The sequence below is a fragment of the Mirounga leonina genome, unplaced genomic scaffold (genome assembly GCF_011800145.1).
Source record: "Mirounga leonina isolate KUSES-001 unplaced genomic scaffold, KU_Mleo_1.0 Mir_128, whole genome shotgun sequence".
Classification (NCBI taxonomy): domain Eukaryota; kingdom Metazoa; phylum Chordata; class Mammalia; order Carnivora; family Phocidae; genus Mirounga; species Mirounga leonina.
The window spans coordinates 24,517,362-24,589,450 of NW_023270320.1; the positions used below are offsets into that span (position 1 = coordinate 24,517,362).

The 72,089-nt window shown below is 40.4% G+C and overlaps 2 protein-coding genes across 9 annotated transcripts in view; both read right to left on the minus strand.

Annotated features, from left to right (window-relative positions):
• Positions 1 to 3,937: 3,937 nt before the first annotated feature.
• On the minus strand, positions 3,938 to 57,596 carry FAM149A (family with sequence similarity 149 member A). Of its 5 annotated transcripts, none has more exons than XM_035004210.1 (14): positions 56,954 to 57,596; positions 25,617 to 25,727; positions 25,036 to 25,174; positions 22,963 to 23,105; positions 21,060 to 21,185; positions 20,243 to 20,413; positions 19,459 to 19,649; positions 18,304 to 18,458; positions 11,830 to 11,933; positions 11,118 to 11,330; positions 7,940 to 8,060; positions 6,652 to 6,780; positions 6,487 to 6,565; positions 3,938 to 4,043 (listed from the first exon to the last, which is right to left on the minus strand). In XM_035004210.1, exons 1-14 carry the CDS (start codon positions 57,589 to 57,591, stop codon positions 3,970 to 3,972), a joined length of 2,394 nt encoding a protein of 797 aa, XP_034860101.1. In that variant the 5' UTR covers positions 57,592 to 57,596; the 3' UTR covers positions 3,938 to 3,969. The 5 variants fall into 5 exon arrangements, with proteins under 5 accessions (XP_034860101.1, XP_034860103.1, XP_034860102.1 ...); XM_035004212.1 differs by lacking the exon at positions 56,954 to 57,596 and adding an exon at positions 29,889 to 30,011; XM_035004211.1 differs by lacking the exon at positions 56,954 to 57,596 and adding an exon at positions 29,889 to 30,011 and having other exon boundaries at positions 22,963 to 23,560.
• Positions 57,597 to 67,749: 10,153 nt separating this feature from the next.
• The window catches only part of TLR3 (toll like receptor 3), an 18,669-nt gene continuing 14,329 nt past the window's right edge, over positions 67,750 to 72,089 (minus strand). For 2 of the 4 annotated variants that reach the window (XM_035004207.1, XM_035004209.1), the window contains 2 exons: positions 71,880 to 72,089; positions 69,880 to 71,651 (listed from right to left, as the gene is read on the minus strand). The exon at positions 71,880 to 72,089 is cut by the window's right edge and continues 1,643 nt beyond it. In XM_035004207.1, the coding sequence (XP_034860098.1) occupies positions 71,423 to 71,651; positions 71,880 to 72,089 (439 nt within the window). In that variant the 3' untranslated portion in view covers positions 69,880 to 71,422. Of the gene's footprint in view, positions 69,654 to 69,686; positions 69,755 to 69,879; positions 71,652 to 71,879 lie in introns of those variants that run through there. The other 2 variants (XR_004679099.1, XM_035004208.1) reach the window with 2 other exon arrangements.

Genomic DNA, 72,089 nt, shown 5'->3' on the forward strand with positions numbered 1-72,089 from the left:
ATAATTTACCATTTCCAAGGTCAAAAAGGATTTTAACCCACTTGCTAATTCCATGCCACGTCCCACTGGCCTCTTTTCTGTTCCTCAAACCTCCAGGTACGCTCCTGTTTTAGGGCTGTGTGTTTTTTCCTGTCTAGAATGCTTTTTCATATATACATGTTTCTTTTCCTATCTTCAAGTCTTTGCTCAAATATTACCTCTGCAATAAAGCCTTTCCTGACTATTTTATCTAAAGTTGCAGCTTTTTCCACTGTTACCTCACCCCTTTGTACGTTTCTTCACAGCACTATTGCTACATGACCTTGCATCATGTTGGTATCGATTTATTTTATTTATTTATTTTTTAAAGATTTTATTTATTTATTTGACAGAGAGAGACACAGTGAGAGAGGAGCACAGGCAGGGGGAGTGGAGGGGGGAGAGGCAGGCTTCCCACCGAGCAGGGAGCCCGATGCGGGGCTCGATCCCAGGACCCTGGGATCATGACCTGAGCCGAAGGCAGAGGCTTAACCAACTGAGCCACCCAGGCGCCCCTCGATTTGTTTATAATCGTCCTCCTCTGCTAGAATCTAAGTTCTATTAGGGCAAAGACTTTGGACTTTGTCTTGTTCAGTCCAATGTTTAGAACAGAATCTGACACAAAGAAGGTGCTTGATGAATATTTGATGAAATAATAAATCCATGATTATCACACAGGAATGTCATTGCCTGGGGGGAAAAAAGCTTATATTGGGGTATTCATAAATGAGATAAACCCTTCCAAACATGTATGGTTATGTATTTTTAATTTACTGGGAAAAGTATGCTATGCAGTTAGAAATAAACGAGTGAATAACCCGTGTATTAGAAACTGGAGAGGTACACAAATAATATAAAAATTGGGAACGGAAAGAAGTTTTATGAGTGTAATGAAGTCTTGAAAATTCTTTCAATACTTTTATTAAAAATTAAAGAGCTAAAATTCCTGAATAAGATCTGTGGTCATAATGAAGCAAGGACAATAAAAATATAATACCCACATGTTTTATGACATTTTATAAAAATGTACCTCATAATTGGCATGGAAATCCCGTTCTAGTTCAGAATAACATCAGTATGGATACTTCCGTTGATATTAAATTTATAAAATTTAGCAGTTTTCTATGGTATTTTACATGTTTTTATATTTTTATTTTTTTCTTAAGATTTTATTTATTTGTCAGAGAGAGAGAGAGCACAAGCAGGGGGAAGCTGCAGGCAGAGGGAGAAGCAGACTCCCCGCCAAGCAGGGAGCCCGATTTGGGACTCAATCCCAGAACCCTGGGATCATGACCTGAGCTGAAGGCAGACATTTAACTGACCGAGCCACCCAGGTGTCCCTGTTTTTATATTATTTTAAAATTTCTTCATTTCTTCCTTGGTTTTGGATGAATTAACAGACATTTCAGTAAATGTAGTTATTAACCTTCATTTAAAAACTTATCTCAGGAGTTATTCGACTTTTTCAATTTTTAACGGAGAAATTCTAAGACTCATTTATCAAGGTAGATTATTATGAAAACACTGCCCCAGTTTTTCCCTAATCAGTTCAAAAAGCACCATCCTTGACATAAGCATTATTTACTAACCTCTAAATGTCACTTAACCTATAAATAAAATATTATCTTTAATACAAGTGTAAAAATATATGCTATAAACAAGTGTTTTTAAAGTCAGTGGCAGAACCAAATCTCTATTATCTCTAAAATCATACTTTATCCTCCTCTTGAAAAGATTTAGAAGATGCAAATCAGGATTGCTGCACCGGGTTCTATCTTTGAAAGCATTTTTATCAATACATATATAAATAATAGATTATCATTTACAAAACTCAGAAGCCACATAAAGTAAAGCTACCATAAAACATATTCAGTGGTTCTGCATGAGAAAATAATTTATCTTGGATACTCTACCTTAATGTTAGTTTAGAATGAATACCATTTTCCTTCTAAGAAGTCTGCGCTGATTAGTGAAGGAGTTGCATGATTCCTGGAAACGGGCAGAAATTAGCCTGAGCAGTTCTGTTAAGAGCAGGGTGGATAGAAAGGGTACAGATAGGTATAATTAGGGACCAGAGAAACCAAACTAGAGGCCCACAGGAACCGGGACTCCAGACTGCTCCCATGTCGAGTAATTCCTCATATTTGGGGGCTGCTAAGTTAAGACCAATATTTTCGGGGCACCTGGGTGGATCAGTCATTAAGCGTCTGCCTTCGGCTCAGGTCATGATCCCAGGGTCCTGGGATCGAGCCTCGCATCGGGCTCCCTGCTCGGCAGGAAGCCTGCTTCTCCCTCTCCCACTCCCCCTGCTTGTGTTCCCTCTCTCGTTGTGTCTCTCTCTGTCAAATGAATAAATAAAATCTTTAAAAAAAAAAACAAACCGATATTTTCTCTTGAAAGTTTCTATAAGCTGATGTTGAGGGAGAATTTAGAAAATTCTCAAAATGCTCCAGTCTGCTTTGTATGGGTAACTGAGCATCAAAAATATTACCTAGAGTTACAGAGCTTTGGCCATCCATCTATTCCCGAGCATGCTCCGTTACTGTAAGAAATGAGTCAGGAATGTAAGGGAGAAATGATCAGTCAGAGGCATGACGACTCTAGCTAGCGTCATGTTTGTTCTGTCACTCCGTGGTAAAGGACAACGCTAATTCCAGTCCCAACACACTTTTCAACTGCAGACATCTATAAATAGGCCAAGATCCTCTTTTCTTACAACCAGAAATATGTCTGAAAATAATTTATCATACATTTATATGATGATAGATAGATAGATAGATAGATAGATAGATAGATAGATAGATAAAGTTTTATTTTGGATTAATAAAAAATAGACTGATAAACTATAAGTATCTGATAGAAAAAAGGAAATAATGGTGATTTGAGATCTGAGAATCTAAAAGTGAGCCTAAGAATACAAGTCTCTATAGAGGAAAAACATGGGGTGGGGGAGCAAAGAAAATGGCCCTAGAGCCTGGCCTCCAGTCAATCACTTCTCCTTGGCATTCCCTATTCCATTTTCTATATGACTAGCAGATAGGGACACATGCTCTGAAGGAAAATAAAGCAGGGCAAGGGGACAGAGAGGAGAGAACTGCTACTTTAGGCAGAGGGATCGGGAAGGCTTTATGGCAGAGTTGACATCTGAGCAAAGGTCACACTGTGATCAAATAAGGATGAGGTCTGCTGAAACCTTCCCTCCAGTGGATGAACACCTTCGCCTGCAAACAACGAAGAGGAAACCATACATAATATATTTTAATTATGTTGATATTCAGCTTTAAAAATCAATAAGTTTGGGCTACTTTTGAATAAACTGAGTTTGAGCAAGAAAACCAGTAAAACCTAATTGGCTCAGGAGACAGCCACTGACATTCCTCAAAGAGGCTTGTGACTAAAGTACTTTTTTAAAAAAGGTGTAAGAAAGTCAGAGCAATGATTAGGATCATCTGAACCTTAGTTAAACTGACATATTGTACCAAAGATGGCTTTGCTATTTTCTCGAGAAGGGAGTGATATTTATTAGTGACCAGGATTTTGATGGATCAAAAACAGAATGAGACAAAAAACACATTTCAAAACACAACGTTACAAAATGGCATATTCCTAGATAATATCCTCTCACACTGTTAAGTAGTATGTGTAAACATACACTAATTACGTGTGTGTCTGTGTATAATTGATAAAATGATGGATGATAAACACAGATCAGATTCTTCTGAGCAAAGCCTAAAGAACTTTTATTGTAATGCTTCCAGGAAAGCAGGTTGGTGAATTTGACTTGTATTCTCTTTGCAATGCAAGTGTTCAAAAGTAAGTTGTTTATTTGTTTGCATTTCTCTCAGACAGGCTCACATCTCACTGTCAGACAAACAGATACATAGTATAATACTTGTTCTTCCATTTTTCAAGCGACAAATGGTGGGCTGAGGCTTTGAAGTCCAAGTTCCATCAAGATGCCACTTGGAATCTCTTTCTTGTAGTCAGAGTCGTCCTCTGAAAAGATTTAGGTGGATATTGTGAACCTGAAACACCAACCAAAAAGTAACTCTCATTAAAATGTTAATAATTCCAGCTCTCAAAAGGATTCCATGCAGATGATATTTTTAAAAAAGAAAAAAACTATTTTCATGTCACTTTTACATAAACCAGGAAATAGACAAAAACTGTCGTTTTGGGTCCTGAGAAGAAAGAAGGGGGCTCCCCTCCACTAAAGCCTGGGTGCTGGCCCTGTGTCCTCCCAGAGCAGGTGGATTTGCTAGAACCTTCTACACAGAGGTGGATCCCTGAGACCCAGATGGTCTGGCGGCCCTACTACTTCATGGGGACAGAAGCAATGTCAGCTGCCTGAAGAGATCCTTCCAATCCCCAGTGGGGATACCCCACAGCTTCTCCTTTTCTCTTTTTTTTTCTGCCACAGAACAAATGTTGATAAGTTAATAGCTCCTTTTGTTTCTGACCCAGAAGCAAAGGTTAAGAAAGAGATTACACACCTGCTTGTCAGAGGAAAAGAAAATGAATGCTTAGAAATACAAGAATATCTCTCTCATGCACCCTCAGTTACTCTTATAGAAATGAAAAAGGCTTCTGATCATCAGTAACAATAGTCACAAAATTATCGATAAGAGAATATACTGACTTAGTATTGGGGGAAAATTAAGTGTGCAGATTTAAAACAAATTCAGAGCCCAGTTCTCTCTCCGAACCTCTAACCCTGTGTGCCTTAACAAACTATTAGATAGCTCCGGTCAACATGCTACAGGCAACATCTCCAAAAATGAATTCATCAAAATTCCATGAGCTCTCTCCTTCAGCACCACGGTCTCCTGGCCACCCATGGAATCTTTCTCTCTCTCTCTCTCTCTCTCTCTCTCTCTCGTACCACGTGATGCCCATCCTGCATGGCATGGCTCTTGGCTCCTCTGGGAAGCTTCTCTGTCTGTTTACCCATCTGCATATCCAGCTGGCGGTCCTGCTCACCTCCCTCGTGGTCCTTTCCATCTTCCCTACTACACTGAGTGTTCCTTGAGGCACAGACCAAAATGTCTTCAGTGTTTGAATGCCGGCCCTCAGCACAGAACTTGGCACAGAGTGAGCACTTGGCACGTTGTTATTTATTAATAAACACGCTTTGATGCCTACTTTCCTCTGACCATCTACAAGTCAGACTGATACTTATAATAGGGCATGGCTGCCTTTTAGAGAACAAATTACCATCACTGACAGTGAGAGTGAGTGCTGCTAGGGAATATACAAAGAAAAGCGACAGAAAGCCACAGTAGCTTAGGACTATTCACATAGCAGAAAAATTGTAAAGGGCTTAAGAATCTTGGACACCACTACGCTACAGAACTATAGAAGGGCTGGTGTAAACAGCGATAAAATTGCTGTGTTGTCCCAGTGCTTCCCTTTTACCAGATTTATTTTTATTTATTTATTTTTTAAAGATTTCATTTATTTATTTGAGAGAGAGAATGAGAGAGAGAGAGAGAGCACATGAGAGGGGGGAGGGTCAGAGGGAGAAGCAGACTCCCCGCCGAGCAGGGAGCCCGATGCGGGACTCGATCCCGGGACTCCAGGATCATGACCTGAGCGGAAGGCAGTTGCTTAACCAACTGAGCCACCCAGGCGCCCCCCAGATTTATTTTTAAACTATAGCATTTGCCTTAAAACAGCAGTCCTTTACATTTCAGATTATCTAGAATACAAATTATTCATAATTTTTAAACAAAGAATAGATGCCTGGAATCTAGCTAAGTACTTTGCATATGTTTTTCCAACAACGGTTTTATCCACCCAGACTATTATAAAAGAGGAACTTGAGGCCCAGAGAGGTTGAGGTTCTCCTAAGACAGCTCAGCAAGTAGGATGGAAAACAGGCATTTGATTCCAGAATATCACAACTCATGACGACCCTATGTTGCCTCCTTAAACAAAATGCTGGCAACAGTTTTGAAAACTGAAACATCAATGGCCTGAATTCAGACTAGAAACTTGACTCTAAAAATAGCTACTAGGCTGAAAATAAGTATTTATCTGTACAACTCTCCATTATAAAATAGTTAGAATATTTGTATTAATTTTATGAAGCATTTTTATAATTAGGTCTTCAAAGAGAACTAAGATTAGGGTTTCATGGAAAACATGAAAACTCTATTGCAGAGAGAGACACTGATTTCTCGTAAGACTCATGAGACAGAATTGTCCTTTTGCTGAGAGTGAGGCCTCTGATTTAATGAAGAGCGTTTGGGCACATTTTCCCCATTATGCCAAACAGTGGATAGGTGCTTCTCTCTGAGGTTTTGCTCTTTCTAGAGACTTCTGTGTCTGGACATAGTGGAGAAACACTTGGTATTTTCTCCTACAAGGTCAAAATAGTCCTGTTAAGGTAGATAATTCTCAATTTCTCTTTCCAAAACTTGAACCTCACCTATTATATCATTTTATTTATATGTGGAGAAAACTGACCTGTGAAGAAACTCTGACTTGTCCATGTGTGGCTGGCAAATTCCATCAGGGTCAACGAACCTTTCCGGGGAGTATCTAACTATTGGAAGAAAAATAAAATGAGGGATGAGTTTTATTGTTTCAGACATTTTAAAAAATCATATTTAGGGTTAACAGGCAACCCACCCGAAACGCATGGGTCGTGCTGGGTCTTGAAAAGTGTTCTATGGTCAGAGATCTTTCTCGAAGAGGTGATCGCTCTGAACTGTCAGGAATCGCACTTAGCACACGGTTTTGTGGGTGCCTCCCTCTGTACTGAATAAAGGATAATATGTTCTGGTTTAAGGCAAATGCAATCCTTAAAAAAGGCAAAAGAAGATCTCTATGTGCTCATTCACTTGTTAATTCAAAACTTTTATTTATATACTGTGAAGTATAAGGTCCATCATGCATGAATATCAATATACATTTCAATTATGTAATTTTATTATGTAACCTGATTAAATGGTAGTGACCTCAGAAATAAACATGGATTCAAAAACTTAACCACCTAAAATTCTTACTGTTAAATTATAATAGCCATGTAATTTTGCATTTGTGAAGCATCAGACTTTTTTTTTTTTTATGTGATGTTTGCCTTCTTTTATGACTTTAAGCCACATGCTAAGGTTACACATCAACCCTTTGCAACTCCTGCCTCTCTAGGAATGGGTTCTATTGCAGTACTCGAGGAGGCAAAGGAATGCAAGAGAAAACGTTTCTGTTGGGTTTTCTCTTTAGTCCTTTATACTCCCACAACTGGGGTCCTTCTATGTTTTGCGAAACAGAGACAAGTTACTTGTATGGGAGTGAAGTGAGGAGTCATCGTACATCTGGGGGGAAATGTGCTTATGCAGACTAGAGACCCCAGACCTGCCCAGACCATTTGCCATCGTGTGGCCGCGTTGAGCATGGGTGCAGGTGTGAGAATGAGGGCTGATAAAAATGTCACAGGTGTTTTCCTGAGGTCTTACTTTACGGAGGCATAATCTACCATCTATAAATTCATTTCACCCTTATAACAATTCTTTGAGGAAGGAATCACTTTGACCCTTTTATGGGTGAGAAAATTAAGGTGCAGGGAGAATATGTCTACAAGTCATACAGAGTTTACCTGGCAGGGTTCAAACACAGATCTCCCTGTCTCCTGACCTGACCTTCATGCTCTTTAGTTCCCTCTACCATCCTATCAGATGTTCCTTGACACCTGAACTTTCTGACTTAGTTCAAATCATGTTTGTATTTCACAAAACAGTGAATTAACCCTCCCACCTCCTGTCCCTTGTTGCAAGCCAGTTACTTTCAGGAAGCAGATTATGAGACATTTGATGGCACTGAGTTCATTGGGAAGGGCCAACATTATATTCTGCTTGTTTGTCTGTTTCCCAAGAGACAATCTAAATGGTGCACTTAAACAGAATGAAATCTGTCTTACAGAAACAGGTCGAGATCCAGGAACTGCCATATTCTGCTCACCGGTCTCTGAGCCTATTGGGGGTAACCTGTGCCGGGAGGCTTGAACCGGTGGGGAGGACACACACTCCATGCCAGTTTGCCTGTAAACAAAACAACATTTGGCTGAGCAGCTAGCTGCAGAGAGAGGGGGCCAGACCCCACCTGAAGCTCCCCATCTGAACTACTAATCACAACTGCCTTCCAAAAAGAAATGCTCATGTAGAATGAGAAGTGTCAGCAAGACCAATGTGGAGAGGGACAGACCACGAGCTCCAGTCACCTCCTCCTCGGTCAGCAGTGATGTCAACCTGTATTTACTGAGTGCTCAGCTGCCAGGCCCTTGCAGGTTCCTGAAAACATGATCATCCAGATGGAAATCAATAAGGAATCCAAGGTTTTGAATGATACACAAGAATAGAGATGGATTGTCTCGGATAAATTCTAATTCATTTATTCACTAATAATAAAGTTATGAAAGCTAAAATATGACCCTTTTGACCTGTGATGTTTTAAAATACATATACTACCCATAGTTTAGAGGCTGCAAGGAAAGATCCTTTTGTCCTGCCAGTGGGATTATAAACTGTGAGAACCATTCTGGGAAGAGCTTTGGAAAAATATTTCAAGAGTCTTAAAAATATCCATAACCTTTGACCTGGTAGCTTTACTTCTAGGACTATACCACCAGGACACAATTTGAAGTCTTCCTTATCAAGATTTATATAAAATGATATTGTACACCTGAAAGTAATACTACACTGTATGTTAACTAACTGGAATTTAATAAAAAGTTAAAAAAATGATTTATATAAAAATGATGTTCAGGGACTCCTGGGTGGTTCATCAGTCAGTTAAGCGTCTGCCTTTGGCACAGGTCATTTTCCCGGGTTCCTGGGATCGAGTCCCTCATCGGGCTCCTTACTCAGTGGGGAGTGTGCTTCTTCCTCTGCCACCCCCTCCCCTGGCTCATGGTCTCTCTCTCTGACAAATAAATAAATAAAATCTTTTAAAAAATGATGCTCACTATACATCATAATAGTGAAAATATAGAAGGAATGAAAAGTTTCCATAATGGAAATACTTAATAGATTATCACATACCCACATGTTATTTTCTAGTCATTAAAATCATGCTTTCAGAAATATTTAACAACATGGAAAATATGAATTAAGTGAAAAAATCATACGAAAAAGTGCTACAATAGTAGGATAATGTAGTCTTAGAAAAAAGATAAGGGAAAGAAGAGAAAAGAAGAAACATAACCACAGACAAAATTGGTAGTCATCTTACCAAGTTATCATTTTTCTATTTCTATGTGTTGGACATACAGGGGATCTTTGATACCTACTTATATTTTTGGTATTGTTCTAATGTTCCACAGAGAACTTGTTGTACTTTGATAGTTTAAAAAAAAAAAGTTTATTTTAATAAAAGTGAAAGAGCACGAACAAAATCACGGAAGTCAGAACACACATAGCTGGTCTGTTTGTGGGTCAGAGAGATGATAAGGCTGCCCCCAGTCAAGATGGGTGAGGAGAAGTAATGGGAAGATATAGGAATGCAGAGTCAAAGATGGTGACATTGCCCCCAACGGGCAAACATGAATTGTTGGTGGGACCAAAAAAAAAACAAACCTTGTTCTTTTTATGCATAAAACACAGATATAAAGAACAGTACATAGACTGTACAGTATATTTGTGGCATTAAAATTCCACGGGTGGGGGAGGAATTAGGAAAAAGAGTCTAAAAGGGCTCCTTAGTATGGCAGTAATAACAAAAAAGTTGAAAAACACGGGTCTACAGATAAGAAGGGGCCAGAGCATGAAGGGAATGGACAGCTGGAGGCATCTGACTTACTTCAATAGAAAACAGAAAAGGTTTGGGATGAAAGCCTGACGGTGGAGCCCAGGTGGGCTGGGAGGAGGAAGAGAGGGCCAGTGAGGGGCTTGTGACACTGGCAGGGGGGAGGTGTCCCTGGTGGTCCCCAGTGAGAACGGAGGAGGGGGAGAGCTCCTGGAAGAACTGCCAGAGCAAATAGCCCCGGATAACTGGAATACCCCAAATAACGCTGGAAATACCGGTTCCAGATTATGAAAGAAACAGTGACCCATCAAAAAACCAATTGTGGCTTGGCACTGTGGAATGCATCCTGAAAAACCCAGGGGCTGGTTAAGCCCTGGCAGCTGCTTTGCCTCCACCCCTGCAGGTGGGGGGGAGCCTAAGGCAACCCCTTAAACACTGGCTCCCTTGAGGCAAGAGGCGGGTGGCCCCAAGAGCCCCGGGGCCGTGGTCTCCAAAGCTCCACAGCACTGTGCAGAGTCCCAGCTCTGCCTCTCTCTCCCTTGTGGGATCATCTCGGGCAAGTTATGCAACTTCTCTCAGCCTCTGTCTCTTCACCTTGGATCTGGGATACTACGAAGACCAACTCAAAAGATTTGTGGCAGGGAATAAATAATAAATGTGACTCTTTTAGCTGGTGCTGGTGACAGGATGCACCCAATAAACACTGGCCCTTATGAGTGAGAAAGTTGGATTGCTCCTTCGTAATTCTGCAGTGAAGGAGGGGACAGATTCCTTTCTAACAAGGCAATGATTTGAAGTTGATCCCTAAGGTCAAAACTTTTCTGAAACTCCTCACGTGCAGCGAAACATAGCCTTAGAGATAAATAAAAACTAATAGTTATGCTACTTCTGAAACCAATATCACACTGTGTTAACTAACTAGAATTTAAATAAAAATTTGAAACAAACAAAAAGCTAATAGTTATATATGTCCCTTTTATTTGTGTATCATTTTATGCACATTAATTTTTTTCAACCTCATAATGAGAAAGAATTAATTATGTAATTTGAAAGCATTAGCTAACTGTTAGTTTTACAGATGAGGCCACTGATTTCCCATCCAAGATCACCTCACCATTACAGGCGCATTTTATTGTATGGCTCTGGGTACATTACCTGACATTATATTCTAGTATACAGCGAACTTGACTACGCAACACAACTCATGTGAAATACTCAAATTCATGAACTACTTGGAAAGTAGCCACATAAAATTTGATAGAGGATGCTTCGTGCATACGAATCCATAAGCCCTAACTGGCAAGCGTCTCCGTCCTCTGTGACATCTGGTCTACCAGGAGAGAGACAGGACTTACAGTTTTGTTCCCCTAAGAACTTCATCATTGTACACATTGGGGGTTTTCATCCTCTGTGAGTCTGAAGTAAGAGAAGGCAGCCTCGTGTACGCAGGTGTTTTCCTTTCAGAAGTGTGGAGTATGCGAGCATCGGAGGAGGTTCGTCCCAGGCGGTGCCGTGACAAAGAAAGGGCACTTGGCCCTGCACCCAATGATCTGTCCTCTTGCTCATTCCTGGGGGATGGATGGAAGTCAAGCTGATGACTCAGATGTCAGCCTCAGGACAACAGGGCACATATACATGTGTCCATTACTAGGTATTGTCTAGAACAGTGCCTGGCTCAAGAAGATACTCCTAAATATTGGTTGAGTGAATGGACAGGCTATCATTTCCAATTCAATTTCTATTTCAATGAAGCATCTTCCACAGGGGGGAAAAAATCTAAGGTTCTCACTGATTGTAATCCTACAGTATAGCCCACAAGATTAAGAATTCACAGCTCTCTTCCCCTTATCTATCTGCCCTAACCTAACGGTGATCATTTTGTGGTTGATGTTAGAATAGTGTGTCTTCATTCTCATGCGTGGCTGTCTCCTTCCCCGAATGGGCTCAGGCACACCTAGCGCATATGGGGTTAAACAGGATGCTCCTTATCCCACATCCTCTGCAGTCTTCAGTGCTCAAGGGTATCCAGCATACAGAAGAGGCAGGGTAATTATTTCTTATACGTACTGTATTCTATCTGAGAAATAGGTAGGTCTCTGCTGCAGTGGCTTTGCTTGAATTGTCATCACACCACTCAAATCACTATAAAAATTGTTGGAGAAGCGATGAATCTGAGAAAAGTAAAAACAATACAAATTAAAAAGCACCCAGTGCTATTGTGATCACCGGTGTCTCTCAGGAATCAGCGGGAAAAAAAATGGCACACTCCAACCAGCTAATTTGAGGAAAAAATGTAACACGGATGATATGTTACAAAGATGTGGGAAGAGAAATTAACAAGGACTGGCTTAATTCCCCCAGGCAATATAACAACGTAACAGCAGGGACGCATTACCATATGCAGGCTCGGAGTGGCAAATAATGAGGGAGAGATTTCTGGAATCTGGACAGGGTAGCTGCTTGGTGGAAATGCCACCAATGCCACAGTTATTGGTGGAATGTGGAATGTGGCAGAGAGGCCAGAAGTAAACAACGTCCTGCCATTCTCCCCGCCTTGCTCTGAGCTCCTAGAGCTGCAGGACAAGGGAGCCCTCCATACTGCTAGCGTGTGCCAGCCTCCAGAGCACAGCAGGGGGAGGACGGTTGAGAGAGAATCTGGAGAAGCAAAGAAAGAGTACCCCAGCTCCTAACTGAGCTGTTCCTCAGACCTCTTCTCCTACCCTATCCTTCACAGCTGGCCCCAGCTAGCTGCCCTGAGAGTGGCACAACAGCCTGGGAAAAAACTCAAACACCAGATCTCGAAGGCTTACATTTGAATCCCAGTTCCCACAGCTCCCTGGTAGGTGGTCCTGGAAAGACTACTTTGTTCTTGGAGTCTTAATTCCCTAATCTTTAAGTTGAGGATAATGACACTTCATATGAGAAATAAATTAGATAACAGTGGTGGAAGCATGAAGTGAGGGTAAATAATCATGAATTCCCTATCTGGTCCCATGATATGGCCAACTGGGATGGAAAACAACATTTAGATTCAGGGAAACAGGATTTCTGGAACTAGAACCATATTCTAGTTGGAGAATAGATGTAGAAGCCACAGCCACATTTTCCCCATGTTGAACATTAAAAAGAAATGTTAGAGGAATAAATTAAGACCTGTTGTAATTACCAGTAGGACGCTTTATTTCAAAATAAGCTCTAATAATACTTCATTTTTACTTTCAACTTTGTTGTCCATTCATTTTCCTTTAACACTGATCCAAATGAAAACAACAAATTAGCTGTAAAAAACATTTTCAAAACCCATTAGAAGCTATAAAAAGAAAATACTTGTAAAAAACCCTTTAGACTTAAAAATTTCCATATTTCTCAAGTTTACTTATATTGTCTAATACTTAAGGATTCTTTTCCATGTTATCATCAGCTGCCCATTTTTATGGGATTCGTACTGCATATTTGAAAATGCAAAGTGGTGAACACTGTTGAACCTGCCTGAGCAGTTTAAAAAGATCAAAAAATACAATAAACGGTAGCAGTTCTGAAAGTTTATTTTGAACAGCAAAAGCAAAGAAGGCTTACTGTAAAGCCCTTACACTACAGAGTAAAACAATCCTATTAGACATTTCTATTTTCAACTTCTGCCCCCAGGACCATACACACTATTCTGTGTCCTTGCAACCTTGTGAAGATTGTCCGTTCACTTGCTCCTTTGCGGGGAGCAGATTTCCACCTCTGCCTCGAGGCAGCCTTACTGAATGTTACCTACCATTTAGGATTTGGTTCACGTATCACTCTACTTTATGGAAGTATGCCACTTTCCCCCTGAACTCTGTGGCATTTATGAGCTAAAGGACATCAAATTACAATATAGGATAGGATAGGATAGCATACGGTGGGATAGAGCATACGATTCATGTCTGGTTATAACGAAAACTAATGCTTATTGAGTGCCTTCTCTACACTACGCATTGCACTATGTGTCTTATTTCGTTTACCTCTCACAGCGCCCTGATTCACAGATCCCACAGATAACGAGACGAAGGCTTTGAGGGACCAATTCAGGATCACAGAGCTAATAAACTGTGACGTCGGACCCTGTACTTGGAGTCCTACAGCGCAAGCTCTCACCCGCTCGACCATCTCCCCGCTGCCTCATGTTGCGTGCATGCACCTGCATGCATGTGTGTAGTGGTGCTTGGCAGGGCTTGACTCCCTCTGGCTAAACTGCACGGACCTCAAGACCAGGAATCCTGGCTTTTCCTTTTTCTCTGCTCCCCCACACAAGACGAGCTGTGAGGGACATAGTCTAAGCTCCTTAGCACTACTGAAGGTCTCCCATGAAGAAGCTCAGCCCTGGAGATGGAAAAGATGGTGGAGGAGTAGGGGACCCTATTTCAACCGGTCCCCTGAATTGAGCTGGATATCTACCAGACCATTCTGAACACCCACGAAATCAGCCTGAGATGTAAGAAGATATATTTGGATCTCTACAAACAGAATATATCCCACGATCTCAAGGTATAAAGCGGCGAGCTGTGATTCTGCACGCAGATTATCAGAAGATAAACAGAAGGGGAGGGAGCTGCCATAAGCTGGTGCCCGGAAGGTGATACAACACTGGAGCTCATAAGCCTCCCACGCTGGGGACAGGGCACAGACTTGAGACAGGTAGTGGCCGGGAAAGGACTTTAGTGCAGCCCCCAGACAGGATCCAGGAGCTGCAGGTGCATGGGCCCACACGAACCAGGGGTGGCTCATGGTTTTAGAAGCACGAAGGGCAGAGATGGCCTGGGTTCCAGCGCTGGGAGAGTTGCTGAGGGGTGCACAACCAGAGAGGCTGTGGGTCTTAGCAGCGCAGACAGAAACGGAGACAGTGTGGCCTGGAGAGCTCAGTGAAGAGCAGACTGCGATCTCTCTGTTCTGAGACAGAGGTTTGGATGTATCACTTCTGCTCTGACTCTTGGAAGAGACGTGAAAAGCCGCCAGAGAACAAAAGCCCGAAAAAAATGGTTTTCACTGAGCCCATACCCCGTCCTCTTCCACCCCTCCCCCCACAGGGGGCAGGGCAACTCTGCCCAAGCCTGGGGGCCTGAGTCACAGCGCAGCAGGCCCCTCCCCCGGAAGACAGGCTGGAAGAACAAGAGGATGACAACCCTAAGGTCCCTATAAAACAGGTGCATCTTGCTTGGGTCATGGTTAATACTTTGGATTCTGTACATTCCCACAACCACCCCTCAACAGAATGACTAAGGGGAGGAACCCCCAACAAAGAAAAGCCTCAGAGACTGTGGCCTCTGCGACAGACCTAATGGATATGGATATAAGCAAGATGTCAGAAATAGACTTCAGAGTAACAATTATCAAGGTGATATCTAGGCTTGAGAAAAATATTAATGACAATATAGAATCTCTAAGGGCAGAAATTATATCTAATCAGGCCGAACTTAAAAATGCTATGAATGAAATGCAGTCTAAACTGGATACTCTGATTGCCAGGGTGAGGGAGGCAGAAGAACGAATTAGTGAGATAGAGGATAAGATGATAGAAAAGATGGAAATAGAAGTGGCATGGGAAAAACAAATTAAAACCCAAGGAATCAAACTGAGAGAGATTAGTGACAGAATGAAACGTTCCAATATCAGAAATTATTGGGATCCCTGAGGGGGTGGAGAGAGAGAGAGGTCTAGAAGATATATTTGAGCAAATCGTAGCTGAGAACTTCCTTAATCTGGGAAATGAGAGAAACATTCATGTCCTAGAGGCAGAGAGGACCCCTCCCAAGATCAATGAGAACAGACCGACACCCCAACATATAATTGTACAATTCGCAAATCTTAGATCCAAGGAAACAATCTTGAAAGCGGCGAGGGGGAAGAGATTTCTTACATACAGAGGGAGGAACATCAGAATAACATCAGACCTGTCCACAGAGACCTGGCAAACCAGAAAGAGCTGGCAAAACATATTCAGGGTACTAAACGTGAAGAACATGCAGCCAAGGATAATTTATCTGGCAAGGCTATCATTCAGAATGGATGGAGCGACAAGGAGCTTCCAAGACCAGCAGAAACTGAAAGAATATGTGACCATCAAGCTGGCCCTGCAAGAAATATTAAGGGGGGGTTCTATAAAATAAGAAAGACCCCCAAGAGTAATATACAACAGAAATTTACAGAGACAATCTACAGAAACAAGGACTTCACAGGCAACATGATGGCAATAAAATCATATCTTTCAACAATCACTCTCAACGTGAACGGCCTAAATGCTCCCATGAAACGGCACAGGGTTGCAGATTGGATAAAAAGGACCCATCCATATGCTGTCTACAAGAGACTCATTTTGAACCTAAATATACATCTAGCCTGAAAGTGAGGGGATGGAGAACAATTTTTCATGCCAACAGACCTAAAAAGAAAGATGGGGTAGCAATTCTCGTATCAGACAAATTAGATTTTAAGCTAAAGACTGTAGTAGGAGATACAGAAGGACACTATATCATTCTTAAAGTGTCTATCCAACAAGAAGATCAAACAATTGTAAATATCTCTGCCCCCAACATGGGAACAGCCAACTACATAAGCCAACTGTTAACCAAAGTAAAGAAACATTTTTTTAAAAAAAAATTTTATTTATTTATTTGACAGAGAGAGAGACAGCAAGAGAGGGAACACAAGCAGGGGCAGTGGGAGAGGGAGAAGCAGGATCCCCGCAGAGCAGGGAGCCCGATGTGGGGCTCGATCCCAGGACCCTGGGATCATGACCTGAGCCGAAGGCAGACGCTTAACGACTAAGCCACCCAGGTGCCCAAAATAAAGAAACATATTGATAATAATATTTTAATAGTAGGAGATCTCAACACTCCACTCTCAGCAATAGACAAATCCACTAAGCAGAAGATCAACAAAGAAACAAGAAATTTGAATGACACACTGGACCAGATGGACTTCATAGATATATACAGAACATTCCACCCTAAAACAACAGAATACTCATTCTTCTTGAATGCACGTGGAACTTTCTCCAGAATAGACCACATACTGGGTCACAAATCAGGTCTCAACTGATACCAAAAGATTGAGATTATTCCCTGGATATTCTCAGACCACAGTGCTTTGAAATTGGAACTCAATCACAAGAAAAAAATTGGAAGGAATTCAAACACTTGGAAGCTAAACACCATCCTGCTTAAGAATGTTTGGGTTGACCAGGAAATTAAAGAAGAACTTAATTCATGGAAACCAATGAGAACGAAAACACATCGGTCCAAAACCTATGGGATACTGCAAAGGTAGTTCTAAGGAGGAAATACATAGCCATCTACGTCTCACTCAAAAAAATAGAAAAATCCCGAATATACACGCTAACTTTACACCTTAAAGAAATGGAGAAAGAACAACAAATAAAGCCTAAGCCAAGCAGGAGAAGAGAAATAATAAAGATTAGAGCAGAGATCAATGAATTAGAAACCAGAAATACAGTAGAGTAGATCAACGAAGCTAGAAGCTGGTTCTTGGAAAGAATTAATAAAATCGATAAACCACTGGCCAGACTTATCCAAAAGAAAAGAGGAAGGACCCAAATTAACAAGCTCAGACTTTCCAGCCTCACCCTCCACCAGATCTTTGACTAAGGAAGCAATTCGAGAAAAAGGTATTGAGTGCTTAGCATGCACCAGGTTCTGTGTTAGGAACTCTCACCTATTTATATGATTCTATCCTCATAACAATATCTTGGACATCATTCTCTAGATAAAGGATATTCAAGGTTAGAAAAGTTAAACAACATGTCCAACATAATCCTCTCATCCATTCCTGACTCTCAATGCCCTGGTCTTGGTTCAATGCCCCTGCTGGTCCCAGCATCCTCACCTCTAACCCCTCCATGCCTCTCCTTGGCCTGAAATGACCCATGCAGACTTCCTACCCATGCAAGTCCTACTCATTTCTTCATGTTTCTGCTCAATTTTCACCTCCAACCTAAAAGATCAAGATTCAAGCCCCAGTCAGGATGAATCACTCTCTCCTTTATTCTCCTAAGGCCTTGTTTTGCACATGACTCACACAATGTATTGCATGTGACTTGTATTATGCTTTTCCTTTTACTAGATCGGGGACCATGCTTTGTTCATCTGTGTATCTCCTCAAAACACCTAATACAGTGCACTTAATGCAAACTCAATAAATGTTGAATGAACCCAACATATTCTCATTGACTTTTGTTTTTTATCATTTTGGTGGGAAGATAGGAGAACATCCGTAACCTTCAAATTGGCACAAAATGTTGGGGAAAAGCATTTTTTCTCCTTAAAAATATAGAAAGAGCTCTACAGCTCCAAGCATGTGATAAGTCTCAAATCTGAGTGTCCCTACTCTATTATAGAACGTGGTGATGCTACTACACTCCATGAAAAGATTATTTTTAGATTTTGGTCTAATTGACGAACAGAACCAAATATTCGATAATAAAGGAGCACGCTGACAAACCAGGACAGAGATAAAAAATACTGAAGGAAAGAAAGATACTAGCAGAAAAGCATTTACCTGAGGTGGATTAAGATGAGGAACCAGGGATATGCTTCGAGCTTCAGAGCTTCTGGATGGGGAAACACTTGGTGCATCAGTGTTAATACGGGAAATGAGTATCAGTGGAGATTTATTCTCAGCTACTTTCAATTTTTCTTTTTGTTTCTTTCCTTCTGTGTCAACAACAAAAAAATTAATATTATTAGGAAACACGTTATCAAATATATATACATAAAATTCACTGTTCAAAGAGAATCTTTGTTTTTGAGTTATCGTGAGTCTGCTATGGCCACTGAACCCTGCATAGAGCAGAGACCCCACAGAGCCATTGGCTGATGTGATGCTTTCCATACACACATGCCTATCATTTCAGTGGTAGGTAGAAAACTAGGGATTATACGCTGGGGCAAGAAAAATTCTTGGTATTTTATAATATCCCAATTAACCCCTTTGGTTGGAAAAAGAATATATTTAAATTAACATGAGCAGTACCCTATTGTACAAACTGATTCCATAACATTAGCCATTAACATCTACCACAGACATTTCTAGGATTTGTTTCTTCTCAATTTCAAGTAGTTAAGAGAACACTTTATAAGGTTAAATGAAGTGATTATTAAATTATCTATGTTTCTATTTTGCTTTACAAATAAAGTCATAAACAATTAAAAACCGATCTCACATTATTAGAGAAGTTATCCTATTATTAGAGATTTTTAAAGTGACTTTAAGCTTCTTTCTTGTGCATTTCTATGTTATTGTTCCAAAGTGCATATACATTTTTTTTAAGATTTTATTTATTTATTTGACAGAGAGAGAGACACAGCGAGAGAGGGAACACAAGCAGGGGAACAGCAGGCAGAGGGAGAAGCAGGCTCCCCGCCGAGCAAGGAGCCCGATGCGAAGCTTGATCCCAGGACCCTGGGATCATGACATGAGCCGACGGCAGACACTTAACGTTTGAGCCACGCAGGCGCCCCATTTTTATAACTCAAAATAATAATAATGTCCTTTTTGAAGGGATTCAAGATCATTTATGAATAAGGGGAGAAAACCTACTTCTCTTCTCACTCGATCATATCCTAGGTGTGGCCAAGTTGGGTGGAGACACAAAGCTGAGCAACGGGGGTCTTTTTTTTCTTTCCATTAGGGCCAAATGTTACAAATAAGTACCTGTGAGTGTAACTTCCCAATTTTTTCTGATCAGCTCTTCCAATATCTCTACGACACTTGTCCAGATGTGATCAAACACTTCTGCATCCACCGCATCTTTGATACAGTCATGAGGAGAAAGGGGAGGAAGTCCATGTTTCTGCCACATCCTATGGCGGTGAGCTGATTTTTGTTCAAGACATTCATCATCACTAAGAACAAAACCCATTGTAATTACTAAAAGTATCAATGGTTAAAGTTAAAATAGTACTATCCAACTACTTGTCTCTCTCTCTCTAATATGTATCACATGTACATTATACGTGTATAAACATAACATTCTTTTTTAACAGCACATTGTTACTTTTTAATGTATCCATTTTCAATCACAGGCAACTTTTTATTATTCAATATTTGTAGCTCCTTTCAAAGAACCAATTTAAGTCTCTGTATTTAGTGCAGAGACTGGGCCTTCCCTTTGTCTTTCTAGAAGGGCAGCCTGGAGTCCTCAGGGAATGAAGGCTATTAGGAGCCTCGTCCACTTTCACCAGCATGCTGAACACAATTCTTGTTTTCTAGCTGTGCCATGTTGTCCAAAAAAGGCGGGGGAGGGAAGCACTGATCTAGCAAAGACATACCCTGCTAGGAATTGAAAAGCTTTTGGAAGCATATTACTCTCAAAAGAATGGAAAATCTTTTGGACACGTAAAAAATATAGAAGACACTAAATGAGCAAATAATCAAAATAAATGCCAAGTAAATTAATATAATTACACTAAGTCAATGTTAAATAAATTCCACTTACTCTTCTTTTCTGTCAAAAGCAAAATATTCTTCAATCTTTCCATCCACGTCATAAACCTCTTCTTCCTGGGGTGAGCCTGCCGTTAGGCCAGCAACCTTTGGGCCCTCGGGGCCCGCCAGGGCAGGGGCTGAGCACATCTCAGGGAGTATTTGAGAGCCAGAGACGCACAATCTATGGGGAGAAGCAGATCCTCCATGAGAGTTTGTAGAACGTCAAGACTATAATGCTTGCATGATTTTGGCGAGTCTTTAAATTATCCATAAAGTACAGAATCCCAAACAAAAAAAATCATTGCTTAAAAATTTGATAAAATCATATCCTTAAAAGCAACATTTTAACACAGGCATCATTGAAAATTTTTAAGGGCCTCTTAAAAGCTTAAATTACTCGATGAGTTTGCATCCCCTTTGCTGTAATAAAATGATGTCATGGCATAGTCCCAAATATGTGTGACTGGCATAGAGGGATTTATCAAAAGAAAATGGGATAGAACTTTAGTTCTTCTGCTATTGAGTTGGAGCTTAGGATGCATCACAAGGGAGTCAGTTTTTTTATTTTTCATCTGGCCCACCTTTCAGAGTCTTTGAAACAACAGTTCAAAAGTTAACTTCCTTGTTATCTGTATTACACACACTCATCATCATCATCATCAATCTAGAATCAGAAGCATCTTGGGAAAAAAGTGCTCTGTACCTGCCCTTCACTGAAATCTAAGCTTCCAAACCAGTGGAGCCAAGGCTCATGGCTAAGACAGACATGAAAAATTTAACTGAAATGAAATTAAAAATACTTTCAAAAGTTACTTATAGGAACCTACTCTCTGCTGTTGCGGTTGTGTCCACAGGCATCTAGGAAGGGTTTGTGGACCACAGTACTAGGCTCACTGCCCTGGAAATGTTGGAACCCTTCATCAGTTGGCACGATGAGCTGTCTTCCTAATACTCTGCAAGGTAAAAAAAGAAAAAAAAAAAGGAACTTATTAATATTTTTGATTGGAAAAAGGAAACATTCTTTGCGACGCTTAAAGTCAGATAACACAATATTTTGAAGGCGCATGTATGAAGTGATAAGGAACATACTGGTATGTGAGAAGCACCATGGTGTCAAAGAGAAAGTGTAGGCTTTGAGGGAGCGGGACAGACTGTTCTCGTTACTGACAAAGAGATCTGAGGCAATGTTTTCAGGCTCTCTAAGCCACCGATTTCATCTGTTTGCTGTTTGTACACGAGATATAACCATAGTTACCTAGAGGACTGATGAGTGGTTTAGAGATAACATGTACCAGATTCAGACAGCTAGGGTAACGCTGGGCACACAGGAGCTCTCTATAAATGTTCACTAATATTTACATAATGAATAAAACTATACAAATATATATACCCGGCTTATATTCCTTGCAGTCTTTTCTTTTTTTAACTTTTTTTTTTAATTTTAGATTTTATTTATTTATTTGAGAGAGAGAAAGAGAAAGAGAGCAAGCATGAGCAGAGGATGCAGCAGAGGGAGAGGGAGAAGCAGACTCCCCGCTGAGCAGGGAGCCCGATGTGGAGCTCGATCCCAGGACCCTGGATCATGACCTGAGCCGAAGGCCGACGCTTAACCATTGAGCCACTCAGGCGCCCCTCCTTGCAGTCTTTTCTTTTTCCACCCTCCCCTCCTTCATTTTTATCTTAACTATATGAGACAAGAGGGACAGGAGCAGGTCTGAGGTCCTGACTTTTTGGTAAGTGCCCCATGCCTAAAAAGTAAGCATCCACAATTAATACTAGGTGGACGTATTATATTCTTCAAGATGAGGGCTTATGGAGGACTGAATAGAAAGATTTAAAGACTACGTAGCCAAGATTTTTTTTTAAGTTACCTAGTTGAGGTAACCAGAAAATCCATCTACATTTGTATGAGGGCTCTAATCTATTCTCCACATACAATATAGAGGAACTTCTGATAACGGAGATGGATTTTTCTCCTAAGTGGATTTGGCCGAATCACTGAAAGAAGAAAAGCTTTCCTTCAGACCCAATCTATATTTTCCATCTTTGATATGAAAAAATAAGTGATCCTGGGGCACCTGAATCAGTTAAAGGTCCAACTCTTGATTTCAGCTCAGATCTTAGATCTCAAGGTCATGAGTTCAAGCCCCACACTGGGCTCCTCACTGGGTGTGGAGTCTACTGAAAAAAGATAAATTAAAAAAACAATAACAATAAATAAATAATTACATACATACATACATACATACATACATAAAATCCCAGAGGGATTAAAAAAAATAAGTGATCCTTCCTACATAAGGAATCTTGGTTAGTTAGGAAGATTCATCTATCCAATCATTCATCAAATAATTACTCTGTTTCTCTCCCAACCCTGACCCCAAGTAGTGTCCTCAGCTCTAAAGACTGATGTGTTGTTCACATACTAGTGAATGTGAAGGTAAAGGATCACTTCTACCACTCTTGCATTTGTTACATATGTAATGCCCTTCTGAAAATGAGCTAGATTTGTTTCTCACAAGTTAAGACGCACTTGGGTATCTGGAATGTCCCAATATTTCCTCAGACACCATTTTAAAAGCTGTGCTTTCTTAGTAAAGACATGTGTTCTGGATACATATTTTGACTGGGCAACTGCTTTCAGTCAAAATATACTAATTGTATTAAACAGGCCAGGAGTGGGTGTTTCCAGAACGCATTTCAGAGAGTTACTATGAACAACTTCCCTACCTCAGATGGAGGGATCTTTTTGCCCACTCACTGCATTCGGCCACTAGATTCTGAGTATGAGGGCTTACTTTCCCTTCAAATAACATTTCCTCCACCTCCCAGAATAACTGCTGGACTTTCTCTGCGTTCGCCTTGTCAAACTCCTAAAACAGAAATGCACATTTAGTTACAAGACTAAAAGTTGTAGAAAGACAGCCTTCACGATCATTAACACTTACAGATTTAAAGTGCCCTTTATATAGGAAGAAATATGATGTGATAACAAGAATGTGGACTTTGCAGTCAGACATACCAGTGGCCCAATTTTTACTCTTCTGAGAAATTACATCCCACTGGGAGACTCAGCTTCTGTAACTGTTAAATAGAGATCATTTCTACCACATGCGTTATGAGACTTATTCGAGATTTTAAGTAGATATAAATATAGGTAAAGGTACACATATTGACAGACATTGATATACTCACATGTACACATACCTATATATCCATATGTATACATGTACATATATGTACACAGACATAAGTCCCTCATATAGTGAGCGTGACACACTTAAGCACAGCTGCAAAATACCAGCTAGTTTTTCTTCTGATGGTATCACTGAAAAGGAAAATGACTTTTATACAAAGGGCCATTTACCTTCTTTTAATGAAGAGCCCTGGCTATATTTTCTTTTAGGGGAATGTGAACCTAAAATCTAATCCACAACTCAGAGCAATAAAGTGCACACTCATTTTGACATACCTGATCCAAGATGGTCAAACCGGATTGATTTTCATAGAATGATACTCAGTAATTTTTTTTGTTTTGCATCTTCTCTTAAATTGATAATAAACCAGATTCCCAGACAACAGGGGAATTGAATGATCTCTTTTAAAATGCAAATCAGGTAAAAACTAAGAATTTTTGCCTCTCGGCAGGCAACCAGGTGGCTGAGGAGAGTAAAAGGGCTTACTTTCAATTTCCTCTCTTTTGGCTTTTGTTGCTTTTTGCAAATATGACCTATCAAAAAAGTAAGTTAAAGTTTTTAAATGAAAAGCAATTGTAGGGCCTTAAGTCATTTCAGTTCTATAAATGAAAGTCACAAGACTCTCCACAGAATTACGTAAAAACGTGTACTGAAAGAATCGCAGGATTGGGACAGTATGAAGCGATGGTCCTCAGCCTTCTTCCCACCTGCAGACGCTGGAGTGAGGGTGCGGACTGTTTATCACAGGTGAGCCAGGCCCGCCCTGTTGGAAAAGGCCTGAATGGTTTGGAGCTGATGCCTTCCAGGGTCCCTCCCACTGCTGTGAGAAGCCCAGCTACTACACAGCCCCCATCCGAGGAAGTGGACCCACGGGTGCCTTCCAAATGGCCAACTGCTTTCAAGACAGCAAAGGAAACAGCACACACACCAAAAAAGAGCTGGAGTCAGAGCATCCAAGGTAATGTAGTCGACTTCCTTGCATGGCCACGTGGGCTTCACAAAGGGCTGGGTCCCTGTTCTCAGCGGCACTTGAGGGAATAGAGACAGGCTGGCAGAGTGCCCAACAAAGCCTGAGCTGGAGACTCTGGTCCACACAGCTAAGAATCCCACTCCCGCAGAGAACAAAAATAGCGTTCAAGTTACCAGCTTCTGCTAGGGTGAGAGGTGAAAGTAAAAGATCTGATTTAGAATATTGGGGGGAAACTCCCCTAATCACGGTGATTTTGTACAATTTTTACTTCTCCACGTTTTTTCTGGTATTTAAGTTGCTCATTGTCAAAGTCTGTCCTGAATTTCCAGTCTCGGATAGGACAGAAGTGATCACATACAACATACGGAGGGGGAGGGTTTGGGAAGTGGGGGAAAAACCAAAAGTATCAACAGCTATGACTCTGGGTTATGAGATTGAGTGATTTTTATTTTTCCTTATCTTTTCTATATTTTTAAATTTTTCCATGATGTGACATGTAAACACGCTCATAGGGATGTATGTGTACGTGTCCAATAGGTAATGCTTTCAAAAGTGGTAAAAAGATGATTTAAAAGTAAGAAAGCAATTCATTACAAACTGTAATCACGGAATTATACAAAAGATGCTGAGACATACGTCATCTCTCCAAGAGTAAATGGAGCTCCTCTCAGTTGATAAGCCAGTGGTAGAACTCTGTGTCCCAGACCGAGACCAAGAGTTGTGGGTCCCTGCAGGCGTGGTGCTGCCACTGGATGTAAATGATGACCCAGGTTCACTGCAGAGACAAACATAAGCCCATAAAGACCATTTCCTGGGAAGAGATTAAACTGGAAGTCGTTTTACTTCTTAGAGCCGATTTTAAAACTGTTTTTTTTTTTTTAAAAAAAAGATTTTATTTATTTATTTGACAGAGAGAGAGAGAGCGAAAGTGGGAACACAAGCAGGGGGAGTGGGAGAGGGAGAAGCAGGCTCCCGCCGAGCAGGACCCTGGGATCATGACCTGAGCTGAAGGCAGATGCTTAACCGACTGAGCCACCCAGGCGCCCTTAAAACTGATTTTAAAACATTCGTGCAGTGTAACATTTCATTACACTAAACATGAAACTTTTTTTTTTTTTTTTACTCTTAGAAATGCAATCACTGATACCGCTTCCTATATTCATTATGGGCATGTTTTGATTTTGCAATCAGAAGCATTGCAGCGCGTTCATTCTTACCAGGTATATTTATCAATGGCTTTCTGCACATTGCTTGTAAAATGTGTAGGTAAAGGATCTTTGCTTTTCACAGCCAAACTTTGCTTCCCAGATCCTTCTGATAGTCCTCTTCTGAAAAATAAAGTAAAATATGAAAAGTATCTCTAATGTAATAATTTTATTCATGAAAACTTTTAAAATGTCCTTCTGCATAAAGTTGCTCCTCTCCTCTTGCCATGCCCCCCAAAACACACATGTGCGCATGCACACACACACACACCACATATCCTCAAGAAACTGAGGCATGGGACCTTACCATTCTTATTTTTCTTAGAACAAGTTTGCCATGAACCTACATGCCCCTTTATGTAAAACGGAAAACAACAACAACAACTTTTCTATGACTTGGCAGACTCGTAAAAGTTGCCCAAAACTCTGGGCAGACACAGCCTCGCTCCGAGGCAAATGCAACATGAGCTGGACTTCAGGTCCCACTTGTCCTTTGACCAGTGTCCAGTGCCCTTGTGATTACAAAAGCAACTAGCCTTCCAGGAGAAAAAAAATCAATAATTCCATATTAATTCTGAAATATATTAAATTCTCTTTAGTCACCAAACACATGAATGAATAAAAAAAAATGACTGAAACACACAAACAATAACTCATTTTAATTTCGCACCACTGTTTGGTTTGTAGCCTGATGTGTAGAGAGTTTTAAAATATTAAAATTAATGGAAAACTAACACAGAAGAAATCTCTAAACTTTAAATAAGGTACTAAGCCTGACTGGTGTATGAAAGTTAGTGTTAATCATTAAAATGCCCTTTCAGTGAACCTCTTAAAACATTTACTTCCCTCTTAGTCAAAGTAGCTTCCTAACGTTTAATAGTAAACATCTTGTATTCTTTTACAGAAATAATATTTTCCCATACAAATTACTCATATCTTGTATTAACTGAAGATATGACAGTGATTTGGAAAAAGAAGTCAACTTTCAATATTTCTAACAATGATACCACAGTAACATTCATTAAAAAAAGTTTGCTGTCATCAATTAAAATGGTGCCTAATTTACAACATTTGCATTTCTGAATGTAAATGGAGTTTTTTAAAAAGATTTTATGTATTTATTTGAGAGAGAAAGAATGAGAGAGAGAGAGAGAAAGCATGAGAGGGGAGAGGGTCAGAGAGAGAAGGAGACTCCCTGCTGAGCGGGAGCCCAATGCGACTCCTGGCATTCCAGAATCATGATCTGAGCCGAAGGCAGTTGCTTAAGCAACTGAGCCACCCAGGCGCCCTGAACGTAAATGGAGTTTTAAAAAATATTAATACAGGGAATAAATTCTGCCCTTAGTTATGTACCTACAGTACTCTACAACAAATGGAATTTGAAAAACAAGTTCATTACTACAGAGGTTAGCAAGAGCCTCTGCCTTCCATACATGTCTTATATGAGAAGAATAGAATTGTAAAATTTTTGCCCTCCTTATTGCTCATATGTCTTAAGTACAATCAAGCGGTTCTGAGGATAAAGGTGCTAAGAGAAAAGAATACAGGACAAGCTTTTATGCTAATAAACTGCTTTACCTTTTGCCTTGTTCAGTTGCTTCAAAACCATCAATTATTTATCATTTCCATGTGACTCAATAACTCTTTAAATAAACATAAAAATACTTATGATGAAAAAAGAGACATTCAACTAAAATTTACATCAAAAAGAGCTGCTTTGAGCTTTAAGAAATATATGCTAACATGTGAGTTAATCTGCTTCTTGCTGAGAGATAATTTTAAACCTCGGGGTGGTGAATTAAAATAAAATACGTTCTTTCATAATAATCTGTATAAGAGGGGCACCTGGGTGGCTCAGTCAGTTAAACCTTCGGCTCAGGTCATGATCCCGGGTTCCGGGGATCGAGTTCAGCATCGGGCTCCCTACTCCGCGGGGAGCCCGCTTCTCCCTCTCCCTCTGCCTACTGCTCTGCCTACTTGTGTGCGCTCTCTCTCTCACTGTCAAATAAATAAATAAAATCTTAAAAAAATAATAATCTGTATAAGAATAACAAGGGTAGATTAGAATCCTGCTCTGCCCCTGATAGGCTGTGCACTCTAAGCAAGTTGCTTCTCTTCTCCTGGTACCAATACACGCATCTGTAAAACAGTGACAATACCGTACACGTTTTCCTACAGTTGTTGTGAGACCTAACTTAAAGTATGTGAAGTGTTTTCATAAATCAGTGCTCGGTCAGTCAGGCTGCTCTTGCTGACTGTTATCGTTATCATGAGCCACTCGATAAAAACACTGAGCTGTTTCTTTGTACCTCCCGCAGCATTTCGTATTATATAGATCTCTTTCCGGCCCTCAGCTTTTTATTGGGATGATTTTGACACTTTATTTATTTTTTTTTATCAGCAGCACCTAAAAGAATGCCTGTCACATAGAGATGCTCCATGTTCACTGAAAGAATCAATAGTAAAGATTAAATTCGTGAGCCAAACAAAGAACATGTTTTTACTCTGTAAATTCATGCTTACTACAAGAGGTTACATTGTGACCAGACACAAACATACTCTTCCAGTTCAAGACATTTCTGGAGATTTGTTTATCCTTTATAAAGACAGAAAATTCACAGCTCTTGGAGTAACTCACATCTATCTCCAAAAGTGACTTTTACAACTGAATGGTTGGATGAAATTGTTTCTTGCTTTCGGCTCTTCCTCTGCCTTTTGTGAGACTGGAAAACAAAATTCACTAAGCAGACACATGCCTGTTTGTTTTGTTTCCAATGAACAATCATCTCTTCCTCCAGAAAATTCACCTTTTTTTGGGAGGGGTGGAGAGGAGGGAGTCTTTCCAACCTAAGAAAATGATTTACAGAATGAAAGAACTACTTCCTCTCTTCATATAACACCATAGCCTTTCGCAGATGGCATTACTACTTACTTCAAAGTAGAGCTGATGACAGATCTTCAAGATGCAGGGATGGGGTGGGGGGGTGCAGGGGGAGGAATTACTGTAAAATGGATGCCCTCAACCACCATCTACTTCCATACTATTTCTCTAACTTTTTTCTCCCCTGCTCTTCCTGTCTCACCTACTCAAAAGTCTCTCTATTTCCGTGGAACTTCTTGAACTTGAGTGTTTATTTGACCACAGAGTTCAGAGGAATTCTGAAGAGGAACTTGAGCCTATTAATGCAATGACTACCCAATGTCACCAAGAAGATAGGGATGGAGCTGCTCCCTGGACCCAGGCCATCTGCATGTCTCTCCAGGGACCCCAAATTACTGACATTGTTAACCAAAAACAGAAGCTTTACAATTTGCCTTTTGTTTTTTATGTTTTGCTTTGAATCTTTGATTTCTCTCCCCTAACCATTGTACTGTGACTTCATGCATAACATTGAACATTTTTAATTCCCTGTGAACTATCAATTCCTACATAAATGATGCAGTCTAAAAAAGTATACAGGGTTTACAGGATGTGTCCTATAAATATGTTAAAACTTGAAGGTGGTGGAATGTCTATTAAGCTTTTATTACATTATACATAGACATATAAGTTTTACACTAGTTCCTGTCTATACTGCTTAAATTTTAGAGATGTTAAAAAACTGCTAATGGGTACATTTAAGGCTGTCCATTTGGAAACAGGATATGGGTTTTAGGGCAGACTGAAGTGCACCCACTGAACTATATGGCCCTAATTTGTCAGTGCGTCAAAGTGAAGGCTGAGTCCCAATCTCTAGGAGTCACTCATTTCCAGTGTCAAGGTAATGACTCTAGGATCTATTTTTACTTTTTAAAACTTAACTCTTGATAGCCCACAAACCTCTGCCACTTTGCCTTGTAGACAGTATTAAACAGTGATCGAGGCTTCCAAAATTTTGTATTTCTGCTTAAAAAGGATTGCCTGAAATGAAGACCTGTATTCTGCATGGGTTGAAATGCAGGATGGTTTTCTGGGTGGACTGGCTCTCACGAAGCCCCTCCTCCCATGAAAAACACTCAGCGCCGCCCTGACTTAAGACAAGCACATCCTAGGAGCAACTGCTGCTCTCGGGGCTGAGGGAGAATCTGTCATCTCGGACGCGACGGATGCTTCTCAGTGCAAGTGAGCAACTTCGCTTGGGGAAGCGGGATGATGTCAGCACGAGAGATTTCATGAATCGATGCGGGGAAACAGACCAGATGAATTCCAGCTTTCCAGCCAGGGGAACAAAAATCACACACATGGCACAAAAACATGACACGACAGAAAGTTCATCCGACCTCCCCCGCCAGATCAAGACTTACCCAATCACAATCAGCCCCAGGCCTGGGCTCGCGTCCCCGGGTCTGGGCCCCGCGCCCCGAGGCCTGGGCGCCTCCGGGCGCTGACGCCCCGCGCGAGCCCCCTGCAGGCGGCGGGCGGCCGTGCGCCCCCGCGCCCCCGGGGCCTCGGCTCCCCGCCCGCCCAGCCCTGCGCCCCCGGCCCGCTAGCCCTGCACGGGCAGTCGCGTCGCTCCCGGGAAGCTGGAGTCTGGGGCGGCGCGGCCAGGGGCGCTCCGGGCCGGTCTGCGCGGCCCATAGGCGCGGCTGCTCGCGGGGCGCCCCGACTGCCCTCCCCTCCAGGTCCCCCGGCCCCGCACCGGCCAAATTCCGGCGCGGCGGGGCGACGCCTCCCGTCCCCTCGGCGCACGCCCTTCCCTCCTCCTCCCCGGCCGCAGCGCCCTTGGCGGAGGTCGGCCTGGGCCAGGCGCCGGGTCTCCAACGCTCCCCGCCCCACCCGCCACCTCCCTGCCCCGCGTCCGCCTCCCGCGTTCCCAGGAACCTAACCTTGGAGAAGTCCTGCAGTCAGAGGCCGGATTTCACAATCCGGTGACCTGAGCTTTGGCCGCCAGCCATTCGGCCTCGTGGCACCCGCCCTGCCGCCCTCCCTGCGCCTCCAGTGCGCACCTTCTGGCCTTCTCACCCCTCCCCAGGGCCTGCCTGGGCAGGAGGCTCTGTCCGGACAGGTGTTTGCTATCCTTAATTCTCTCTCTCTCTTTTTTTTTTAAGATTTTATTTATTTACTTGACAGAGAGACAGAGAACACAAGTAGGCAGAGTGGCAGGCAGAGGGAGAGGGAGAAGCAGGCTCTCCGCCGAGCAGGGAGCCAGACCTGGGGCTCGATCCCAAGACCCCAGGATCGTGACCTGAGCCGAAGGCAGCCACTTAACCGACTGAGCCACCCAGGCGCCTCTATCCTTAATTCTTTTAAGTAGACCTTTAACTAAGAGGAGAAAGACCGAGAACTACAGAAAGATTTCACCTGTCCACCTCCTCCCATCAAAGGATTCCTAGTTGGGCAGGGGTGCGGTGGGGAGGGTAGGCAGAAGGGAAGTTAAAAAAAAAAATTGAAGTCTCAGACCTAGTAAATCCAAGATGCTCAGCTTCCTGAATTTACAGAGGTACAGCATGCCTCTTCCATTTATTAGTGAAAAATCTGGTTTATTTATTTTTAATCTGACTTTCAAGGAACAACCCTGAGAGGACAATAAGAAACCACTACCAACAACGAAACAATCCATTTCTGGAAATACTGGAATCCTCACCACATTTACCACCACAAATAATCAGTTTTGAAGTGGTAGATGGTTATAAATCCTAAACTTAATAAGATTTTAAATCGTGATCCACTACATCAAAAACTAATGATGTAATGTATGGTGATTAACATAACATAATAAAAAAAATCGTGATCCACACATATGTGTATATATGTGGGGAGCGAGTGTGCAGGTGTGTGTCTATCAGGAAAACTGATGGTGTCCAAAGTAAACACATACCCACTAATACTATTGATATGTTAAGGGAGACTTGACAGAGAAACAAAAGAAAGAAGAATATTATGATCCAAATACATGCTGGCTGCTTTATATGTATGTTGTTTTGTTTAATTTTTTTTTAACACCCATGCTAGGTAGATACTATCATCCAATTTTACTGATGAAAATACTGAAGACAGAGACCTTAAGTAAAAATGTTCCAGGTCACTCAACTAGGATGTGGCATGTGTGTGTGTGTGTCCCAGGTATCTACTATTGCACAATAAACTACCCCAAATTTAGTGGATTAAAAGAAGTCATTTTGTTATGCTCACAAACCACAGCAGTCAGGAATTCTGGCAAGACTTGGCTGGGTGATTTGTCTGCTCCACGTGGCATGTGGCTCCGTGGCATTGCTCAACTGGCCTCTGGGCTGGGCTGGAGATTTCAATAAGGCTTCACCCACATCGTATCTAGCACTTTGGGGTGGAGGGATGGCTGGAAGGCTGGGCACAGCTGGGCCCTTCTCTCAGGTAGTCTCGGGACCTCCCTGGGTAAACTCTCCAGCAGGACAGTCAGAACTCCCACATGGCAACTCAGGGCTCTAAGAAACCTAGGCAGGGGCTGTCCGCTCCATTAAAGGCGGGCTCTGAATGGGCATAGTGTCACTTACATTGTACTCCATTATCAAAACATTCGCAGGTTCAAAGCGTTGGAAAATAGAACCCATCTCTCAGTGGGAAGCGTGTCAAAGCACATTTTTACTCTATATCCACTTTCTCTCCAGACATTATTTACACTCCCTCCCCCACTTGCACAATACACTCAGGCCACTCAAAATTCCCTAAAATTTGATCATTTCAATCATGTCCAAGTGAGGATGAGGAGGCTCCTCCTTGGGGGCGTTTCCTCTGGATCTGAAGACCTGTGAACTAAAGAGACAAGCCAGAGGCCTCCTGCATGCACACGAACAATGGAGAGACAGAGACTGAAGAACCAGAGCCAGCACTGGTGTCCAGGGGAAGGGCGGTGGGAGACACAGCAGTCACTGGTCCACGGCTATTGGAATCCAAGCAGGCTCCTGTTTCCAATTTCCTCATTAGGACCCACTTCTGCTCCCTGGCTTCCTCCGAGTTCTTCGCTCTGCCTTCTGGGCTCTTGCTTCCACCCTCTGAGTTATCCTCATAAGGAAGAAATGGCCCAGGTTTGCAACTGAGTAGGCCCTCAGCCTGCTTCCTCACAGTCACTTCTAGTCCAAGCTGGTCATGCTTGTACTCCTCCTCTAATATAATCCCCTCACATAACTTGTGTGCTTTCCTTTGAATTTCTTCAGAGTTCACTCCATTAGCCATAAGCCACTCTGACTTTTCTTTCTGGGACAGGTCATTGGGGCACCTTGGAGGCTGCCATGGGACAAGGCTCTTACACCCCTAAATCTCCCTGAGGTTTTTAGTTGGCCAAACCTTTGGTTTCACCTTTACCGCTGCCCCAGATCTCATCTGTGCATGGAGTTCATTTCTTAATTGTGCTCAGAGAGCCTGTGAGGTTGAAACAGCTTACTTTCCAAACCCAACATGTGCTGGCTCTTATATTTCCTATGAAATCTGCTCAAAAATTGGACAGCTCCTTATTTAGTGCATATCTCTCCTCTCTCAAATTTCAAAACCCAAAGCAACATTGATTTAGAGACAAAAGTCACAGGATCTTCCCAATGGATTGGTCTAGAGAGCAGTGTGTTCCAGTAGAAAAATAATGTGAGCCACACACATATTTTTAAATTTTCTTGTATCCACATTCATCAAGTTAAAATAAACAGTTGAAATTAATTTTAATAATATTTTTATTTAATCCAATAGATCTAAAATATTATCATTTCAACATGTAATCAATATAAAATTATTGGGATATTTTAAATACTTTTGGGGGGGATACTGTCTTTGAAATCCAGTGTGTATTTTATACTTACAGCCTACCTCAATTAGGACTAGCCACATTTCAAGTGCTCATTCACTACATGTGGTGAGTGGCTTCTATACTGGACAGGAGCCCAAGAGAATAAATCCCCTGACTTTTATCTTTAATTCGGCTTAAACAGTTTAAGACTCTATCATTCTTAGCCAAGCCTGAAATTGTGAAATATTTATATACACAAGATATATATATATGTATATGTGTATATATACATACACATATACATATATATGAGAATACATATGTATTCTCTTCTAAATACACACATATTCTATGTAGTTGTCATAAACATCATCAATACACAATTAGAGGCTTAACTGCATTATCAGAACTGAAAGTTACTGATCCTGTCAGTTTATCCTTAAAGACACATTGAAATTTATATAGGCAGAAAAAAATTCATTTAAAAAAAAAGAATTAAAAATATTCTACATTTGAATATGATTTATAAAAGAAAAACATTTTTCTCAATGTTATTTGTACTTAGTGCATACAATTTTCATCCTTTATTGATTACTTAAACCATAGTTGAGAACTGAAAGTAAATAGCTATTTCCACATTCTTGTTTGAGTGTTTTACATTCTAGTGGGGGCTGGGAGCTTGGGATCAATAATCACAGTAATTAAATAGGAGGCCTCAATTCCTAAAATAAGGATATCAGAATCTGCCTCAGCCTATTTTGGAGAATTCATTAGGATGAAATGAAATTGTACATGTGATCACCCTCTGAACATCTATTAGTAATTTAAAGATATATCAATATATCAATATCAATAGATAAAGATATATCAATAAAGATATATCAATCAAGCAACATTTAAATTGTCTAAAAATTGACTTGATTTGAGGGAGTCCTGAGCTGGTAATAATTTTCTGAGCATAAGTTGTCAAAAAGAAGTCTAATATTATTCTCTTGCTTGTAGAGTTGTATGAATTAGAGATGATTTTTGGAAAGTGCATGTAGATGCATAAAACATTGTGACTTAAATTATTCCCCCTTTCAGCTCTCCAAACATTGAGTCACTTCCAGTGAGAGTTTAAAAAGAAAACTGAATGGAGAGTTCACTTGTGTTCATTTTATTCTTATATATTGCAATATATATATCTTATATTCTTGCAATATACAAAGGTTGCATATAGACTTTTATATTTATCCAGTACAGGTAGCCTTGCCTTTGCACAGGTATCATGTAAATGGAAATTGTTCATATCAAAACTGTGTCCTTGCTTTGCAAATATACACATATAGACACACATGTTATTTTCTTTCTCCACCACAGTGCTGTCCCCAGTAGCGATGAGCATACCCAGCACCTAGATCTTGGTTTCTAGTACCATTCTCCAATAGGAGGAACTAGGGTTCCTTGGAGAAAGATGATTCCAGGGCTGGGGCAGGGAAAATATAAAAATGTACCTGGAGCATTCATAGTGCCAGAAAATAAAGAAGTACTCAAAACCCTACAAAAGAGTGGGGGCATGTCAGAGAGACTCGGGAACCAACCTGAAAGAGCCCTGAATGGCTAAAGCTATAACAATTTGAGTAACAAAATAAATAATGTGGTATTGAATTACAGTCCAAAGAGCAAAATAAATATCTATGAGTGCATACTGATATAAATGAATGAATGAACCAAATAAATAAATGGAGGGAAAGAGGTGAATAGAGGTGAATCTCCTACAGAAGAATTATAAATGAATCATGTAATTGCTCCTTTCAGGAGATGGAGCTTAACACCTCCTACCCTTAGCCTTGACTGTGGGCTTGATTCCAAAGAGTAGAGTACACAAAGGGGGCAAGACAGATTTACAGCAGAAACATCTGACAAGCACTCCCTCAGCCAGGGGATCAAGTTCAGCATCATTAGTGATGCGTTACGAGGATAGCATGTCCTTACGAAGATAGGAAGATAATGTCACTTCATCTCTGTGGTCTTCCTCCCAGAAACCCATAATCGCAGCCTAGTCATGATAAAAACGTAAGACAAATTCTAATTGAGAAACATTCTACGAAATACCGTACTCTTCAAATTCTCAAGGTCATCAAAACAAGGAAAGTCTGAGAAACTTTCTCAAACCAGAGAATACTAAGGAGATAGATGATTGAATGTAATATGGTATCCTGGATAGGATCTTGGAACAGAAGAAGGACATTGGGGAAAAACTGGTTGTAATGGCTCACTTTAAACCAGTGGACTTCGAATAAAGCAGATTATCCTCCATAATGTGGGTGGGCCTCATCCAATCAGTTGAAGCCCTTAAGAGAACAAAGACTGGCTTTTCTTAAGCAAGAAGGAATTCTGCAACCAGACTGCCTTCGGACTCAAACTGTAACTCTTCCCTGGGTCTCCAATCTGCCAACCTATCCTGCAGATTTTAGACTTAGTAAGCCCCCACCATCATGTGAGCCAATTCCTTAAAATAAATCTCTCTCTCTCTCTCAAAACACATCTTTTTATGTAAATCTATAAATATAGATGCAGGTGTAGACATAAAGATGCATCCTATTCTGTTTTCCTGGAGAATCTTGGCTAAATACACTGGTGAAATTGGAATGAAATGCGAATTTTAGTTAATAATAATACATCAATGTTGGTTCATTATTTGTAACAAATGTACCATTATAGTATAAGATATTAATAACAGGGAGCAACCTTTCTGTACATTTAAAACTGTTCTGAAATAAAGTCTATTTAAAAAATGTTTGTGGTAAACTCTTCTACACATTTAAATATATTTTACAAGTTAGTAACTACTTTCCAACAAGACCAATAAAACAATATTATGTTTTATTATTTTAATGTGAACAGTATAATAATCTTATAATGTGTTAGGTAAACTGTGAAGTCCATAGCTTATAGAAAATTATAGAAAAATGTAGAATTTATATGTATGTATATATATATATATATATATACTTTTTTTTTTTTGAGAGAGAGAGAAAGAGAGAGTGGAGGGTGGGGAGGGGCAGAGGGAGAGGGAGAGAGAGAATCTTAGGCAGGCTCCATGCTGGGCAATGTGGAGCTCATTCTCACAACCCTGAGATCATGATCTGAGCTGAAATCAAGAGTTGGACACTCAACAAACTGAGCCACCCAGGCATCCCTAGAATTAATATAATTTAACCTAAAAATGAAAAAAATTTACCTAGATAGTAAAATTTATAAGGACATTATTTTTAAAGAATTATAATAAACTATAATAAGTAATATCTGATATTAAGTAACAACAGAAATTTGCTTTATATGAATTTTTTTCTAGGAACAGCCTATGGGATGCAAAATACAACTACATTATTTGACTCCTTTGGGATTGAAATGTTTGCATGTAATCCTACTAGAGCGCCACTAGATGTCAATCTTTCTCATCTGTCAACACGGAAGAACATGCCCAGGTGGGTTTTAATACCATGTATGTCTTTTTGCAAGATTTAGGATTTAGTGAATTTTCTTTCCAGTGCAGATATGGAATCCTGTTTGCATTAAAAATCACTATTGCAGTGAACAATATCTAGTATGCACAGCTGACAGAAAGTATCAAGTTACTAACATTGTCTGTGGATGGAGTGCTAACACTTTGGTAGACAAATAGGCTCGGGGACCTACATAACTTACTGCTAAACCTAACAACACCCTGGTGGGTGGCTACTTTTAGGTACAGAAAAGAAAACTGAGGGTGAGCAATGTTAGTAAATTATCGAGGACAAACAGTTTTATCCAGATCTGTCTAGTCTGAGTTCAAAAGTTTGCCATTTCTAAGATTCATCTCTGATCTAATTTGCAGATTTCTGCTGAAGCTCCTTCTCTCATAAAGATGGCCTATGGACATCTCTTATGGATATACCAAATATGTTCTATAATAATATTCGATAACATTTCTTGGAGACTAATCACATCCCCGTCCCTGCTTTAAAGCACTTGCTACAAGTCAGTGCATTTAAGTTTCATAATTAATTCTTTGAAGAGGAAATACTTTTAGTACCATTCTGCAGACGGGTAAACTGAAGCACAAAGAAGTCAATGACATGACAAAGCCAACAGTCTAACTTAAGTTATTGAAGATAAAGCTTATTCAACGCCATACTTCAGTCTTTTACGCATGGCATACACCTCACAAGCCCTCTACAAAAGATCTGGAGAAGCTCAAGCACACTATATTTAATAAAGCACATGGAAAAGTTTTTAAATTTAGAGGAATATTGTATCTGAAAAGCGTGACAGAGGGAAAAATTATTAGACTTTTAATATGAAGACTATAAAAAACTTAGAAAGTCCTAAGTAATCTATGAGGTTAACAGGTTATATATAATTACAGAAAGATAGAGAATTTGTATTTTATTCAAAACAAAACACCTCAATTGGTTATTTAGAAGTCCAATAATTTCTAAATTAGTGCTGCAATCTATTAAGGACAATAATTTTTAGGTAAGATCATATGAAATTGCCAGTCATGTACTGTTTGAACCAGAAAACCAGAAATTTATGTGTCAAACTAATACACTGGATAAATGGATTAAATAACAACCTGTAATCAGTATTTTGTCTTACTTTTAAGCATTAACTTTACTGTACTATTATAGTAGAAAGTGATAGAGGAAACAACAATCTGAAAAATTTTTTATAAATATTTTTATAAAGAATTCATCAGATTTTCAAACTGAAAAAAACTACCTACGTATATTCAATGAAGAGTTTAATTTCCCCCACTGCAGCATCAATATAGTCAAATTTTTCAAAAAAAGTGTGTTTTAATGTTTAATTTCACTAATCCTTTTTTTTAAAAGATTTTATTTATTTATTTGAGAAAGAGAGAGTGAGAGAGAGCACGAGAGGGGAGGGGGTCAGAGGGAGAAGCAGATTCCCCGCTGAGCAGGGAGCCCAAAGTGGGACTCGATCCTGGAACTCCGGGATCATGACCTGAGCTGAAGGCAGTCGCTTAACCAACTGAACCACCCAGGCACCCCAATTTCACTCATTCTTTTAATTAGTAGAGCAGAAAATGAAGACTTGGTAATAATTGCTAGATCATTATTATAAGTTTCAGTTCCATTTGATGTCATTAAAATATCAAATTACAGTTGATCCTCATTATTCATGGATTTCGTATTTATGAATTCACCTACTTGCTAAAATTTATTTGTAATTCCAAAATTAATACTCAGGGTGCTTTCATGCTTATTCACAGACATGCGTAGAGCAACAAAAAACCTGAATTGCCTGAATTGCATGTTCTCAGCTGAGGTGGAACAGGGCAGCACTTTACCTTCTTATTTTTGCTCCAATACTATCAAGTATTATTTCTGTAGTCTGTTTAATGCCATGTTTGTGGGGGTTTTTTTGCATTTTTGTATTTTTAGTTTGTGATTTTGCTGTCAACATTTGTGGGATACTGCAAAAACAGTGCTTAAAAGGAAATTATAGCATTGAATGCATATATTAGGAAAGAAGATTTAAAATCAATCTTCTAAGCTCCCACCATAGGAAACTAGAAAAGGAAGAGCAAATGAAATCCAAAGTAAACAGAAGAAAAGAGATAATAAGAATTAGAGCAGAAATAAAAAATTGGAAACAGGAAATTTAATGGAGAAAAATCAATGAAATCAAAAGATGGTTCTTTGAAAAGCTTAATAAAAATCAATAAGCCTCTAGCCAGAAAAAAAGAGAGAAAGAGAGAGACAGAGAGAGGAGGACACAAATTACTGAAATCAGAAATGAAGGAGGGAATATCACTACAAAAACCATGGACATTAAAAGTTTAATAAAGGAATACTCTGAGCAACTCAGTACTCACAAACTCAATAACCAAGATGGAACAGACCAATTCCTTAAAAGACACAATCTGCCAAAACTCATACAAAAACAAATGGACAATCTGAATAGGCCACTTAAATCTATTAAATAAATTAAATCAATAATTAAAAACATTCCAAAACAGAAAGCACCAGGCCCAAGTAAGTTCACTGGTGAATTCTACCAAACATTGAAGGAAGAAATTATACCGATTCTCTAAATCTCTTTCAGAGGATAAAAGCAGAGGAAATACTTCCTAACTCATTCTATGTGGACAGCATCACGATAATCACCAAAACCAGACAGACATCACAAAAAAACTACAGATCAATATCTCCCATGAAGATAAATGCAAAAATCCTCAACAAATTACTAGTAAATTGAATCCAACAATGTATAAAAAGAATTATATACGATCACCAAGTAGGATTTATTGCAGGTATGCAAGGCTGGTTTACCATACAAAAATCAATTAATGTAATCAATCATATCAACAGGCTAAAGAAAAATAACATGATTATATCAATAGATGCATAAAATGCATTTGATAAAATCCAATGTCCATACATGAAAAAAACTCTCAGTAAAGTGGATAGGGGGGAATTTTTTCAAATTGATAAAGAGCATCTACAAAAAGCCTACAGCTAACATCTTACTCAATGATAAGAAACTAGAAGCTTTCCCACTAAGGTCAGGAATAGGTCAGGATGTCCTCTTTCACCACTCACTTTCCAACATGGTGCTGGAAGTCCTACCAAATTCAGTAAGACACAAAAATGAAAGAAAATGTATATTGACTTGAAAGAAAGAAAACTATCTTTGATCACAGACTATCTAATTGTCTTGTAGAAAATCCAAAAGAATTGGGGGAAAAAAACCACAAAAAACCTCCTGGAACTAATAAGTGATTATAGCAAAGTTGCAGGATCCAAGATTAATATAAAAAAGTGAATTGCTTTCCTATATATCAGCAATGAACAAGTGAAAATTAAAATTAAAAATACACTATTTACATTTGCACACCCCCAAAATGAATTATTTAGATATACAACTAACAAAATACGTACAAAATCTATATAAGGAAAACTACAGAATTCTGATGAAAGAAATCAAGGGAGAACTAAATCAATAGAGAAATATTACATGATCATGATAGGAGGACTCAATATTGTCAAGGTATTAGTTCTTCCCAAATCAATCTCAGATTTAATGCAATTGCAATCAAAATCCCAGCAAGTTATTTTGTGGATATCAACAATTGATTTTATCTAGAATTGATATCTAGATATTGATATCTAGAATTGATTTTAAAGTTTATATGACAAAGCCAACAGTCTAACTTAAGTTATTGAAGATAAAGCTTATTCAACACCATACTTCAGTCTTTTATGCATGGCATACACCTCACAAGCCCTCTACAAAAGATCTGGAGAAGCTCAAGCACACTATATTTAATAAAGCACATGGAAAAGTTTTTAAATTTAGAGGAATGTTGTATCTGAAAAGCGTGACAGAGGGAAAAATTGATATCTAGAATTGATTTTAAAGTTTATATGGAGACACAGAAGCCCCAGAAAAACCAACACAATATTGAAGGAGAAGAACTAAGTTAAGGAACTGATGCTACCTGACTTCAAGACTTACTATAAAGCTACCATAATCAAGGTTGGTATTGGTAAAAGAGTACACAATAGATCAGTGGAACAGAGTAGAGAGCCCAGAGATATATGAATGCAAATATATTCAGCTAATCATGGACCAAAAAAATGAAGACAATACAATGGAGCAAAGACAATCTCTTCAACAAATGGTGCTAAAATAACTGGATATCCACACGTGAAAAAGTCAATCTAGACAGACCTTAAACCTTCTCCAAAAATTAACCTGAAATGGATCATAAACCTACATGTAAAACAAACAAGGAACTATAAAACTCCTAGAAGATAACATAGAAGAAAATCTGGATGAGTTAAGGTTTGGCAATGACCTTTTAGATACAACACCAAAGGCATGCCCCATGAAAGAAAAAATTGACAAGTGGGCCTTCATTAAAATAAAAAACTTCTATTATGTGAAGGACATTGTCAAGAGAATGAAAAGACAAGCCTGGGAAACCAGACTGGGAGAAAATATTTGCAAAAGACACATTTGATAAAGAACTATTATCCAAAATATAGAAAGAACTCTTAAAGACCAACAATAAGAAAACGAACAAACTGGTTTAAAAAAATGGGCCAAAGACCTTAACAGACACCCCACCAAAGAAGATGTACAGATGGCAAACAAGCAAATGAAAAGATACTCCACATCATAGGTCATCAGGGAACTGCAAATTAAAAGAACAATGAGACACTACTACACATCAGTTGCAAGGGCCAAAATGCAGACCACCACCAAATGCTGGTAAGGAGTAGAGCAATAGGAGCTCTTTCATAGCTGGTGGGAATGGAAAATGGTACATCCATTTTGGAAGACAGTTCGGCAGTTTCTTACAAAACTAAACCTACTCTTTTTTTTTTTAAGATTTTTATTTATTTATTTGAGAGAGAGAGAGAATGAGAGAGAGCACATGAGAGGGAGGAGGGTCAGAGGGAGAAGCAGACCCCCTGCCGAGCAGGGAGCCCGATGTGGGACTCGATCCAGGGACTCCAGGATCATGACCTGAGCCGAAGGCAGTCGCTTAACCAACTGAGCCACCCAGGCGCCCCTAAACCTACTCTTTTTTTTTTAAATATTTTATTTATTTATTTGAGAGAGAGGGAGAGTGCGAGCGGGAAGGGGCAGAAGGAGAGGGAGAAAGAATCTGAAGCAGACTCCGTGCTGAGCGCAGGTCCAGAAGTGGGGCTGCATCCCACGACCGGGAGATTGTGACCTGAGCCGAAACCAGAAGTCCGATGCTCAACCCACTGAGCCACCCAGGTGCCCCCTAAACATATTCTCACAATACAACCCAGCAATCCCACTTACTGGTATTCACCCAAAGGAGTGAAAAATTATGTCTACACAATACCTGCACACAGATGTTTACAGCAGCTTTATTCATAATCGCCAAAACTAAGAGGCAACCAAGCGACCTACCTTCAGTAGGTGAATAGCTAAATAAACTGAGGTACTTCCAGACAATGAAATATTCAGCTCTAAAAAGAAATGAGCTATCAAGCTGTGAAAGGACAGAGAGGAAACTTAAATACACATTACTAAGTGAAAGAAGCAATCTGAAAAGGCTACATACTGTATAATTCCAAATATACGACATTCTGAAAATGGCAAAATATGGAGAAAGTAAAAAGATCAGTGTTCATCAAGGGTTAGGGAGAGGGAGGGATGAACAGAGCACAGAGAATTCTTAGGGCAGTGGAAATACTCTGTGTGGTATTTCAGTGGTAGATATATGTCATACATTTGTCCAAATTCATACAATATAAAACGTCAAGGCTGAACCCTAATGTAAACTATGGATTTGGAGTGATAATGATGTGTCCATGTAGGTTTATCATTCATAACAAATATCTAACTCTGGTAGGAGATGTTGATAATAGGGAAGGTTCTGCATGTGTCGGGCAGGGGGTATATGCAAAATATCTTTACTGTCATTCTGTTTTGCTGTGAACTTCAAACGGCTCAAAAAACAGTCTTTAAGGGGCGCCTGGGTGGCTCAGTCGTTAAGCGTCTGCCTTCGGCTCAGGTCATGATCCCAGGGTCCTGGGATCGAGTCCCATATCGGGCTCCCTGCTCCGCGGGAAGCCTGCTTCTCTCTCTCCTACTCCCCCTGCTTGTGTTCCTGCTCTCACTATGTCTCTCTCTGTCAAATAAATAAATAAAATCTTAAAAAAAAAAAAAAACAGTCTTTAAAAAATGCCAGTCTAAAAAGTTGCAAAAGTGAAAAATAAGAACCATAATTTCTCAATTTGAATCTCTGAGGTTGGGATGTGTATCACCAACAGCATCTTACAGTGGCCAGCAGAGCTGCAATCAGAAAGTCCTTGTCACAAACCATAAAAAAGATGAGCCTCCCATGTCACACTCATTAGGATGACTATTATCCAAAAGAATAAAACATAACATGTGTTGGTGAGGATGTGGAGGAATTGGAACCCTTGTATTATTGGTGGGCATGTAAAATGGTGCAGCTACTATGGAAAACAATCTGGTGGTTCCTTGCAAAATGAAACACAGAATTACTATATGATGCAGCAAATACCCCAAGGGTTAAAAGCAGAGACTCTGGCAGATACTTGTATACCATTATTCATAATAGCATTATTTGCACTGGCCAAAAGATGGAAATAACCCAAATATTCATCAACAAACATATGAACAGATAAACAGAATGTGGTCTATGCTTACAATTAAATATTCAGCCTTAAAAAAGGAGTGAAATTTTGATATCTGCTACAACATGGATGGACCTTAAAGACTTGTTCAGTGAAATAAGCCCAACACAAAAAGACAAATAGTATATGACTCCGCTTACATGAGATTTCTACAGTAATCAGTTTCATAGAGATAGAAAGTTGCAGGTGGTTGCCAGGGGCTGGGGGAACAGAGGAATGGGGAACTATTGTTTCGTTGCTACAGAGTTTCTATTTGGGATGATGAGAAAGTTATGAAGATGAATGGTTGCATACTACTGTGAATGCACTAAATGTCATTGAATTACACATTTAAAAATGGTGAAAATGAGGGGCACCTGGGTGGCTCAGTTGGTTAGGCGTCTGACTCTAGATTTTGGCTCAGGTCATGATCTCAGGGTTGTGAGATCAAGCCCCACATCAGGCTCTGTGCTGGGTGTGGAGCCTGCTTAGGATTCTCTCTCTCCCTCTCCCTCTGCTCACCCTGCCCCCAGCTCGAACTTGCTCTCTCTCTCTCAAAAAAAGTGGTTAAAATGGTATATTTTATGTTATACATATTTTACCACATTAAAAAAAAAAATCACCCTCCAATTTGCATAATGCGTATTAGTGACTTGGAAGGAAATCTGGAGACAACACAGAAGCACTTATGTAAACTTTAACAACAAATGCCCTTAGGGAGGACATGGGAGCGGTGTTGAATCAGTGTTTATTCACATTCCCTAAGCAGGGTCAGGTATAGGCTGGCTCTATGTTACCAACTGCAAAGCCAGCTTAAGAGCGCCCAGCACCAGGGGCGCCTGGGTGGCTCAGTTGGTTAAGCGTCTGCCTTCGCCTCAGGTCATGATCTCAGGGTCGTGGGATGGAGTCCCTGCATGGGGGAGCCTGCTTCTCTCTCTCCCTCTGCCTCTCCCCACTCCCCCCATCGTGCTTTCTCTCTCTCTTTCACTCACTCTGCTGTCTCTCTCCCTCTCAAATAAATAAATAAAATCTTAAAAAAAAAAAAAAGAAAAAGAGCCCAGCACCAATAGCTTTTTATATTTTACTGGATTCGTATTTAAAAAACTGTTTCATCTATGTTTTAATGGCATAGAAAATGCTGTGTGGAAAAACCAAGGCCTTGACAATGCTGAGTGGAAAACAAATTCAGAAGAGTGTCTTACAATCATTAACATCATAAATTCAATGAAGTTCAGTAATTCTTGATTTTGAAATAAGGTTTTTATCAATACAGATGGCTTAATTTGCTGAAATGGATAATACGTCTATAAAGTTTGCTCTTTGTTAAAAAGCAGCACGAACTGGAAAAGGATACTGTACCTGGGTAATTTGTCAAATAATTAATGTTACCAGGTCTCTGCTGTGGAAATACTCAGTTTATCTGTTTCTAAGTCTTTTTATTTCTAAAGATTTATTTATTTACTTGAGGCGGGGGGGAAGGGCAAAGGGAGAGAGAGAGAACCTCCAGCAGACTCTCTGCTGAGTGCAGAACCCAATGTGGGGTTCGATCTCAGGACCCCGAGACCACAACCTGAGCCGAAACCAAGAGTCGGACACTGACTGAGCCAACCAATGCTTCTTGGTTTAAAATTTACTTGGTCTGATATTATAAAAGCTACACCAGCTTTCTTTTTCATTAGAACTTACATGTACAAATATGCCATCCATACATTTATATTCAGTATTTCTGTATTCTTATATGTAAACTGTTTCTTTGGTAAACAATATAAAGTTGTTGCTTATAGCTAAATTCAGAGAGAATTAAATTTGCTTCTTATGGCAGACTGGGCTGGGGGCTCTAGCCATCCCAAATCACGCTAATCCAATCAGTAATTAAGAAGATTTAAGTCTGGGTTTCAGTCTCTTTGGTGCTGGTCTCTTTCCAGTTCGCCCTAACTCCTGAGTGTTTTGTTGTTGTTGTTGTTTATTGTCCAGTCTTCCTACTTGCACTCAGGTGGTGGTTGGTCTGACACAGTCTAGTCTGCTATTGCTGGAAGTAGAATTAAGGGAATTTTTGTAGCAAAATATTGTACAATGCATCATATAAATCACCATTCATGTCCCAGGAAAGTCTTCAGCAAAATATACATTTTCCCCTAATGCTTTAATGAGGAAGAATTCATAAATGTTTTATGTGAAAACATGGTTGCATCCTGCTTCATGGTCAGCTTGAAACAAAAATAGAGGTTGCTAAACTTAAAGTGTCAGTATTAAACAAATGAGCAACTGAAGTGCATTAAATAATAAAAATAAACATTCTAATCCTAAACCGAATTTAATATTGACCTTGAATTCACAAAAATCATGAGCTCTGAAACATAACAGACATATTTCCAGTAAGCACAGCTCAACCATTGGCTATAATAAACTCAAAAACGCATTTTCCTCATTATAAGGAAAATGTATTGTGTGCTAAGGTGTTTCTCAAAGAGTTTCTTCGTTTGTTTTTGTTTTGTTTCGCTTTTGATAACATTTAGCCGAGTTACTCTTCAAGACAGAAAACTATTCTGAGTCCTCCCTCAGGGCATAATTTCTTCTTATCCCTGTATCATCTAAAATCATGGCCCTTGGGCGCCTGGGTGGCTCAGTTGGTTAAGCGACTGCCTTCGGCTCAGGTCATGATCCTGGAGTCCCGGGATCGAGTCCCATATGGGGCTCCCTGCTCAGCGGGGGGTCTGCTTCTCCCTCTGCCCTCTTCCCTCTCGTGCTCTCTGTCTCTCATTCTCTCTCTCTCAAATTTGAGACTAATTTTATCAACAATGGGCATTACAAAATAGAGTGCTTTCAGGACCACATTTTCATATTCTTATATGTGGAGAGTAAAGGATTACATGAACAACTGTGCATGAAAACGTGTCTTACACGTAAAAATGTCATCCTCTAATGCGGAGGAAACCAAGGTTGAGAGCCCCTCCTTGACAGGGACCCCCTATCTACTGTCCAGCTCTGTGACTTCTGAAAGGCAGAGCTCCCAACACCTCTTTTAAGTGTTCGTATGAGAGAACCATTTTCAGTAATTTCATAAGCTATTGCTAAAAACATCCTTTTGTTCCAATCTACCTGTCATATCAGGATGGCTTTGGAAGTAAATATACTTTTATACTTATTAGCAACGGTGTGCTGGTAAACCAGTTCTCTGGAAAAACATAAGTCCTGATGTGAGCCGTTTGCAGATTTGCAGGGTGTGAATACTCCCTCCTTGGCCAGCTTCCAGCCACCAATGGGGTGCCACTCAGTGTGGAACAGGAAAGAGTTGCACACAATTGACTCCAAACAACTCCAGCACGCTACTGCTTCATGGGGATGGAGGGAATCTCAGAGAATCACACAAACTGCCACTCTTGCCTCTGAAACAACTTCCGTCACCGCAATATGTGTAACTGACTCACAGGACAACTTTATCACTGCAAAAGTCCATTTTACTCTTCAGCCAGCCTCCTCGGTGGTTCCGAAGTGGAAAATCAGCTCAAAATCGCCACAGAATCCTTAAAATAAATACCTCATTACTTGATTTTTCAGATACTCAAAATTATATCATTAAGTTAGAAACCAACAAGCAAGGTCCAAAATGTTAAATGTTATGTGAAAGAAAAAAAAATTCATTAGATAAACATGAATATAAGTGGCTGGCAAGAATTACAGTGGTCAATATTTAATTATCAGGCTTCTTCTAAAACCTTAAGTGAAACGTCTGATTAAGAAAATGCTGAAGTGAAGATATAACCTTTCCCCTAGCAAGGGCCGTATCTAATTGCTGTTTCTCCATTTTTACTAGTAAGACAATGCTTGCTAATTATCTGCCTTACTAGTATGAATAAAATATTTGATATGCTATTAAATATATATGAAATAATTTATAAGAATACTATATACAATAAAAGGGAAGAGAGTTGATAAACTAATGTTTTATTTTAAAGAAGTCATAGCTTTGGGATAAAAGTCACTTTTTTATCTGCACTGCAAAATGGACAAAACTAAGCCTTAAATTTGGTCCCCTTATCAGTATTACTAGAAGAATTATTCTAAGAAAGATACTCTTAGATTGCTTATTAACATAATTTTTATTTTTTCAGATTTATTTTTGGAAAGGGTAAAATTTCTTAGAGTCAGTTTGTTCCAGGGAAAATACTACCAATTACCACAGAAATAGATTTTTATCCTCCTTACCATCTTAAACAATTCATTAAAAAACACGTATACATATAGGTACACGATATAGATTGACTGCCTGGATTTGAATGTTATTTTTTCCACCCATTAGCCATGTGCAAGTAAATAATTTCTGTTCCTTTCTGAGCCTCAACTTCTTCATCTGTAAAATGGAAATAAAATTCCTACCTTGTATGTTTGTTTGGGGGATTCATGATAATGTCTATAAATGCAGCCTTTGGTACCTAGTAGACATGGAAATACCAGCTGTTGTTTCCAATGCTAAAAATCTTGGCTTTGCAGAATAACACATATTTGAGGAATGCTCACATTAGTCAACATGCTTATAAAAATGTTAAAACTAGTGAGTAAAACAAAAGTCTGACTGAGGTAGACTTTTTCTTGAGAATATGTCACCTGCTTCTTTAAAATATATTTTTAAATTAATTAATTTAAATTAAATTAAAGTTCCTTAGGATTTATCTTTATGCATCAATTCAGCACTGAAATTACTGGATTTTATTTTATTTTATTTTATTTTTTAAAGATTTTTTATTTATTTATCTGAGAGAGAGAATGGGAGACAGAGAGCATGAGAGGGGGAGGATCAGAGGGAGAAGCAGACTCCCCGCTGAGCAGGGAGTCCGATGCGGGACTCGATCCCGGGACTCCAGGATCATGACCTGAGCCGAAGGCAGTCGCCCAACCAACTGAGCCACCCAGGCGCCCTGAAATTACTGGATTTTAAAGGGGAGGGGCTCACCTTCTTCCATGGGGACGCTTAATTCAACTAGATTATAAAGAATCTTGGATATACATGAATGACTTCTAAGACTTCACTGATGAATGGTAGAAATTTGAATTAAATGTTTCATTTGAAAAGAAGTCCCCATTTTAACCTTCTAGGCATCTAGTGACACTCTCTGAAATTTAATTATTAGCATTAAAAACCTAATGTGATTTGTGAGCTTCCAAGTTGGGTTTCATCTTTATTATTGGCATTACAATAAATTTAAGATGACAATGATCCTAAGAAGAATATACATGTATATGTGCATATGAAAAGAACATTTTATTTAGTTCTTTTTGTACTTAGTTTATTTAGCCTTAATAATCTGCTTATTAATCAAAAGTAGGGAAAGGCTTGGCTTGACTGTTTTTCTTATCATTGCCAAACACCATTCACTTCCAAGTTCAGAACTGGAGATTTACTCATTTCAAAAGCTTTAATTTCTGTGCTTTATGAAACATAGTATCTTCGTTGACTATTTTTACCTTTCAAGAATAAAAGTTCAGTTTTTTGAATTTTTTCAATACATGTTTAATGAAGAGTATTTATTCATTTATTTAGTAAATAGCACAAAGTATTTTATGAATCATGTCCTATTTAATATGCATATGTAAAATACCTAGTATTCCTAGAACCAAAGAATGTTCAGATAGTTTTTTGTAACAAAGCAAAATGTTTGCCTACAGATTGTAAAATTATATCCAAGAAGTGAGTGGTTTGGCTGTTGTTGAATTAAACAAATATCCACACTGCTCTGGTGAGGGGAAAAGTGTTCTCATGTTAAGTATTTTTAAATGTATTCCAACTGATATTTTTTTCCCCTAGTGTTTTCATGTTCTTTTGTCCCCTCCCACAATGTATAATCCAAAGTTTTTTTGCTTATTGCTTCAGAAAACAGAATGCAGCAGGGTTTTTTTCCTCCTCAATTTTTATGTGTGTGTATGTTTTTAGTAAAGCTTGAACTTACAAGATTGGTATGGACTTTTAGCCTAGTAAAAGATTGAGGGAAAAACACAAATATCAGGGAGGTTCGTCCGAACCCTCAGAAGAGAAACAGATTCCTAAGAATGGGAAGATTCTGTGGGTCAGATCTTCTGTCTCTGAGAAGGGAATCTTAGGGAGATTAGGAAATGAGGAAGTGGGACTTGAGTGGCTACTACAAAGCAAAATAGTCGTTCAAGGACACTATACCCTAGAGAAGGCACAAAGCCAGGAGGTAGATTGAAATCTAGCCAGTCCTCTGCTTGATTTGTACTAGTGCAGTAATGGGCCTAGTGGAGGAAGGAATGTCTTTTCTCATTCCCATGAACTGGTGGGTCCCTGAATCAGGCATTCAGCACCAGGAATTCCTAGAGGATTTCTCAAGGATCTACGGTAAGGGATCAGAGGGGACCTGTGCCCTGATCCTTCAGGAGACCTAGGGTAAGGATCCCAGAGGAAAGAAAGGCTATGTGGTGTGGATTGGCATTCTTCTGGAAGTCCTATCATGGAGAATGCTGGTATGAGAGCAACAGGCTGACCCCAAGGGCTCTCGCAGAAATAAGGGAGGGAGCCCTAACTTGAAGAGTCTTGGTGGATATATGCATGAGACCTGCGTTATACAGAAGGATAAGATAAGATTACGGACATTTCAGTGGATCCAGCGAGGATAGAGGTTATCAACAAACAAGTGGGCTCCTTCCCTGGCACTGAATATCCCAGTCCCATGTAAGCAACACCCACCTCCACCCCGCCACCAAGAAAGTGGCTCAAACCCAAGATAAAGATGGGAGAAATCTCAGACTACTGAGTTTTAGTTTCTACCACTTTGGCAGAATGTGAGCCTCAAATGTAAATTTAAAATATGGGAAAATAGTCTCAGAGGGCATAATATCAGTGCCCTCACTGTGACATGCTTCCTTTCTATGGGATTCAGAAGAGATTAATACATTGTGATCATCTCTCAATCACAAGCAAATGACTGTTCCCAAAGAGGATAGATGGGCAACAAGAGAAGAAAGCATATAATGTTTGCAAATTTCCTGTCAAAAGTTCCTTTTGTTTGGAAAGTATCTGTGTTTGCAAGTTATGCTTTATAAGGCAAATTGCCATCAAGGGTTGTGAATGAATTTTGAGAGTCATGGTGGACATAGCCTTTGGCTTATGACTTCAAAAAACAAAAAAAAGCAATAGTATGAGACATCCCGTCCTATTGAGCAGTGGACTCTTGGCTACAGGTTGTATCCCCAGGGCCCCAGCTCCCAAAGGTATTGTGAATAGAGCATATTTGCAAGTCTGGATTATTTGAGCAACTGAAAGAATCTCATCTTTAACCAGAGGGTACTCTGAATGTACTTAGCCCTGTATTTTAGGGAGAGTAAAAAGACAGTATAATCACTTGGCTGGCCTTTTCTCTCTTGGTGTCCTGAAATATTTTGCTCCTTGTGGTCTAAAGGTATCTAAGTCAAGTCTGTCTCGGTGCTTCTCAAACTATTGTGTAGTGTCAGACCATTTAAAAAAATTTTCCAATTCATTGTGGATAAATAATTGTCAAAGCATAATAAAAATCAATTAGCTAGAAAATGAAATGGAAAAAAAAAAGATGCACAAAATACAAATACAAATGTTTTCTTATCAGCCAATAGGCATAAAGTTACTCTGTCAATTACTATAGAAGTGTCTAAATGCTTATTCCCACTTCCTGTACTTCCTAGCCCCCGCCATGGGCTAGGAACAGGAAATGACAGGACACGTGTCGAGAAACGCTAGTCTAGCACAGAAAAGAAACACCTCTCATTTTAGAAGATCTTAAAACACCCATTAACAACAACAAAAAGGATTACTGTATCTTGCAGAGGATGTAATGCGCTGTTATATAATTTGTAATTGCTGTACATATTCACCACCACTGTACATGGGAAGCTGCCATATTTATATTTCCAGTCCTTAATCCTTCTCCCAAGTTCCACTCACGAATGTCTGGCTCTCTGGCTGACACCTTCTTCAGTTGTTTTCCTAAGATTTCAACTCAATATGCATCCCACAGTGAATTCCTCATCTACACAACAAACCCACTTCTTCTGTGTTCCCGCTTTATTAATGGCATTCTCCCTGCAGCCATGTAAAATGATCTTCATCTCTCCTTCTTGCTTCCTCCAGCTGCACCAATGCATTGCCATTCTTGTGATACTTATCATCCCAGTATCTTTATTTTTATCATCTGCATCCCCGGCCCTCATACCTCTCAAGGGGTCTATTGCCAGAGCCTTCTACTATTTCTGGGCTTACACTCTCCTGTGCATTAGCTTCATCCTTCTAAAGTTCAGTCCTGTTCATGCCACTTCTCTGTCTAAAAACATTTAGTGGCCACTCCAGTGTTTACTAAACACAGTCTGGAATCCAAGCCTCTCCCCGGTTTTCTCCTAATGCCTTTTCACAAACACTGTGCTCCTAACAAATTGAACTCCTTATGTGACATATAGTTTTCTGCCTCCATGATTTGCTCACATAGTTTTAGTCTCCTGAAATGTCCTTCCTAATCCCAAGACTCTATGTGTCCCAAGGACTCAAATTCCTGAGCCTCTCCCTTCCCATTATCTATGGACACCTTCTCCCCTAACCATGTGCACATGGCAATTTGTCTGAAACCTCTCCTGAATCGTTCATCTTATTTTTCTTACTCTTTGATGATAAGATTCATTTCCAATTGTTGCTCCGAATACTCAGAAGGTCGAGCTCTGTATGGGTCTTAAATGGAACAGGTATTTTATAAACACACGTTGACAGCTATGTTTTGAAAATCATATATTAATCTTTACTGAAGATCATAGCAATAAACTGTACTTTATACAAAGAATGCTGATGATGGGTGATAAGTAAAAAGATACTGAAAATGATAATTAGGAGCCAATAGTAATAACTACTTATTGAGTGCTTATGTCCCAGCCACCAATGGGAGATGTTTGCATATATTATCACTTTTAATGCTTACAATATCTCTTTGACTTGGTATTATTATCAACACCCATTTTAGGGATGAAAAGGCAAGGCTTAAAGACAAGGTGAATACTTAATTAGTATTCTATTCTTAGTATTCTCAGAAAAATTATAAAGTGGGATTTAGTCAAAGTCAATGTGACTTCAAACCTATGCTCTAAAAACTATCCTAATTTAAATTAACTAGTACAATTTCAGAACTATCAAGATTTTATATCCCACATTATAGGAATGTTGTTAGGTACCTGGCACATATCAAGTGCTACATATATTAGCTACGACATTAGAAAAAAATACCAAAAGGTGTTCTTTAAATACACAGCAGAACATATAATTATTAGCTCAAGTATAATTTTTGAGATTTTTAAATATAACAAAGTAAAGAAGATAATTGAAAGCATAAAAAACGATTCCATAAGACAGTAAAAATAAAATTGTTTTCTTGGGTTGAAGCAAATGCTTGGACAATTAAGCAAATACGTGGACAACCAACTCAAATTATTAGTATTTTTAATAAAGGTAATGGTCATAAGAGTGTAATAGAAAGTAACAGTCATATGACCATTGTCTACCGAGCTCACTATTCATCCCTGTGGAAATGCAAAGTCCCAGTAGAAAACGTTACTAACTTTGGGGAAACTCTAAGACAACGAAACAGAAAGACCCAAGACAGCAATTATTCCTAAGGAAGGACATTTAAATTGCCTCTAGATTTTTATGCGATTACCCATGAAAGTTAATAAAATTGTTTTTTATTTTACATTTATTGTTATATTTTTTACTTTGTATTTATTGTTTTATTTATTGCATATGTTGTCTTCAGTGGCACAGGACAAAGAGTTTACAGTCCAAATAGGATATAATATGTGAACATGAATCACAAGGCTAGCAGGTAGGAATGGCCAAGAGCTGTACAAAGGGTGGGCCGGAAAGAATTTGTGATGTTACTGATTATTCTGCAGTGTCTGTAAATCTAAAAATTAAAAGTCTGATCCCAGAGTGGCAAATACATTTCTTCTAGGTATTATATCACAATCAGTGGTCGTACTAATGAAGGTAACCTTTATCTTCTGTGAGTTGTGATGAAAGATTAGAGGACTCTAATTTGTTCTCCCAAATAACGGAACTAAAAGACGCCTTTTAGTACGGTCAGATGCTAACTGTAAATGAGTTCTTTTTTTCGGTCACTCCTTCCTTCACCTGGAATGTATCCTTTCAGGAAACATGCTCTCAAATGTCATTTCTGTGCCAAGAAACAGATGGTGATCATGGCTAACATTTTTAAAGCATTTCTCCATGTGTTAGGCACTTAAGATATTATTGCAATTAATTTTCAGAACATCCCTATGAGGCAAGTATTATTATCAGCTGCATTCTATCAAGTAGGAAAACCTACAGTTTGGAACACTGAATAACCTGCCCAGAATTACACAGCTAGCAAGTGGTTTGAGACTGGAATCCCACTCTTCTGATTCCTGGGTGCACGGGCGTCACTCCAACCCTGGGCTGCTTCAGGAACGGATGAACTGAGAGATAAGCCCCTGCATTCGTGTTATTGCCAGCCAAGTTAACAAGCCCTGAAGGCAGTTACTGCAATAATTTCCACACTAACATGACTCTGACCATGGAACTCAATCACTCAAAAAAAAAAAAAAAGGCATTAATTATATGCCAGCAGCTATGACTTATAAAAGATAGAAATCCTTTCTGACCATGTGAAGTTCACAATCTACCAACATTCATATACATCTATATAGTTATTATCCATCTATATAGCTATCTCCCTTACCTACTGTTAGCAATTCTTACATTTCCAGAACAAACAGAATAAGACTTTCACAAGGTGGTAATTGTGTAGTTCAGAAGTGCAAAGAGGCAGTGCAGGGTGTGGGCGAGACTGGAAAACAGTGTGAATGAGGTGCACAGTGTAAAGGAAAGGCAGTAAGGCACGGGGAAGTGAGGGTGAAGACAAAAAGTGTGGGATCACATAGCGGGGAGTGCAAGAAGGTGAGGTGAAGAAGGGAACTCAGTATCCTCTGCCTCTGGTTCAGATGTGGCAGCCAATGCACCTCGTGGAATGCAAAGGGCAAGCCTTTCTTCGGTGGGCCATTCATTTATCAAATCCGTGGTTCAGAGATCAAAATTTGTCCTGCTATACAGCCAGTGTAGTAAAAAAAGGAAAAAAGAGAGAGAGAGAGAGAGAAGAAAGATCCAGAACTGAAAGAAAGTTTGCATATTTCCCCACTCCAATTAATTTCACTATTTTTAGTTTTAATAGAACAGTACAGAATCAGAATGTAAAATGCATGGGTTTTCTTCAAAGAAATATAAACTGTGAATGAGGATTTTGCTTTGTAACTGAGTGTAATGGTCTTACCATTAGATTCATGTTTCCCAAGGGTTTATTTCCAGTTGTTTCCATGTCTCCATACTCTCTCTACCTACTGCTTTTTTCTTCCTACTCCTTCATTAACCACCTCCACCTCCTCATGTCCCTGGGGTTTAGAAAACTAAATACTCTATTTTAATATTAATCAAGCAGGCTAATAATTCGTAGCAGCTATCTGCAAACTGGCAGGTGAGGTTGTAGTTGTATAATGTAAATCCATCATTGAATGATGTCTGTTTATTCAATGTTATAAAGAGCCAACCCAGAAATCCAGGAGGGAAAAAAAATATACTTCAAGGAGCAAAACGTCTGTAGTATTGAAGGAAAAAGCAGCTTAATACTTTCTTTCTCCTTGTCCCTTTGTAAACTTTATAAATGAAAAAGGATTGAGGCATGAAAGGAAGAGAATATGAGGATTTGTGTATCTACAAAAGAAAAATGGTGCACTCAGAGGGCTGTCTGATGTCTCAGGAGAGTATGAACACGCATAATCAGAAAGATTCTTGAATGCTGTGCATATTATTTCTCATAGCAATTATCAAAAATTCAATGCCTGTACTTTCAGTAAAATTGGATACATTTACTAATGCAGAAGAGTCACTTCTGTATATAATGCCAAATACAGTGTCATTCAAAAAGTACCTATTAAAAATGTTCAGACAATAGAAACATGGACTAAGACGCTTGAGAACTGAAACCAGCACCCAGTTCTTTCCCTGGCCATGCTGAATGTCTGGGTGCCTTTTTGTATAAAGCTCTAAGCCTAGAGTTTAAAGTCAGTGTGTAAAACTGTTTGCTCATAAAACATTAACAGCATAAGTGTTAAGGGCCAGTAGCCAATAACAAAGGCTTAATTCTTTAGGATAGGTATTCTAGCCACTTATCCAAATGCAATTGAATTTCCTTTGAAAAAAATCAATTGATTAATGCATTTCCTACTATGCTGTTTTAAATGAAAAGAAACAACTTAATGTTATTTAATTGTTTATTTTTGCACTGAGATGAATGTCACGCAGTATTGTGAAAATGCAGTTATTTAAATTGTGATAGGGTTAGAATCCATTTTAATGCAGAAGTTCTCCAATCCATGGGGGGGGGGCGGGGGGGGAAGACCTGGTGGGGAAGAGCTTCTGTGCTAGCAGGACTGACTATTCTTCCTTCCCTAGGTTATAATGTAGACATTTCCATCTGTGAATGGGCCCCTCTGGCCTGCCTTTGACCATTTCACTATTCTTTTGTAGGATTCAGAAGGCTGAACATTTTTGTGCCCACTTAAGAATCGCCGTATGCTCTGCTGGTTAAAAAATAAAATTCACCTTAATTCTGAACTGCACATTTTTAGAGCAATGTTTTCATCACCGCTCTTGATGGTGGAAGGATTGTGTGTGCGTGCGCGCGTGTTTGCGCGCGCGTGTGCGCGTATGTGCGTGTGCGTGCATGTGTGTGTGTTGAGGACAGTGTTGCCCGATCTCCAGTGAAATGTTCCCATGAAGTCAGCCGGCGTTTCCGTAGTACTAGAGCGCACTATGGCAATAACTAGGAAGCTCTAGGGTATATGATCAGAAGTGTCCTGAGCATTACAAATCCCCTGTGTGTCAGATAATGTTGTACATATGTAAATTAATTAGATGTCACACAAAGAAAACCCATCCCATTTGGGATAAGGGTTGTGAGTGATCTTTGAAAAGTAGGCAAGCACCGTGTCTCACCCTGTCTTAAAATCGTAGCTGCCAAAGTGTGTATTCGGTTCGGCTGCACATCTGTCTTATTCTGCCCGAGCGAAAGGGACTCCTTTCAAGTCCCCAAGGAAACCAGGGTATCCAACGATCTAAATGAACGCTTCAGGCAGAAGAGAAACAAAATGCTGTCCTTTCCTTCAAGCCCTGCTTGGTCTCCCGTCCCTCTCCGCTAATAAACAGCGGAGGATTATCCTTGACGAAGTTGAGCAAAAGCACGTCGCAGCGTGTGTTTGAAAAGAATAGGAAGCCACGCAATAAGGCCTCAGGGAAAGTGCAAGGGTTGGGGGCGGGGTGCCCAGGGGAGTTAGTGGAGGTTACCTGCAAATAGCAAACTTTTCTAACGCGCGCCAGGCAAGGTGGGTGTGGCACGGAGAGGGAGGCGTCCTAACCCAGACAGACAAGGACCCCGCGGCTACTCACGCGTCTCCGCCGTCCTCCGCGCCGCTGTCCGAGGCCCGCTCCTCGCCGACGTGCGGCAGGGTGAAGAAGAGAGTCTTGGGGCCAGGCCCAGGGGGCACCCAAGCGCCGGGCTCTCGCTCTCCGGGGCCAGACCGGCGGGTGGTCCGTGGGCTCGCGGCGAGACTGCTGCTGCCCGCGGAGCCCCCGGCCGACGGCCGCGCAGCGCAGACCCCGCCAGCGCCCGCAGCCCGCCGCGCCGAGGCCGCCAGGTGGGCGGGGGAGCCCGCGGCGCTGCAGCCCCCGCTGGAGGGGCCCGGGGGCAGGGGCTGAGCCCTGGCTGCTCTCGGGCTACCGGGCAGCGAGAGGGGGCTCCCTACTGCCTCCGCCGCGCGGCTCGCCACCGAGGCCCTGGGGTAAGAGGCGGTGAGCGGCGGATGGAGCGAGGCGGGCGGCGCCCTCGAGGCGGAGGGCGAGGCGGGCGCCCGAGCGCGCAAGGCGGTCAGGGTCAGGGCCGTGTGGAGCGAGGCGCCCGCGCTGGAGCCCGCCCGCCGTGCGGCGGCGGCGCCTCCCGAGGGGCTGGAGGGGGCGGCCGGGGGCGCCTGCGAGGCCTGGAAGATTTGGGCAAAGAGAGACCCCAGGTCCAACACAGCGACCTTCATGTCCCAGTCTTGGAGATGCTGTCCCCGCTGCTGCCTGAACCTCCAGACCACGGGAGGCCGGGCTGCTGGGCTCCATCCAGCGCCGCCCTCAGGGGTCCGGCCCGGCTGTCCCGGGCTGGGGCGGGCGTCCCGGGGTCCCCGCCCGCCGCGGAGCCTGGGGGGCCTCGGGCGCGCTCTCCCGGCGGCGGAGGAACCTCTCGCGGCGCTCAGCCCCGCGTAGCTTTAGCCTGACCTGCCCCGACGGCCTGGTCGGCCCGCGGCGTGCTGAGACTGCCGGCGGCGGCCGCCCTCTGTGGGCAGCAGCCCCTTCTCTGCCTCGGGCTTCGAGACCCGCGAGGGCCAAAGGTCTGGGAGCCCGGGGGGGGACGTGCCGCAGCCGCCCAGCGCCACCGCGGGCTGGAGGGTGACTTGGGCCTCCGCCCGCCGGAGATACCCCAACGGGCCCCCGGGACCGCGCGGGCGGTTGCTAAGCTAAACAAAAGCCCTGCTTAGCTCATTGCTCATTGGGCCCCAGACTGCAGCTTGGGGCTGTGTCCACAAGGCACGCACTGGCTCCCCTCCTTGATTCGCGCCTTAAAGGAACACTGCAATTTCTCCCTCACCCCGAGAAAGATAACCCTGGCTCCAAGATCTTGTCAAAAGACGTGGCAAGGGGGCGCCTGGGTGGCTCAGTTGGTTAGGCGACTGCCTTCGGCTCAGGTCATGATCCTGGAGTCCCGGGATCGAGTCCCGCGTCGGGCTCCCTGCTCAGCGGGGAGTCTGCTTCTCCCTCTGACCCTCCTCCCTCTCATGCTCTCTGTCTCTCATTCTCTCTCTCGCAAATAAATAAATAAAATCTTTAAAAAAAAAAAAAAAAAGACGTGGCAAGACCAAATGCGCCAAGGTCAGGAAGATGGCCAGCCCTCTGATATGAGGGAAGGTTAGTACAAACGTGTATTCAGGCGGGGGGACTTGAAAGAGCAGTGCCCACTCCTGCCACCTCAGTGCCGAGTTCAACGTGTGTCACTAAAGACGACATAGGGGAATAACAGCAAGGTGCCTCACCCAAGAACTTGGAAAGAAGATTGGGCTCTGATAGTAAAATCCATATACAATGCATGTATTCAAAACACCTATTGGAGTGAACCAAGAGATTTTATAACTAAAATGTTTGAGAACTCTGACTATAATCAGACTGACTGGATACAAACTCAAAGGCAGATATGAAAGGTAAGAGTTCTTTATTAAGTGGAATCAATTGCATTTTGCTAAATCTGAAGAAATATGTGTGAAAGATAAAGTTATGAGTGTGAATATATCTGCAGTAGCGTGGGGTCCATTTTGAGCAAGATTTAAAAATAAGATAGTGACAGGGTTTATCCACTAATGTTTAGTAGAGAGTTTCTGTTTTGATCTCAGGAGGTTTATTTTCTGATTTGAGGTGAGGAAAAGACATGGATAAGGCTGGTAATGAATAAATTAACTGATATTCATGACTATATACATTAGTCTTTTGGAAGTTATCAAACTGGATTCTGAGCCATGGGACATTTCTATAATAATGCCAAGCTTTTCATTGGCTTGAAGACAGCCAACCTATCATGAGCCCTTTTCTGCAACCGACTACCAGGATCAAACATGCACTGGGCACTTTTCTACTTCAAGATTGTGTTAAGCAGTAAGATGTAAAAAAGGAGAAGTTCTCCTCCCACAGTGTGGAATACTCCGCTTTATATCACAAGCTAAGTGTCAGGTGAGTGCCCCAGAAAACAAGGCAGGCACCGCAGTCAGCATGAGCTTGAGGAAAGACGAACACATGTGTGCTTAAGAGAAGTAAGAGACAAGGCAGAGGAGGGTCAGATTATAAAAGGCCTCGGGTGCTGGGAAGGGGAAGAGCATGCAGTTGCGGCATATAAAGCACCAGCGCACCGTGAAGAATCAAAATGAGGGAAAGAGTGGGGAAAAGTAACAGACACATCTAGAAACTAGAGGCCAAGGCCTCAGGGTCAAACCGAGCAAGCAGCACCAGCTCTGTCATCATGCAAGGAAACCAGAAGCAGCATGGTTTTGGACCATCAACATTTCTCATATTCTCATTGTTTCTCTTTCGTAGCAACTCATCAGATGGCCTCAGGGGTGTGTGAGGTGCATTAGAACATTCAACTGTTTCTGTTTTCATACAGCACTCATTCAAGATTGTAAATCTGTTTCCTAAAGATTTTCTGTTTGTTTATTTCATAAGGATCTTGATTCTGGTTCATCGAACAATTAAATCCTCAAGGCAAGTAGAGATCATTGCTAGAGCATGCACTTTCAGTGTTTAAACTGCTAATCGTCTGATTGAGTCCGAACATATGTACTATAACTTGAAGGGACAGGCAGCAAAGGGGAACCACTGCTGAGTGAAGCCTGGTTCAAGTCACCCAGTTCCTGGGGAGCGGTACTTGTTTGCTACCACATCTCAGACAGATTTTTTGGACTCGGAAAATCGGATCAGCTCAAGACCTTCAGAGCTGACCGGCCTCTTAGGATGGAGCTCCACTAACCTGACTCAAAAAATACTGGTGTATAAGCCCGTATTCAAATGTGTTAACTAATAATTACACAACTGCAGAGCTATTTTCTGCTCTTTTCCTTTGAAGGAATTCCTGTTAAGACCAAATTAAGTTGGAAGATTGTTAGGTGAGCAGAGAATCAAATCAAGGGGAGTAAGTCATATATATATATATATGTATATGTATATGTATATGTATATGTATATGTATATGTATATGTATATGTATGTTTTATACCAAAGGGACAAGTAACCATAGAGCCAACAACTTCTCCCTCTTAGAAGAGCAACCTTATTTTAGACATTTCTGTGCTTAAATCACTAACCACTTCCTTTCTCTGCACATGCTTTTCTTTAAGTATATAGATACCGTTAATAAGACTACAGAAAAGCTCATGTTCTTCCAGAACCCGGCTTGAAAGTATTCTACCTCTAAGATGTGTCTACATGTATTCTATCTGTTTTGGTTGAATCATGTCCCCCAAAAAGATATGCTGAAGTCCTAACCCTCAGTTTGTGTGAAAGTGGCCTTATTTGGAAATAGGGTCTTTAAAGATGTAATCAAGTTAAGACAAGTGCATTAGGATGGGTCCTAATTCAATATGGCTGCCATGCGAGGATGAAGAGAGAAATTTGAAGACAAACACAGAGGGAGAACATCAGGTATTGACAGAGGCAGAGATTGGAATGATGCATCTGCAAGCCAAGGACTGTCAGGGATTGACAACCAGAAGCTAGAAAGAGGCCAGGAAGATTCTTCCCTACAGGTCTCAGAGAGAGCATGGTCCTACCAGCACCTGATACCCTTTTGTAGCTTCCAGAACAATGACAGAATAAATTTCTGTTGTTTCAAGCCACCCAGTTTGTGGCAGCCACTTTGTTATGGCAGCCCTGGGAAACGAATACACTATCTGGGTATTAATTAATTATTGGGGTAATTCATGATCATAGTATCTGGCTGGTATGTTTATGAACATCTTTAGTGGGGTATTTGTTCTATAAAGCTGGTCACAAATTAAAAATTTAATTAAATTTTCTGGTTCTATGTGAGAATTAAAATTATAATTGTCTCAAATCTATACAGAGAGTGGCAGGAGTCATAGAAAGGACAGGGGAAGAAGTATCATTGTCAGTGGATAAAACATTCTGGCCACCCAGCCTCCTGAGAAAGGCACAATGAATGAATGATTGATCCTTTTGTTTGAAGGTCCTTTCAAAATGGCCTATAATTGCAAACATGGTAAACAATTCCTAGCGAGATGCTAGGTCTTTTACACCCATTGTTCATCCATCAGCAGTCTTTCAGACAGATGTTAGATGCTACCAGGCTTCTCTGTTAATTACCATTCTCATAACATGAGCCCCAGGTGATCTACCGCAAAGATCTAACTCAGATGTAGTCATGAAAGCAAATGCAGTAAACCATTGCTTCTAACTGTGGCAGTGTTGATTTTTCAAAAGACTATGTCAAAGCAGTGTTTTCTGTGATAAAACTCTTCTGATTATATTGGCTAATTAACAATTAGATGCATTGGTTTTCTGATGTGTATAATGATGCTTGGCTGCATCACTGAAAAAATATCAGGAAGTTATGACCATGTTGCTATGAAGAAATGTTATGTTTTGGAAACCTGAAACTTAAAACAAATAACCTGAGTGATTAATCTGTTTAAGAATTTAAACTGCCTTACGTAGCATGACACCAAGGCCAGAACCTGCAAGGAAAAAGACTATCAGATTTGATTATAAAAAAATTTAAAGCTTCTTGGGGCGCTTGGGGGGGTCAGTTAGTTGAGCTTCAGACTCTTGGTATTGGCTCAGCGTGGTGAGATGGAGCCCCTCCTCTGACTCAGGCTCCATGCACTCAATGGGGAGTGCTTCTCTCCCTCTCCCTTTGCCCCTCCCTGCCCCTCAAATGAATAAATAAATCTTTTAAAAAAAATTTAAAGCTTCTTAATAATAAAAGACATTTGTTGATGCAACAAATATTTACAAACAACCACAATAGAGACACTACAGTATGCTAGACTCTGGAGCGAGACTCGCTAGGTTCATGTCATCTCTGCCATGGATCAACACCCATGCCTCTTACTGTCGCTTAGTTTCCTCAACTATAATCCAGGGATGCAAATAGTTCCTATCTGAAATAATGGTACTTTCTGAGAGTTATATTAATTAATACATGCTTGGCAACTGAAACAGAGCCTAGCACAGAGTAAGCTCTCAGTAGATGCTAGTTTTTATTATATGCCATTTTATTATATGATATTAATGTTTATCACATAATCTCAGGTTACAGTGAATAACCCTGAGGGAAGATCTGTAAGGAAATTATAGCTACATTTACCTCCAGATGTACTGACTTTTGTACTATTTGAATATTTTTAGTAAGTTCATATTATTTGTTTTCTATGAAAAACACAATAAAAGAAAAGTAAACTAGATCAAAACCTCAAAAGCCTCAGGAAAATTGTCTTTGTATTTGATTAAGGGTTCTGGATTCTACCAAAGGAAAAATATTAAAACAAGAACAACTTTAAACTAATCAAAAAGCAGCTTTAGATCACAGAGATTATGAATAGATCATGACTAAATCTACTGGGTGTAGAAACAGATACAGCACAGAGAGAGCAGAGAGCAGACTGATGAGGCTTTTAAGGTGCTCTCATCAACCGTGGCTCAAGCACTCACAGAGCAAGAAGCCCACAATAAACTGGTTCTGAGAATGGTGCCCTAAATTGCCAACATCATCCGAGATGCCAAATCTTTTTTTTCTTTTTTGTTCACACATTGTCACAGTGTTTTATGTATGGCCTGTTTCCTGGTGGTCCCAAGATGGCACCCTGAGCACCAACCATCTTTCCCTCAAAGCAAAAAGAAGGTACAGCCCATTCCTTCATTCTCCCTCTCATTAAGGAACAAAATACTTTCCAGAAGCTTCTCAAACTGACCAATTGAGTCTCATTCGCTAGAACTAGATTAAAAGTCCATCCCTCAACTAATCATCAGCGAAGGAGAAATAAGGGTTATCCTGCTTTATAATCATAGCACATTCCATAGCACTCAATAAGGGGTCAAACCCGAGAAGGGGGTCATTGATCTGTAGCTGGTCTGTCAGAAGCACTGGGGACACCCTGGACTTGTGACTGGTTTCTGAAGTAGAGGGGTGGGGAAAACAGTCTTGCAGGACTGAGCCCTTAAACTATGGGATCTGACTGTACCTCCCAGGAGACAGTGTTGGAAGTGAGTTGAATTGTAGGACACCCAGCTGGTGTTGGAGAACTGCTTAGTAGGGCAGGAAAACTACCACCACCACCACACGTCAAAACTGGTTCTAGAAACTTTAGGGGAACTCCTGTAACTCAACAGCAAAACAAAACAAAACAAAACAAAACAAACCAACCCCCCCCCCCCACACACACACACGCAAAAACCTAATAACTTGATTTAAGAATGGGTTAAGGAAAAAAAATGGGCTAAGGACTTGAATAGATATACATATATTTTTAAATCTGCAAAGTATATGCGAGATATTTCACTCGGCCACATCTTAGATAGGGGATTCCCTTGTGTTTTGGTGTTGTTTGATAACATCCACAAGTATAATTTTCTCCAAGTACAGCCAAGCTGAGAAGTGATACCTGGGCTTGGAAAAAAGCCTTTGCCTCATGAAGGCCCAATGACCCTTTCCCCTACCTTTCTGCCCAGAAGAATGCATTCTGGTGTTTACAAGTTCAAGAGTAATACTGCCCAAGCAGCTTAGCCACTCTGCAGTAGAGTATGGTCCTAAAAGGATAGATCAAGGGTACAATAATATTTTCCTCTGAGGGATTTTTTAAATTAATATGATTTGTGTTTTTCTCCTAAGCATGCCTCCACACCAGGTGTAGAACAGAGAGGAGGGAAAAGAATAGCAAAAGCAGATAAGAGAAACAAGAGAGATAGAAGGAACAGGGAGGATGTACTATGTGATAAGCAAATCTGTCCTTAAAGTTTGAAGTGGACCCAATGGCACCCCTTGGAATTTGTTCAAAGATATGATGTTCAAAACATACCGTGCCAAGATTAACAGAAACTCCAGCTTCCCACCCCTAGACCATCCCTTAAGCACCTCCTCTTGTGTTCAGAAATCGCCAGATGTTTCCTAATGAGTGTGGGGGTGAGGGTGGGGGGTAGTTCTGCCTGTTCCACTCTCCTCTGGGGTAGGTTTGGTATTGGGAACACACACACTTTAAGGCCAGAAAATGCCAGATGAGCCACTAGAGAGAGGTTACATCAGAAGCTGCAGAATCACTAAGCGGCCAAGCTGGGAAGTTGGAACTGTTATCAGGGAAGTCTAGAGGGACCCTCTGTTTCTTACCACTGCTTAGGTAACAGGGTTTCTCTGAGGAAGGACAATCTCACTTGACCCAGTGTTTATCCCAGTCAAGATTGCTTTACACCAAAACAACCAGAGCAGAAGAACAGGTCTTCAAATCCCCTTGCACTGAAAGGTTATCTTCTGTAAACAAGTAGAGCAGAGAAAAGGCTCTGACCCAAGAGCCCCCTCCAAAGTCACATGGCTGACACCAAGCCCCTTCTATCCAGGATTTGCACAGATTCTTGCACTGGCCACAGTGGGTCTTAAGGTTACATCCTCTGTAGACTCTTTGCAGACACTCACACTGTTTAAGAGATTGAGCTCTTCTATCCAAGAGTGCTTGACACAGGATAAAAGCCAACTAACTCATCCCAGGGAGGAGGTGTGTTTAGGAAGGCTCTAAGTTTCAAGGTTAGGTCAGATTAGGCCAAGGGTTAGGTCTCCTTATCGGAGAAGCTGATGCCTGACCTAACCCTTGAAACTGCATGCTTTTGCCAAGAAAAGGATGTAGGACAGTCGTGAAAGCAGAACCACATTTATGTAGAGATGGAAACGTGAAAGAGCCAGGCATGTGAGCAAAACCACAAGCAGTTCCAGGTGGCTCGAGTTCGGGGTGTATTCATTCACTTGGTTCTTTAATCATTCACTAGCAAATATTTTGTGACTATTTACTGTGTGCTGGAAGTGAAGCAAGAGAAGAAAGAGCAACATCTCACACACACACACACACACACACAACTTCAAATGTGAACTAAGGTTTTCAGTGGGGGCTAGAACTCCTTGGACCATTGCTAACGGAGTACCAACATATTCTTGGAATAGTTACTGCAGAGTTGGAAGAGGTTAGAGGAAATTCTGGAGCATCCCGAATCCCCGATTCTCTATTGTTCGTGGTCTCCCCCAGAAACATAATAAAATTTCTGCACGGTAAACATATATTTTCACAGAATGGAATGTGTTTGTTTCCTTTCTATGTCCACTGCTACAAACTTTAGTCTAACATTTATGGTTAGATTTGCAAAAGTGTGGTATGCAGAACATGCAGGAAGCAGGATGTTAACAAGTCAAATGATGAGAAGGGTTCTATGATCAAATTGGCTTAGGGAATGCCTTGATCATAAAAAGTTAAATACCTATCTTTAAAGCAGGACATCTTAGCTTTGTAATACCCTGATGATCATTGTGTATTTCTGAAAGGAGGAATAGCATACAGCGCTTCCCACATTTACTTGGCAGGGGCCCTTTTATGGGATGCTATCTTGGAAGACCAGTGAGGAACACCAATCAGCACCTTAGATGTATACAGCTATAGTGGAGACAAGTTTGAAAGATTGGGTGGAGACAGAGTGATGGAAAGTTTTGAATTCATTTTATTAGATGCCAGGAAGTCACCTGAAGAATCTGTGCTGGGAGTAGCTAACCATAGCCATGCCTCGCCTGTGAGTTAGGCTCCAAGGGAAGATTCTGCATCTCTGAAGAAGTGACAAAAGCATCCCATGACAGAAAGAGCCAGCCACCCAGAATTATGCTGCCAAGGCCCAGAGGCCAGATCATACCCATACCGGTCAAGTGTAGCTGTCTCTGTCCTTGATGTCCCTTCATTCCTCTGTGTTCTGAACTCCTGAGATTCTACAGGTGTTCAGTTAGCCAGTGGGAGAGCAGGTGGAGTGAGCAGAGAGACAAGAAGCCAACACCATCACCCACTTCAATGGGATCAAAGGGGTCTTCCAGCAGATGGAAGCAGACCCCAGCTGGGGAAGTAGAGAAGCCTAATTGGGCAAGAGTTTGTTATTACTACTGGACCAGAGGTTTGTGATAATGAGGTTGGACAACGCTTTGTACTCTCTAAGAGTGTCTGAAAAGCTCCATGACAAGCCTGAGGTTTCAACCAAATGGCAGAATTTTCTTAAAAAGAACTTTGAGAGGAAGAAAGAATAACACAGTTTCCTTTTTGCACCTCACCAAGTCCAGCGTATTTAGTAGGCCAGTTCTACAGGTCTCAAATGGTGGTCATGAACCGCTGGGTCTGTCCAGCTCCCCTCTTTGGGAAACAGCATTCTATCTGCCTGGTTCTGGTGGGTGCTGCCAACCACAGGACCCCACTGCCATGGCACGGCATGGACATATAACCCAAACTGGGCTAATCAGAGGGCTTTCCTGAGGTTTTAGAAATTGGGATTGTGGACGTGAACTGGGAGCCTAAGAGATCCCGTGCACACACACACCCCCTTCTAGCAGTACAAACCAAGGGCATTAACTAACGTACAGAGAGGAGTAGGGATGAGGTGTGGTCATGTTTGAGTCCCTGTTCTAGTTCTCCTCGACAGCTGGTTATATCCCTGCCTTTTTCCCGTTTGGTTATAGACCACAAACATTCTCCCTTTCTGCCTAAACAACGTTGAGTTTCTGGCACTTGAAACCAAGTGCTCACTAAGATGAAACGGTATTTCTTCCAGGAGCCAAAAAGATACCTGCATTGAAAGCCGCTGAGAAAAGCAAAGAGTAGCCCCTGACATCCAGAACCAGCCCAGCACTCACAGCTAGGCCATGTTATCCTCTTGGTGGACAGAAACATCCCCACAGAATATCAACCTTGGACAAGGCAACGCTGACACTATAAAATGAGACGAAGCATGACCACTTCCTAATTTTGTATAAGAACAGACAAAAATAAGGTCATGGTGTTACCTTCAAAATGCCATAAACACTCCTCTCTTGGCTAAGCTGCTACTTCTTTACCAAGTACAACTTCATCTGGGTTCTAGTCTCTTCTCTCTACAGACAAGCTTTATTGAGATAAAGGTGCCCCCTCTCTAACAGCATCACAAAATTTCCCCCTCCTCTAACAGCATGAAATCTAGAAGGAAACTCTGCTTCTGTATGCCCTCCCCCCAAATCACCCAAGAAAAGCCCAAACCTTTCACATACCTTCTTACTGAGATCCCCCCCCCCCCGCCCCTAGATCTCCATGCTGTGTATCCTCCTTCAGTTCAGTGAGTAATAAACCCAACTTGTTCTTTGACTGGAAGACACTGACAATGTTAAAGCATCCTTATTATTTTTTTTTTAAATGTTGGCTTCCTATAAAGCCATTTGTTTTCCAGAATGTCTAGAAGAGACTATATTTTTTAAAAAATAAAATGGTTGGAAGCTTGCAGAAGTGCTCAAAGAAACCAACTGAGCTATATCTATTTTAATTTTTAAATCCCTTGGAAGGTGTCATGGATGCTGTTGGGAACCGCTCAGATCTCACCTTCAGGACCCAGGCACCTATTCTTCCAGTTGCCCGGAGAGTTCACTCCTCATGCTTCCCAACTGAGCTCCTCCTTTGGAATTGTTTTTGGCAAAGCTTTTTGCTCAAGGGCATGCTTCCTCCCTGGGACTACCTACATCCAATATGGATTGGCTGAGATGAGGGTAGAGTGGTCCAGTCCCCTTTTTGGCGTGAAACCTGTGAGGTCTCCTAGGGTCTGCTAGGGCCTCTGCTGCAACCTGCAATTGCATCGCAGATCATCATTCTCCCTCTTCCCAATCCAGTTGATTTCACTCCCTCATAAATCAGAGCACACCCCCAAACCTGCTGCATGTACCTCTCCATCCCAGGGTCTATTTCCTGGGGAACTGACTTAAGATAAAGGGGAGCTAAGAATTCAAAACTGGCTACCCAGCAATTCTCACATAGAACCAGAAAAGTTCCATCAGTGAAAAGTCCCATGACTCCTGCCCAATGTATGCAAGATGGCTCACGAAGTGGGTGGGGGGAAAGTCACATGACAGAACCAGTTTCTCCCTTGCACAGGAAGATGGAGAAGGCTAAGGACTTGCAGGAGCTAAAAATGGCTAATATATCACCTAGTGTAATTAGCAACTAATGACCAATTAATTGGCCTCTTTTGGTTACTTTAATATAGATTTCCATGTTTATAGGAAAAAATTAGTGCGTTAAGTCTCCTTCTGTGATGTGGGAGTATGCCTGGATATTTGTACTGTCAAGTTAGAAGTTACATCCTCTATTCACCGAGTTGTCACAGAAATCTAAGTCGTAGATCACAGGAAGGAATTTTATTTTAATTCTGGTTTTGCCAATTGAAACCCATAAAGTTATAATTTCAAAACACCTGACTCCTTAAATCTAAATTCCTCTCTCATGCTCTCTACAACATGGTTCCATCCTCTGCAGCATCCCAGTGACCATCCAACACCAAGTTTATGCCTCCTTCCTTCCATCTTACTGTTCATTCTGCCACCTGCCTCTGCACTCAACAAAATCCTACCCACCTTTGAAAGGTCTGATCCTCTTCCATGGAGACTTTTGTTCGGGTCCATCTTTGATAGTCCCTTCCTACCCTAACTCTTCTTGCCCCATTTTCTAAAATTTAGCTCATCTCCTTTGTGCCCCATCATGCTTAGCACAGGGCAAGGCACACTGCTCCATGAATACTGTTTTTCTACCAGCTTTATTAATATGTAATTCATATACCACAAAATTCACCTGTTTTAAGAATGATTCAATGATTCTTAGTAAAAAACTTACAGAGTTGTACAATCATTACCACATTCCAATTTTAGAATATTTTCATCACCCCAAAATCTCTTGCACCACTTATAGTTACTCCCCATTCTCATCCCTAGGTCCAGACAGCCACTAGTCTGCTTTCTACCTCTATAGATTGCAAGAAATATTTTTTAAGCTCTTCATATTGAGCATCTTTACATTTTCCAATGGCCACCATCAGTTACTATTGAGTTCCCTTTACAAATAACCTAAGGTAGACATTTGAATAATTAGACATCATTAAATAAATGGCATTGAAAACCCCCCTCCTCGCTAACAAAACCCCCCTCGTAAATGCTAACAATAGCATTTACTTCTTATTACAGTCAAAAAGATGCCATTTTTAGGTAAAATCTAAATTCCCAGGTTGATTTTAAACTCAATGTTGATTCAGGTGGAATTTGTTTTGAAAGTGAAAAACAGGAAGAAGATGGAGTAAACAGAAAACATGATGGCACCTTGAGAGCATTCAAGCAAGCCACTTCACTCTTGGAAATTAAATAGGTCAGACAAACATCCTTTTCTGCACTTCCCTTGTTTCGAACCCCAGGGATGAGGACTCCTCCTGAGAACAATTATAAAGGACAGCTTGCTGAAGTTCAGGATGTTTCTTCCTGTGTAGGTCAAACACATGTCAAGACTCTCACCTTTTATTAGCGTGACTTATATTCAGTTAAATGGGTCATCTCTTGTGCATCTTCTATCTATTCAGCAACTTTAAAAAAATGACATTTGAACTCAATTTAAGTTGTAGCCATTTGATCAACTATCTTATAAGCAAATAAATAAGAGAATGAAAGCCTTTTCACAAACTGATGAAACATTAATTCATAAGAAAAATTCACTTAGAAATATTTTAATGAAATTGAGACCATTGATACATAGATAACATACAAAGCACATCAAGAAAAATAGTAATTGTTAATTTTATTTTGGCATCATAAAAGTTTAATTTTATTTATTCATTCATTTATTTATTTATAGCTTATGATGCCAAAATAAAATGAGATTATTTTACAGGCAGAAAACACACTTTAACAAAAAAAGCTATAGAACAAGTGTCTCGTGTGCAAGGATGATGTATAATGGGAAAGTGAAAATGAGTCCTCCACACATTCACATTGTTGAGAGACTCTTTCAGAACCAGCAATACAGTGGATATTACTTCAGGATTCTGTGAGCTTAGCCCTGAGAATACTGAACTATTTAAATCAAAGTTCCAAAATGCAATACCTCAGATGCTCCCTAAATTTAGCAAACAGGTGCTTCTAATATAGAAATTAACTCAGCTTATCATTTCAACCCTCTCTTATATTTGAATACCAGAACTATAAAGGTGTTTTAAAAGGCTATTCTTGTCTATTTCCAATAATTAGATTCTTTTCATTGTAAGACAAAAATAAAATTTAAAATAATAGTCTTTCTAGAAGAGGACTAACATGTACATAGCATATAATTTTATGACATAATATATTTCATGTGAAGGCACTATACCATGGTCATCATTAATTATATGGGATTATTTAAGATTTTGTTTATCACCATAATTTTCAAGCTCAGGAGTCAAGGAATCCCAGTGGGACCAAATGATTTGACCAGGGCCATCTCCTGAGTGTGTGACCAAGAGAAAAGAATATTTTATCTCCACAAAGCCAATCTACTAATTAACCTTCAGGAAGCAAGCCTTTCTGTAATCTTTTTTTTTTTTTTTTTTGTAATATTTTTAAGAGAATTGTTTCTTCTAACACCTATAGCAAAAACCCAAATATCAGGAAAATATAAGTAAGTATTTACTAAAATATTTATTTTACTAAGTGATCAAAATGAACCGCAAATGTTTTCTGACCACGAATCTGTATATTAAAATGAGCTTTAACACTTAACAAAATCAACAGTGAGACGGGCACCACTAAAACGAAAGCTTTCCAATTGAAAAAATACTATACCTAAGCTTTTAAAAATTGGGGTATGTACTTTACTCTTTCACAGTTGAAATAGCATTGTATCCACTAAAACAATTATCTCTTATTCTACTATGAGTGCATCTAAAAAAACTCCAAATATAATTATCAGAAACCTTCCCATAATTCTAACTTTTCTTTAAATGAGGAATATTTAAAAAATTTTTAAGTTGTCATAGACCTCAGTAACCAATTGTATATTCATTTGTAGAAGATATTCTTATATGTTTATTTTGGGTCCAATTAACTCAGCTGGTAATAAAAGGCCTGCAATAGAGAGATAGAAGAGATAGAATCATGGGACAGTACTCTCTAAATATGAATAAACAGATTTACATTATTTTCAAATAAAGCCTAAATTGACTATGAAACTTTTTAAGTTGGGAAAGTTACTCCTCTGTTACCTTATTCTTGAAATAAACTTAATGTACTGAATTTCTGGATCCAAGCGCTACTTGCAATTTATGATGAAAGGCATTTACCCGTTCTTTCTGAACTGGCCAGCTCAAGATGCAATGAGATTTAAACATCCCTCTTCGCAAACAGAGTGCATGGTTCAGTTTATAATCTGGGATCTCCTCAAGAAAGATCAATATAATGGAATCCAGATTTTGTTCAATAGCTTGTTGAACTGCTTGGTGCACCTTGAATCTAAGGGAAAAAAATATTGAAATATGTTATATACCAGTATACAGTTTTTAACAGACAAAAGCTCTCACATCCTCCTTAAATTTGTTTTTATCTGTCCCTAATAATCAGGTTATTTTTTAAGAAATTTATTTTTAAAATTCTTTGAGTTGTGAGTCATAATGTAAATAATATTTAAAAGCTCAATCAAAAAAATAAGTACATACTTAAAACTTCACAATGTTCACCTACCTTTTGCATAATGGATCTTTTAGTAGATTCTGTGTTACAACAAAAATAGTTTTTCTGCTCCTTTTGATGCTATTAACAATTGATTCAAGTTCAAGGACACCTGCCTCAAAGTCCCTTTCTTCGAGACAAAATTTGAGAGTTTGATCTTTTTCTTCCATTGAAAAGAAGTGTTCCCAGACCCAATCCTTATCTTTATAGGCATGAATTATA

Coding starts and splice junctions, on each gene's coding strand:
- FAM149A (XM_035004210.1), bottom strand. CDS start 57,591: ATGAAGGTCGCTGTGTTGGACCTGGGGTCTCTCTTTGCCCAAATCTTC. Junction 21,186..22,962: donor AAAAGATCCCTCCATCTGAG/GTAGGGAAGTTG, acceptor TTTACCTTGCAG/AGTATTAGGAAGACAGCTCA. Junction 6,566..6,651: donor GCACGACCCATGCGTTTCGG/GTGGGTTGCCTG, acceptor TTCTTCCAATAG/TTAGATACTCCCCGGAAAGG.